At 32.4% G+C, this 72,089-nt stretch overlaps 6 protein-coding genes and 1 pseudogene across 9 annotated transcripts; 1 reads left to right on the top strand and 6 right to left on the bottom strand.

The window, feature by feature from the left end:
* Positions 1-13,060: 13,060 nt before the first annotated feature.
* Positions 13,061-14,412, bottom strand: LOC145603000 (F-box/kelch-repeat protein At1g23390 pseudogene; annotated as a pseudogene).
* Positions 14,413-22,135: 7,723 nt separating this feature from the next.
* Positions 22,136-26,724, bottom strand: LOC145601756 (uncharacterized). Of its 2 annotated transcripts, XM_081657825.1 has the most exons (4): positions 26,553-26,724; positions 24,155-26,011; positions 23,918-24,070; positions 22,136-23,086 (listed from the first exon to the last, which is right to left on the bottom strand). In XM_081657825.1, exon 2 carries the CDS (start codon positions 25,979-25,981, stop codon positions 24,542-24,544), a length of 1,440 nt encoding a protein of 479 aa, XP_081513951.1. In that variant the 5' UTR covers positions 25,982-26,011; positions 26,553-26,724; the 3' UTR covers positions 22,136-23,086; positions 23,918-24,070; positions 24,155-24,541. The 2 variants fall into 2 exon arrangements, with proteins under 2 accessions (XP_081513951.1, XP_081513952.1); XM_081657826.1 differs by lacking the exon at positions 26,553-26,724 and having other exon boundaries at positions 24,155-26,485.
* A 1,277-nt stretch (positions 26,725-28,001) lies between these two features.
* On the bottom strand, positions 28,002-32,742 carry LOC145600144 (ATP-citrate synthase alpha chain protein 1). Its single transcript, XM_081656042.1, has 13 exons — positions 32,592-32,742; positions 32,307-32,423; positions 30,799-30,975; positions 30,536-30,697; positions 30,368-30,448; positions 30,156-30,207; positions 29,816-29,930; positions 29,629-29,710; positions 29,402-29,497; positions 29,208-29,309; positions 28,890-29,006; positions 28,684-28,800; positions 28,002-28,329 (listed from the first exon to the last, which is right to left on the bottom strand). Exons 2-13 carry the CDS (start codon positions 32,403-32,405, stop codon positions 28,258-28,260), a joined length of 1,272 nt encoding a protein of 423 aa, XP_081512168.1. The 5' UTR covers positions 32,406-32,423; positions 32,592-32,742; the 3' UTR covers positions 28,002-28,257.
* Positions 32,743-35,475: 2,733 nt separating this feature from the next.
* LOC145601989 (uncharacterized) lies at positions 35,476-40,558 on the bottom strand. 2 transcript variants are annotated; one of them, XM_081658096.1, is made up of 10 exons: positions 40,351-40,558; positions 38,595-38,944; positions 38,477-38,510; positions 38,006-38,126; positions 37,902-37,936; positions 37,455-37,544; positions 36,656-36,718; positions 36,461-36,552; positions 36,308-36,355; positions 35,476-35,879 (listed from the first exon to the last, which is right to left on the bottom strand). In XM_081658096.1, exons 2-10 carry the CDS (start codon positions 38,915-38,917, stop codon positions 35,762-35,764), a joined length of 924 nt encoding a protein of 307 aa, XP_081514222.1. In that variant the 5' UTR covers positions 38,918-38,944; positions 40,351-40,558; the 3' UTR covers positions 35,476-35,761. The 2 variants fall into 2 exon arrangements, with proteins under 2 accessions (XP_081514222.1, XP_081514221.1); XM_081658095.1 differs by having other exon boundaries at positions 37,902-38,126.
* Positions 40,559-41,742: 1,184 nt separating this feature from the next.
* On the bottom strand, positions 41,743-48,023 carry LOC145601356 (CRS2-associated factor 2, chloroplastic-like). Of its 2 annotated transcripts, XM_081657364.1 has the most exons (6): positions 47,208-48,022; positions 46,510-46,637; positions 45,667-45,892; positions 44,703-44,830; positions 42,730-42,871; positions 41,743-42,316 (listed from the first exon to the last, which is right to left on the bottom strand). In XM_081657364.1, exons 1-6 carry the CDS (start codon positions 47,938-47,940, stop codon positions 41,922-41,924), a joined length of 1,752 nt encoding a protein of 583 aa, XP_081513490.1. In that variant the 5' UTR covers positions 47,941-48,022; the 3' UTR covers positions 41,743-41,921. The 2 variants fall into 2 exon arrangements, with proteins under 2 accessions (XP_081513490.1, XP_081513492.1); XM_081657366.1 differs by lacking the exon at positions 46,510-46,637 and having other exon boundaries at positions 45,667-45,882; positions 47,208-48,023.
* A 2,595-nt stretch (positions 48,024-50,618) lies between these two features.
* Positions 50,619-52,032, top strand: LOC145600751 (axial regulator YABBY 4-like). Its single transcript, XM_081656621.1, has 6 exons — positions 50,619-50,699; positions 50,895-51,029; positions 51,294-51,456; positions 51,570-51,618; positions 51,736-51,811; positions 51,940-52,032. Exons 1-6 carry the CDS (start codon positions 50,619-50,621, stop codon positions 52,030-52,032), a joined length of 597 nt encoding a protein of 198 aa, XP_081512747.1.
* Positions 52,033-55,264: 3,232 nt separating this feature from the next.
* Positions 55,265-58,474, bottom strand: LOC145602085 (uncharacterized). Its single transcript, XM_081658225.1, has 4 exons — positions 58,092-58,474; positions 56,352-56,457; positions 56,066-56,143; positions 55,265-55,610 (listed from the first exon to the last, which is right to left on the bottom strand). Exons 1-4 carry the CDS (start codon positions 58,167-58,169, stop codon positions 55,558-55,560), a joined length of 315 nt encoding a protein of 104 aa, XP_081514351.1. The 5' UTR covers positions 58,170-58,474; the 3' UTR covers positions 55,265-55,557.
* Positions 58,475-72,089: the final 13,615 nt, after the last annotated feature.

Below are 72,089 nucleotides of genomic sequence, written 5' to 3'. Positions count from 1 at the left end.
CAAAAAATCACCAACACATACAACACAAATAAGCGACACAACATTTCAAGAAAAATAAAGTGCTACTACAAAAAAACCCCTATCGAGTCGCCTGTAAATAACCTAACGAGTCTCTTCAAAGGCGACTCCACAGCCACCGACACAATTGCTTCCAACTTTAGGAGTCGCCTATGAGGTGACTCGATAGCTTTTATATAAGTCGCCTATTAGCTGTTAGGCGACTCTATTTATTAAGCTTTTGTGTCGCTCGTGTTGAAAGAGGCGACTCCGTAGGTTAAATCTATTGTGTTGCTTGTGTTGAAAGAGGCGACACGTAAAAAAATCAACATTTTTTTTATTAGCTCATATAATGTCAGTGTTCATGACACTCAGCATGCTTGATCTCTGGTTCTTTGCTTGGAAGGTTGAAGTTCTTGCCATTATGCCAAAGTTATGTTTCATATATATATGATATTGTAACTATTTTAAATACATTCTTAGAATTAACCTATCGAGTCGCGTCTTACGCATTAGGCGACTTATTAGGTAGTGGTCATATAATAAAGCTCCTAACAAATCGGACTTATAGAGTTGCCTGTATATAAGGTGCGACTTGTAAACATATCAAGTCGCCTCATACTTATCAGGCGACTTGTTATGTTGGGGTTAAAATCAACAAAGCACCTAATGAGTCGCCTAATATACATGAGGTGACTTGATAGGTTTACAAGTCGCACCATATATGCATGTGACTCTATAACGCAACTTATTTGGTGACTTAAATTAGATTTTTAAAGTCACCTGTATATAAGGTGTGACTCATTAACCTATCGAGTCGCTTTATACATATTAGGCGACTCATTAGGTGAAAGTCATTGATAACAAAACTCACCTATTGAGTCGCCTAATATTTATAAGGCGACTCGACAGGGTTTCGAGTCGCACCTTATGTACAAGTGACTTTGAAAATCTAATTTAAACCACCAAATAAGTCGGTTTATAGAGTCGCATGCATATATGGGGCGACTTGTTAACTTATCAAGTCACCTCATATATATTAGGCGACCCGTTAGGTGTTTTGTTGATTTTAATCCCAATTTAACATGTCGCATAATAAGTATGAGGCGACTCAATAGGTTTATAAGTCGCACCTTATGCACAAGTGACTCTAAAAGTCCGACTTATTAGAGGTTTTTGGAGTAGGCGCTACAATTTATTCGTTGAACGGGCCAAAAGGCTAGTTATCATTAATCAACAAAAGATGTCATGTGGGATTTTGTTAAATTCTTCTGATTGTGTATTTTCTTCATATTAAATTTTTATAATTTTTACGTACATCGAATGAAGCTATATATGTTTTTAAACATGTCTTGAACACCGTGAAAAGTCCAATAGAACAAAAAAAAAAAATTAGGGACAAAAAGAGTAGTTAATTTTTATAGCAACTTCTTACTCGCAATTTATAAGTTGTTAATTAAAAGCAATGCTAATTTTACCCATCAAATGTTTTTTTAATTTAACTTCAATCTAATGCTTAAATAATTTCTCATGAAGTACTGTATTTTATTACATTTCCTTCTTTGTAAATAGTTTCATTGTTCAATACTCTCACTAAACTAATGGCAATTGATCATTTGATCTGATACCATACACTTACACAACAAAAAAAAAAAAAAAAAAAAAAAAAAATAAATAAATAAATAAAAATAAATAAATAAATAAAAATAAATAAAAATAAAATAAAATAAAATTATAAAAATAAAAATTTAGCAAGTGTTTGTAACATATATTCTCTTCAATATAATGTAGTGACCGATTTCCTTCAAAGTCACCACTAGCCATATTGTACATGATATTATGATAATGGAGCATATTTGATTGTATTCTCTTTGACATTCTTCTATAACAACATTCTTCTTATGCTTATAAATTATAATTGATAGGCAATCGATTCAAGTCTCACATAAAAAGAATAAGGGAGAGAAAATTTTCTTATATATACTCCGTAAGTGGAAAAACTACACTTCATTAGTACGACACTTTTTAAGGAGAAGTCTACTAAAAACAATTTTGTGCGGACTAGCTTAAAAACGAACAATATTACCAAAATTTTAAAAATTTAGTTTAGATTTTTTTTTTTTTTTTTTTTTTTCCATGTAGGTGGATTGTCTTGATTAAGCTAAGGGGCCGTTTGGTTCACCCAAGGGAATCGGAATGGAATGAAGAAAGGTAATCAAAGAGAATGGAATGAAACCCATTCTTTTTAACATGTTGTTTGTTTAAAAAAAGACACCCAAGAATCACACCACCACAGCACCACCACGACACAACCGCAACACCTCCAATTTCAACATTTATAGCTACCCACATCTTAGCCGCCGCCCTTTCCGCCGTCGCCGCCCCTGCCTGGATGGTCGCCGCCCCTCCTGTCCTCGAAAAACCACCCCTCCCAATCTCCCCGGCGTTACTTCCACAACAGGTCGATTGCTCCCAGGTTCAACAACAACAAGACTACGTAAATCATTATAAGCATCAATCCCAGAAGACACAAATTGATGAAACTTCGATTCACACAAATCAATTGTTCGTTGAAAAGAGAGTGGTGTTTTGGATTTCAATTGATCAACATCAAGTACAAATTGGAGTTTACCAGAATCAGAAGATGAAGATTGGGATTGAGAAGGGTTGTTTCGCTTGATAGGGTTTCGGCGAGTGGAGCACCAGTGCCGGCGACGAGGAGGGAAGGGTTTCAAGGGTGGTGGCCGGGAAACGGCGGCCGACGGTCGGGAAGAGGTGGCTGAATGGTGGGGTAGGGCAGCAAGGTGGTGGTTGGTGTGAGGTTGGTGGTGTAGTGGTGATGGGGGGAATGGGAATGCAAAAGGGGAGGGGGGGTGGGGAATGAGTGTAGAGGGAAAATGGGTGAACCCAAAAATAAAAAGGGGTAAAGGGAATGGGAAAATATGGCAAACAAACAATAACAAAGAGAATGAAACCCTCTCATTCCCATTCCCTTTGTTTATTACCCCCAACCAAACGCCCCCTAATTAATTAAAGCAAAGCTATATATAGTGCGCCGCTTTACGTGTGCATGGGTGGGACGTAATTTGAACTTTAAGTTGTTATTATAACATTTATTAAATATATTATATAGGTGGTTCGTGAGACCGAATCTGTAAAGTATTTGTAGTGCGCCTACACCCTATGCCCTTGGCTAAGGCTTGTGCCACTAAAAAGGAATCGCACCATGGTTTCTAAAATACTACGCTTAATACTAATAACAAATATTATTATTCCCAATCTTTGATAATATGGCCCTAAAAGTCTAAAACCATAAAAAATAAAAAAAAATTAAATAAAATAAAATAATAATATTAAGTTGTATTCTAAGGTGATTTATCTATATAAAAAAATTTAATTTATTAAACTCGATCTATTCTAAGTTGATTTATTTTTATATATTAAAAGTGTATGTGTTTTACTTATTAGTAGATGTACCATGCAACAAATGAAAACTATGCTTAAAAAATCGGGTGTATTATATGTACGTTCTCCGTACAATATTGTCATACAGTAGGAGTAATGGTTCGTTCATGTTAGGATCTGTTCACATTTACTATTTACTTAGGGCCTGTTCATATTTACTTAATTTCAGTTCAGTTCAGTTTAGCTTCAATCAGTTCAGTTCTGTTCAGCTCCTAATTTCCTTCTCTCATAAAATATTCATTTCAGCTTAGTTCAGTTCAGTTCAGTTCAGTTCTGCTCCAATCAGTTCAGTTCAGTTCACTTCAGCTCAGTTCAGTAAATATGAACATGCCCTTAATTTCAGTTCAGTTCAGTTCAGCTCTTAATTTCCCTCTCTCATAAAATATTTATTTCAGCTCAATTCAGTTCAGTTCAGTTCAGTTCAGCTCCAATCAGTTCAGTTCAGCTCAGTTCAGTAAATGTGAACAGACCCTTACTATTATGTGGACATGCGATACTCATATAATCCAATTGTTCTACTTTTCACGATAATAAACTTTCAAGTTTTTGCTAACACAAAAATTCTTATTAACTCTACTAATCTGTTATACTCCGTGATTTACAAGTCTATACTTTATAGCTAACAACCCAATTTCGATTGACTACACTATCAAGATTTTGCCATCTGAAAAAATAAAATCAAAATACTTATTTAACACACAGTTTTAATGAAGTAGTAGAAAATACACGGAAATGATTTATACTAGTAGAAAATACTGTTGTGTTTTTATTCGGTATATTTTTAATAAATTCTAAATTCTGTACAATAATAAGAAATGATTTTTTATTTTTATTTTTTTAATTATGCCTAGAAGTAGTAGAATGCGGAACCCAAGGAGTATGAAGAGTATATTTGTCGCATTGGGAGAGCTGATTATTCCCTAAGTTGGAATTTCATCAAAAAACTAAAAAAAAATACAACAAACACTAATATACTACTATTACTTGGAACTCTAAATCCTCATATTCTGTTTTGTATTTAGGCATTGGGAAAATTATGCAAGTACCTCTACATTTTATTATTGCACGCCATCACTAGACACTACCACACCAATGTTTTTAAATTTTGCACAACCATCTTTGCTATACAGTTGATACCAAATTACCAATATATATATTTTTTTAATTTAAAAAATTGGGTGGCGTAGTAAAATAATTTTAACTTATTGAACTAGAGAATTTTTCATGATAATAACGAGAAACATGCGTACTATTGAAAATTCTCTTTTCGAAAGGATAAAAAATGATTTTTTTTTTTTCTATTTTTTGGTGTTAGTTGAAGTATGTTGAAATTATAATAGAGATGAGAGATTGGAAAGAAAAACATTCATGTATTCAATCCATTTCATAAAATGAGTATGATTAGCCTTATATAGAGATAGTAAATCAATTTAATGAAGCGATAATCCTACCCTTAATTAAGCAACTATACGATCCATTTATTGGCGGATCTTGAGCCAAAAAGTTTGGGGGGCCAAGGTTTGATCCTTGGACCTTTTGCTAAAAAATAAAAATACTTAACCACTATGTCTTAACTTTTTAAGTATAATTATTATTCATTGTATTAGTTAAAACCAATAACTTAGATTAAATAAGGGGGGGCCGGGCCCCGACGAGCCACAATAAAGGTCCGCCCCTACGATCCATGATACGCGCTTAACTCCACACAAGTCCATTACCTCACTAATTTAGTTGAAACTAAGAAGTAGTATCTTTCATTAACAATCATAATTTGAAGCGCAACAGGCAAACTAAACTACAGTTTGGATGGTGTTATAGGGTTATTAATTGGTTCACCTCTAGAATCATTCTTCATTAAAAACAAAAGGGTCATGTTTTACATATTTTTATTTTGTTGACTTGAGATTGCAACACCTCTATGATGGATTGATGGAGAGGGAGGGGGAGGCAGGACGTGACAGTCAACTAAAGAAAAATTGTGAAAAAAATACGATAATGAAAAAAAAAAGAAAAAAAAAAACTTGCAGAATTCCAATGAAAATTAAGCGGTGATCCGTTGTAGGAGTAATATACGGAAATTGATATTGGCACACCCCTATGTGAGAGTACAGTTTTCTGTGCTCTTCTCACATAGGGGTGTGCCAAAATCAATTTAAGGTGTGCCAAAATCATTTCCCGTAATATACGAGTACTTCGTGAAAGTTCTATTCATCTAATTCTCACCAATCTGAGTTTACTAAAACTAAAATTTATTTTAGCTATAATATGTACTTTGGTACCCCTTACGGAGTATTAGAGTTTTTTTTAATGAACTTATCTGAAATTATTACACAAGAAATAATAAAATAACTAAAAATGAAGTGAATAGAACATATCTTTTGTATAAGTTATGTATTAAACAAATAAATTAAAAAACTTTAAAATACAATTATTATTACAACATTACTAATTATATTGTATTTCTTACGATAGTATCGAGTTGACATTAGTTTTTTGGCGTACATTGAGTTTTTTTTGTTTTTTGTTTTTTTTTTTTTTTTTTTTTGACACAGTTGACATTAGTTATTGTACATCAATAGTACTTCCATTATTTTTATTCAAAAAAAAAAAGGCACTTTGATTATTTTCACGATTTTCCGTGTTATTTATTTTACTAGTAATATGAGTAGTTAGGATGAAAATTCCACACCAATTATAGGGTTTCATTACCTAATAATAAATTCTAGATTCCATTTACAGTATACTTTTAATCAAATTTTTTACATTACTTCAATCATTTGCTATTTAAGATTTTCACCTAATTCAATCGTCTGCTTTATTTTATGATTTTCAATCATATTCTTTATTAGAATTAGGTTAAGATAGGTGAATGTTGTTTGAAAAAAGGTTTAGTCAGCAAAATTGAAAGAAAAAAAGGTAAATAGAAACAAACTACTTCGTAAAAAGCAGTAGATTTAATCAAAAAAGTCATGCTGATTTGATTGTCTTACAGTCGAAGCAAGAAATATTGGGACCTCTAACCCATATGCATATGGTACTCCTATTTTTGTTTTATTTTCTTTGTTCTTTTTAGCAGGGAAAGTAAAAAATTGTACAAAGAAAATTTAAGAAGAAAAGATGAACATTATCTTAAACGGAGACTTCAAACCACATGGCGCCTTATTATTATTATTTTTTTTTTTTTAGGGTTCTACCTAGTTCAACCTTTGGGTTAATTCGGAGTCGGAAATCAATTATGGCTGATTAGGTTCTAGTCTCCGGCCCACATGGGGCTTTATAAGTACAATGAAAGTTTCATCTCAATTTGACATTAATTGACAATTTGCATATTTTTTAAGATAAGGAGAAAGACTCTAATCAAATCTTCATTTCTCATGTTTTTTGGGGTCTACTTCAGAGTTAGACACTTGGAATTAAGGGGGAAAGGTAATTATGGGTAAAGGAACTTTAACCAAAACTTAATTAGGATTCAACCTTGTAACCTCAAGGTTATGAATCCTCAACCAATTACACCAAACAAGTTTGGGCAAATCTAATTGCCAATACATGTGAAAAAATATATTAGTGTTTGTTTTATGCAGTGATTTTATTCTTAATACAATATTATATTCAAAGTAACAACCTGGAATTTTGTTAGAGTTACACGTCAATTAAAATATCAAAACATGCCGTGTTGTGTTAAATACTTGTATTTTGTTTCGGTAATAGGCCTCTATAGTCTATACATTGTAAAGATAATTTTGATATGGTTTCCATCAGATAGGAACCAACCTAAAAAGTTTTGGGTTGCAACATAGTAACATGCTACTTTATAGCCCAATAATAGGAGTTACGTTTATGTAGGCCACTACTATGGGCTGATTATAGTGTATTATATGGCCAATTAGTATTACATGCACCATGGTGCACCTACCTCTAGGTGCACCAGGCCCAATCTGCTGCCCAACCCAATTGAATTCACACCCAGTAGATTCAAGCCCGCGTCCAACAGATTGAAGCCCAACCTTTTTTTATCTTTTTGATTCTCCCTTATTTTACCTTTAAATTACTAGAATCTCAATAGGGAAAAATCTACTGTTGTATTTACTTTAGCATAAAGTTTCTTGTATTTTGTTAGAAAAAAATGGAGATTTGCTGATTTTTATTTTTTGGGAGCTTTTTGACCAATTTTAGTGGATTGTGCAATAAAATTAGCAAATCTAATATTAATCGTTCCATACCTTCATTTTTTTGTTCACAAATTTCCTGTTTTATACCATGTACGTTGTCTTTGATGTCCATATATATATGTGTGCAGCCCCGGCCCTGAGGGTAGGCGGGGAGTGCCATGGCCTAGGGCCCATGGCCAATGGGGGCCCAAAATAATATATTACCTCAGCTTTCATAAAATTATAATAAATAAATTAAAAAAAAAAAAAAGACAACACTCTTTAATCCTTCGCCGTTCGCTTCACTTCAAAATTGTTGCAATTCCCACTATATCCAATTCTCTCAGCATTAAATACAAGTAAAAAACTTCATTTCCCACCAAGTAAATTAATGGGTCTTGCCTTTCACTCTTATCAATTCCCCAAATATTTTGATAATGTAAATGAAATTATGGGAATGTTATAAGCACTTAAAATATTGTTAAAAACTATTACTCGTAAAAGACTACACCAGTCATTAGCTTCAATTATACTCGTACATTTTAATTATCCTACTATGAATGAAAATAACAAAATCATTTATTTAATCATCTCATTGAGTTGTTTGCCTGTATTTGTGTCCACTAATTGTGTTTATTCTCTTTCAAATTCAGATAAAGTTTCTCTCTCCTTTCTTTGTTTTTATCCATGGATAATTATTGGGAATTAGTGTTTAATTTAGATACTGTAGTTTTAACTTTTAAATTAACAAACTTATGATCAAGTATTCAACTTTATTTTAAATCTATGTAATTAAAAAATATTTCAATTGTTCATACTCTTAAAATATACTACGTAGTATAGCAATATATCATAGTTACAATGAAACATTGTTCTTATTTACTCCGTAGTACACAGAACTATGCCTAGATTAATAGCTAAGTGTAATACGGAGTGATATGGAGTATGCAGTATATTGTATATATTGCACTAGAGATTGCTTTTTTTTTTTTTCTAAGGGCCCTTATTTATGATTTTGCCTAGGGCCCATAAAATGTCAGGAACGGTCCTGTATGTGTGATGTATGAAGTAGTAATTTGTGTATAACTTTTATCAAGTATTTTGGTATGAAATAACAATTTATTTGGATGTTGTGTATTTCCTTCTTTTGTTGCTTAATATTTAATTATAGATCAACTAATGAACACTTCTGAACATCCTATAGAAACTTCTGATAAGACACCAGAAGCAACACAAAAGCCCCCATAAACTTATGATAAGCCCCTAGAATTTTCTGATAATCCACTAGAAAACACTAAACCACCTCAAAAACCTTTGATCCCCTTACAAAAACTTCTGAACCCAAATTACAAATCACTGAACACCCTTCGAAAACATTTTGACCACCTTCAAAAATCACTGACCACAAACTACTGAACACCCTACAAAAACATCTGAACCCCGTACAAAAACTTATGAACCCCGTACAAAAACTTTTGAACCCCAACCACAAACCACTGAACACCCTATAAAAACTTCTGAACCCCAACCATTAAACACCCAACCAAAACTTATGAACCCCCTACAAAAACTTTTGAACCCCAACCACAAACTACTAAACACCCTACAAAACCTTTGAAATCTCTACAAAAATTTTCGAACCCCAACCACAAACCACTTAACACCTTACATAAACTTTTGAACCCCAACCACAAACCACTAAACACCCTTCAAAAACTTCTTAACCCGAAGACACTGCTCGGAATGTTGCGCAGCCTTCAGACCTTCCTTATAAGAAACTTCATACGTTCTAACTGCAATAAACAAACACAGTTCATAATAATCATTACTGGAGTTCAAAAATAAAACAACAAAGTTCAAATACTGAAAAAAAAATATTCATAATTACTTTTACAATTATTTTCTAAAAAGCATATATAAATACTCAGAGAATTATGTAAAACGGAAAGATTCATTAAAGTAACCTAAATGTTCATAAAAACAGAAACAATGTTCATAATATGATACTACTAATAACAATTTTGATAATAAATACAATGAAAAGTTCTTACTCGAATTATATAAACAAAATGTTCAAATACATGATATAAACAAATTATTTTCATAAATAACAAATTAAAGCATCAATTCAACAATTAAATTATAATGAAACTAAAAATCATCAAAAAAAAAATTAGCAATTAAAATCAAAAATAAAATTCAACACACTTTCAACAACTTAAATAACATTAAATATATGAATATTTTCAAATAATCAATCTAATTCAATTGTTCATAAAAAGAAACATATACATGTTCAAATATATAACATAATAGGTTCATAATTACAAAACATAAAAAGGTTTTAAAAATTCATAATCAAAAACAAAATAAATTTTCATTTGCAAAGAATCAAATCTTTAGTTATATAAATTATGAAGTATAGAATATCAATTTTTTTTTAAAACGATTACAAAATAAATAGATCTAAAAAAAGTTCATAAGAAATGTATCACACGTTCAAAATTATAATTACGATGTTCATAAATCCAAAAATATATGTCAGGAAACGTATCATATGTTCATATTTTTAACTTAATATGTTCAAAATACCAAAATATAACAAAAAACAGATCTATTAATAATAGAATACACAAATATTACTAACAAAAAAAAAATCAAAATAATATGAAAGCTACCTATTTCGAAATTCAAACCTAGCCATAGTGATTTAGACAATGGAATCTCATTGGAAAATAATCATCTCCGTCGTCTTAAACACCTTCTCCTCGTCAAATCCGCCATTTTAAACTTCATTTCTTTGCAAAAACTCCATTAACAAAGCTTCAAATTGAAGGTTGAAGAAAACGAATTTTGAAATTAATATATGGTGATCAACAATGGTGATGAAGGAATTAAATCAACAACAATGAATGAATTTAAGAAAAAGAAAAATAGAGGTGAGAGAAATTAGCTAGAAATTATGAATTGTAAGATGAAGAGATGAAGGATCTTGATCTATGGTGATGAAAAATAGTGATGAAGAAATTAAATCCAAAAAAAAATAATGAATGAATTTAAGAGAGAGAAAAATAGAGGAGAGAGAAGATAGAGGAGTGAGAAATCAGAAATTAAGAAAGTGTGAGGGAGGAGAAGAGAGGAGAGAGAAAATACCGAGAGATAAATGTTGGTAGTGATGAGTTGATGACAAATTATAAAATACGTGGCATCTTATTACTGGTGGTGCACACAGTTTAACATGCACCATGGTGCATGTTATAATTTGCGTTATATGGCTTTATTAAGGATTAACTTCATAAGGCCTTTTGGAAACTATTCTCGCTTTTTTTAATGTTCAAAGTAGGATGATCGTTAACTTCTCTCTAGGGTTTTTTTCTTGGAAAGGTTTTTTTTTACTAATTCGCTCTAGGATTTTTAGTATAATGAAAGAGACGTTAATTGTTTACTTTGATGGATAAAAAATGGGACCAGTAAATTTTAAAAATTACTTTTCAATGCAAATTTGTAATAAGTTACTCCTTCGATTTCTAAAAGTATTTCGTGTTTGGATGATGACATATCTCCCAAAAGAACAAAGACAAAATGAAAAGAATTTTAGAGATGATAAGCGTACGTACGAAGTAGTTAAGGTGTTGTGTATAAAACTATGTAATGAGGATGAAAATGTTTTATACATAGATTTATACACAATACCTTAACTACTTAATACTCCGTACACTGTACCCTACTGAAATGAGTGTAGTATTACACTATACCCTGCTCTGCTCTGTTGAAATATGCTCTGCTTTGCTCAGAAGCTCAAAAAAAAGAACCTTAATATTGTATGTCATCGACAAATATTGTACGTATATTAGTATAAGGTTTAAACCTCTATAGGACCACTGATAAGGTTATCACTGGATTTATGACAATTGACAAACTTTAGGTTAAATACTATTAATCAAATTTTACATTAACATTAAGCTAAGCAATAGTATTGTAATTAGGTTAGTTCCCGTGCCATGCATGGTACTTTTCAAAATTAATTTTAAAACATGACAAAATCAAAAAATGATAAAAATATTATTTGTTGATTTAATATTCACATTTTACTATTTAAGCCCGTAGCTTCTATTACATGGTTAAAAAAAATCAAGAAATTAATATATAATTTTTTAATTTGTAATAAACGCATATAATTTATAATATGTCTTTCATTCCTTAAAATAATTGTCCACATCCACATGTCACAAATTACTTGTATGTTAAGAATATTTTTTTTTAATTTTTTTTGCTTAACTTATTAGTTGTCAATATTTTTTTTTGGAAAGCTAAATCAAATCTTCTACTGTAGTATATTTCATATGTAATTATTACTTATATATAAAAAGATTTTTTCCTTATATAAATTTTTTTAAAAATAAATAAATAAATAAAATAAAAAGATAAGGAACACACCAGGAAATGACACGTGTCATTGCTGGTGTGTCTTTTAGTATATAGTATTGATTGGAAATAAATAAAGATTTGGCCACAGAATACACGGATTTTGTAGGATGATTCTGTTATTGCGATAATACGGAGTAAATTGTTCTCTCTCCATTTTTTTTATATGCATCACTTTGACAATTGCACTATTCATACACCATGGTTGACTTAATTTTTTCACCTCTAAAAAATGAATAAATGTTATTATATTATATATCAGATTCATCATAATGTCTAGTTTCATAATATAATTTCGTTACAATTTTTACTAATACACAATTAAAAATATTTATGGTCAAAGTAGTGTCTCGACAAATGTGCCGGTCAAACTGATGCATATAAAAAAAACAGAGGGAGTACAAAATATGTGTACTGTGAAAAACAGATTCAATCTTATCTTCTATAATTACATATTACCACAAATTTTGTACGATTCTATTATTGAATTGACCTAATCGTGTTTCGATTATAGTATCCAAAACAGACACATTTTATGCATCTCGAATGTGAGGATGTGGACATAGTCCATATGAGTGATACTTTTGTAAGTGTTAGCTCATCATCTAATCGATTTCGCTCCTTCAAACCAATAAATAAATACTCCGTGGTGAATAATTGTATCAAAATAAAACAAGTTGTCAAAATAATACGATAATATCAACGTCTATTGAAGGGAGTTAGTTATAAGGGGTTATTGACAGTTCTAAATCAATTTGACATACTAATCGTAAATGAAGATCTAATATAATCCACCCTTACGTACCATCACTTTCACCACCAACTCGACCAATAAACTTTATGATGCATTGTATTCTATGTCTAGCCTTCATATTTCTCATCACCTACATACTCCCAAAAAAAAAAAAAAAAAAAAAAAAAAAAAAAAAAAAAAACAGATTGATTTGTAACAAGGTACTAAACTAATAATAGAAGTTTACGTTGAGAATAAGATAAACCAAGTATAATAGAGATTACAGAACTACTAACATAACATAAAACTTGTATTATAGAACTACTAATATAACATAAAACTTATATTATAGTGTTACAATGTTACATGTTACATCTACATGATTATTATAGACTATGACTTTACCACAAATTTTACATTCCTAGACTTCATTGCCGTGTGCAAATCAGCAATTCCAACCTCACCACAGCTCATCACCATTTTAGATCCTACTTTGCAATCGTCATTGAATACTATATTCTTCACACTACCCCATTTGCAATTATTTTCTTCAATCAATTCACATAAAATTATTTCTGATGGATCTGAAGTATTGTATATGTAAATTAAACTTTTAGTTGCCAATAGTGTAATTGAAGATAATAAATAAGAATTCTCCCCTTGTAATTTCTCCAATAATTCAGCTGGGATTTCCCCAATTTCGTTTGATTCCATAGTTTGCGGGTTTATTTTCCAGAGTTTGAGATTTTTCACGTTTTCGGCATGACCAATTAAGCCGGCAAGTATAAGATCATTGCCGGCATATTCAATAGCTGAAAAATAGACACTTGGGTCGGGCTGTAGATCATACGGCCCGGCCCAAGCCTTGGTGTCAGGACTAAAAGAATATGTAATCCCCGAAGCCTTTTCTGTTACATACATTTTGTGCTGATTGGATGCCACAGAAAGCCACGTGGAGGCGGTTGAATCCTTGAGAATGCTAGGCATGGATTGACAAGTGGACCAATGGGAGGTTGTCATGTCATACATCTTGACTGTGAGGGGGTTGTCCCAATAAAACGCGCCTCCACCAGCAACGATGATGTGGGTCCCAACAATGGCCACGATGGGGTCCACCCACCATACACCCGGCGATAAGATATGGTGCCATGAATGGTGAAGGGGGTCCACCGAGAAGGATAACCCCTCGGAAGAGAGTTCATAAAAAAGAGAGGACCCCGAGGATTGGAGGGGTTTGATATGTTTGATTGGATAAGATGGTTGAACAAGTTCAACCCATGTACTCGATCGTGGGTCATAAGCATGAGTTGTATTTTTATTGGTTAGGAATTTCGTGTTTTGGGTTTGAATTATAAGCCACGGTTTAGGTTTGTTGATATGAAACAAAGAAGATGAAACTGCAAATTCCCATGATTTAGATACATGAGATGCACAAGCGAGATCAATGAGGGGCACACGAGCAAAGACCTCCTCTAAGAGGTCTCCATGGATTGGAGATCCTTCACCTCCTTGCTCATTCATGCCTTCATCCTCAACTTTTCTCATTTTTTTTTCTTTTATTTTATAATAATGAACAAATGAAGTTGTTCTCTAGACTTTCTTGTTTTAACGTGTTTTTGAATAATGAATAGGTGACAAAGTTTTTGGGTCACTATATATAACAAAAGTTAGTGGTTTTGTGTGTATTATAAACAATGATATTTTTATTTTTATTTAATATTACATGTAAATGTTTGGCTCTATTTATCTGAAAATTGTGAAGCAAAATGAACTAGTGAATTGAGGGGCCCCCTTGTGGATAGAGGTTTGGATAAATAAAAAATCGATTTATGATAAATTGATAATAGTACTCGTAGGAATGTAGGATACACATCACTGATATCACTATCAAGACCGACTAGATTAAACAAGTACTCAATTATTAACCACTTTACAAATTTATCTATGGAGTAATTTATTATGACTTGTATTGGCAATTATTATTGTCGCCCACCAACTGATCCGAATTATACGAATGGTCCAATTCATACAAGAAATTCAATAGTTGGTTCGTGGAGGCGGATGCACAATCCACATGGTGCATCCGCTCCAAAATACAAAAACGCGGAAAGAACATTAAGATATATACTAATGAACATGGTCATATAAAAGAACATAGTAGTCATTTATAATGTACATGGACATTTATATAAAAGAACATAGTGTTCATTTTTAATGTACATCAGTTTTTTATGCAACAATTTTGTATATTTTTTTTTTAATGAAATTTTGTATAATGAAATAGATAAATAGTACTATAATTATTATTTTTTACCATAAATTAATTACAAATCATTTCAATTTTTTTTACCAATATTTCACTTTCTCTCTCCAAACAAAACTTCAAACCCATTTAAATTCCTCAAACTGCAACCTCAAACAAAATTTCAAGAAATTCGAAATTTTGAGCCCAAAATTGTTCAAGATGATAAATAAAAACCAAAGGTAAGACCAAATTCGACATTTATACTTGTTTATTTGACATTCATACTTGTTTATTTTGAGTTTGAGTGTTTGTTTTTTATAAATTTGATTGAAAATTGTAATATTTGATTTTATTGAAAATTAATTGCGATTTTGATATAATTTTGTTGTTGCAATGAGAAGTAAAATGAAATTCTTGAAGAAGATCAACCGATTAATATATTTTGGAAGAAGAAAGCAAGCAAATAGACAAATTTAGAAAAAGTTGTAGATCCAAATAATACAATGTACATTAAAATACAGTAAAATGTTCTTTTTTCATATACTTATATGATGCAAATAATACAATGTATATAAAACATGCATGTAACCAACATTATAACATATATGTTCATTAGAATATAATACAATGTACATTATAATATAGTAAAATGTACATTTTCATATACATATATGATCATTTATACCAAATGTACATTTACTATATGAATAATATTCTTTAATATTATCATGTTCTTTACTAAAATTACAAATGTTCTTTAGATTTACAAAAAAACATATAAAACTGGATGTTCTTTATAAAATAGCTATATGTTCTTTACAAAACAACTAGATGTTCTTTACTAAATAGCTAAATGTTCATTCCGCCTTTTTTTAAAGAACATTGAATGCACCAAGCATGGTGCATCCGCCTCCATAGAAAAAATTTCACAAGACATTAATTCAAATGTTCATACAATAGAAATTAGTTGCAAATATATTCATACAAGAATTTTATTGCAAATTAGGCTTTCATCTACTCAATATAATTAACAATGTTAAATGAAAATGAGTTAAATTCAAAATCTAATCTAATATATATATATATATATATATATATATATATATATATATATATATATATATATATGTATATAAAAAATCTATCTAACCTAATATATATAAATAAAAAAGGGAGCTTTTTTTTTTCTCAAATTTTAAGAGAGCCACGTAAGATTTTTATTTAGAGCGCCACGCTAATTTAATATTTTTAAAACGCTACAATCAAATTAGGTAAATATATATTTAATAAAATATTTTATTTGAAAAAATATAAACAAACCATGTGATCAAAATAACGTGGCACTGTAAGGGCCTGTTCATATTTACTGAACTGAGCTGAACTGAACTGAACTGAACTGATTGGAGCTGAACTGAACTGAACTGATTGGAACTGAACTGAACTGAACTGAACTGAGCTGAAATGAATATTTTATGTGAGAGGGAAATTAAGGGCCTGTTCTCATTGACTGAACTCAGCTGAACTGAACTGAACTGAACTGAACTCAGCTGAACTGAACTGAACTGAACTGAACTGAACTGAACTCAGCTGAACTGAACTGAACTGAACTGAACTGAACTGAATTGAGCTGAACTGAACTAAACTGAACTGAACTGAATTGAACTGAACTCAGCTGAACTGAACTGAATTGATTGGACCAACGTAAGAGAACAGGCCCTAAGAGCTGAACTGAACTGAACTGATTGGACCAATCTTCCTAACCGCGCGCGGGCCGGGCCGGGGTTTAAGCCTCAATCCGCCGTCAGCTGCAGTGGGTTAGCCGGCTCTAAGCTCCGCTCCTTCGACTGATTACTGAACTGAACTGAACTGATTGGAGCTGAACTGAACTGAACTGAACTGATTGGAGCTGAACTGAATTGAACTGAAATTAAGTAAATGTGAACAGGCCCTAAGTCTGAATTATGAAACATAAAAACATGAATAATTAGCCAATTCCCATCCGAAAAGTGTAGAAGGTATTTAAAGTAAGCTTCCACCAAATATTATCAATTCGATAAGCTATGCAACTAATTTTTTCAATGTCATTGTCGTTTTCTGCAGCGCATGTTATTGATTGAGTTACAGTTAATTATCCCATGTTCGCCGCAGACTTGGTTATTAATATTTTCATTTTTTAAATAATTTTTATTTATATACTTGCTCCATTTCTTTATAGTTACAATAGTTTGGCTTTTACATTATTTATGTGGTTCACTTTGGCTAGCTTTGATGATTTATACGTAAGCAAAAATATAATCATGTGGGGATATTGTTAGATTCGTCTCGACTAAAACTATTTTAATACTCGTATCAAATGTTTATAATTTTTACACGTTGGTAATTAAAGATGTTAACGATTGAAATCATGTATCGACAAGCATGAAAAGAAAAGTGTTGCAACTATAAAAAAAAAACAGCAAAAGTATATGAACCAGGCCCTTAATTAATGGACAAAATAAATTACTCTACCTGGCGAGTTAAATTTCCTAGGAAATGCAATTTCCTATAGTGTCTACCAAACAATTTAGTAAAATTCATAGAAAATTCATAAGATTTATTTATTTATTTTTTTTTCATGAAATATAAATTCCCATCATGTGAACCAAACGAGCACTTAATATATACTTTAATAAACATGTGCATGCTTTGACAAGTGTAAACTGTAAAGTCTCCAATGTAACGATTAATAAAGATGGAAGGAGGTAATATTTTACAGAATATTCCATACATGATACAATTACGTGTTTAAATTCTTTGTATCAACAATAATGTATAGTTACGTTTGTTTCAGTGGCGGATCCATAAATAATATTTAACGGGGTCAAAATGCATTTGATAAATTTTTATGGGATCATTCGGTTAAAAATATAGGTAATTTTTATGTATAAAAAAAGTAATTTAATAAGAATTTTTTTTTTAATATTCAAGTGGGGTCAAGGGACCCCACTAAATACCCCTCAATCCGCCACTGATTTGTTTATTAGTACTGTATGTAAATAGTGTAAAAGTCAAATTGATATGCTTATTAAAAATACAAAATTTGGAGAACATTCATATCATCTCAGTTTCACGTTTTGCATTTTAAAGGTGTATTCTATACAAATAATAAGTTCGCCATCTTATTTAATATTTTATTAATACTCTAACTACCCTATTAATCTCTTATTATTTTAGAGTCAATTATATTGCCTATCACTATATATCGGTCAAAATATAACACTTAAAAAAACGAAGGTTGTATCAAATTTTCATTATTTACACTATTTCATCATTCAAGATATGAGTGTGATAAGCGCTAGTGTTTGAGTAACTCTTAGGTAGCTTTTAGTGGTTTGACTAATCACTACTCCTTCCGTTTTTAAATATTGCTCCACTTTCCTTTTTCGGCCGTTTTTAAATGCTTGCTCTATTTCTTTTTTTAGAAAGCTTCTACAATATTTAATTCACTTCTCACATGGACCCAACATAATACTCTATCTCCTCCTATTCTTCGTTTCTTCCACAACTTTTGCTTTTTACAACTTTTATTTTCTCAACTACCCCATTAATCCATATTTTATTACTTTCTCCAATTTCTCCTAAAACTTCGCACATGGAGAAATGGAGCAAATATTTAAAAATGGAGGGAGTATTTAACAAAAAAATGTGAGTGTTTGGCAGGGTAGCTTTTAGTGGCGGAGGTAGCTTTTATGAAAAGTTAGAAATATTAGGTTTTTTTTTTTTTTTTTTTTTTTTTCTCGAGAAGCAATCAAAGTAGTATTAAAAATAGCAGTTCACCTTATCAGCTAAGACAAGGGGATCGGAAGAACAGAAACATGACAGTCCTCCATCCAAATCAACTCCTCAGTCCAAGAAAGGGAAAATTTTGAAATGGAATCAGCTACCTTATTACAGCATCTAGTCTAGGATAAAAAGTAAAAACAAAATCCTCCAATTTGCTACCTACTTTTAGGATATCAAACACAATCATCTGAGCAGAGGACCTCACTTGTGATTGCAGATCATCAAGGAGCTTCAAAAGGGGGAGGCAATCAGAAGAAATTTCTAACCTCCTAATGCCACCATCAAATGCATATTTTACTCCAAAGATAATAGCTTCAGCTTCGGTCTCGAGCACATTACAACACCTTGTCAAATGCTTACCTCCAGACACAAGTAGGGATATCAATTCGGATGATCGGATCAGATATGATATGGTCGGGTCGGGTCGGATAAATTTTGAAAGTTAAGTCATACTAAATTATTATGTCCACGCGAGTGCAAATCTGAATTGGATATTTTTCGGATTGGGTCGGGTCAGGTGTGCTTTTGACACCTCTAGACACAAGGATAGTACACATTGTAGTACAAAGTTTTTTTGTATGACTAGGTTTTTTTTAATATATCTATTAATTAAATCTTCAAATTAAGGGTTTCAAATTAGGGGGAAAAAACATAAGTGTAACAGCAAAAAAAGTCAAATTTGAACATTTTAAATGGTTGGATTCCCGCAAGCAAGGAATAGGTACTCGATCATTCTCGGCAAACCCTTGTGCATGTTGTTCATATAGGCAATAACATATTCTAATCATATTCTTACAATTATGCCAACAAAGTAACAAACCAAAAGTTGTAAATTCAAATAACTAACTAATTAATTAAGACTAGTAATATTAATATAATTAGTCAATGCTGTAAGTTATGCAACAGATTTTTCAAAATATGTCATCATCCACGTATATTGTTTGGCATGCTTTTGATTTTTAAACACCTTATTATAGGCCCTTGTTTAAACAGGACTTCTTGTCCACTAATGTTGCATACTTGTATCCGTTTAAAAATAAAATACGAGTATTAATTTTTATATGTAACGGATAGTCAACTGCTACTTTACTGAATAGTCATATCTAAATTATTTATTTTCACAGCTAACAACTTATTGACAGAAAACAGCTATCTACATGGTTAACAGCTACCTCCACAGCTACAGCTACCTTCATAGCTATATTTTGTCAAACACGCCTTAGTCACTCATTGATAGAGGCTGAGGCTGAATAACAGTTTTGAAAAAACAAAGATATTTATGCAAAGAGTTCTAGGCTGGACCTCTATTTTGAAATTTATAGTGATTTGAACACTTCACTGACCATATTCTACATCACTGAAAGGTCTCTTAACATTATTGTAGATGTTTCTTAAACAAAAGAAAAACATTAATTAATACTGTAAAACAAATTTGAATATTTCCGATTTTATAAAACTTAAGTAATTATTTCAATTTAACATATGCAATCAAGATCCTAAATATTACTCGTACTCATATAGATTAATATTTCAAAGTTTTCATATTACTCCGCATCGTAATAATCTCATCTAATCTAATTTAATAAAAATATTGTGTTTAATGTCCGTACTTATTTACGTTTGTTAATGTGAAGAGTAGAGATTAGTGAAGTCCCTATGATTTCACTATCCAAAAATGGCAAGATCTAAATCTCTGGCCTACATTAAATTTTAAAATTCTAAATATAGCCACAATTTCAAGATTCTTACACTACAGATAGAGCTGTCAAAAGCTGACCCGACCCGAAATACCGACCCTAACCCAACCCTAACCCTAACCCGTCTGAACCCGAAAAAAATGGCGACCCGAACCCGACCTAACCCGACCTGAAACCAACCCTAGACCCGAGTTGACCCGAGCATTTGAGACCCGCACCCGACCATGACCCGACCTAGAGAGGACCCGACCCGAATGTGACCCGTAAATTATTGACCTGAACCGAACCCGACTCAGACCCGAGAATGACCCAAACCCGATTTAACCCGTCAAAACCCGAATTCAACCCGACCTGTTACTAACCCGACCCGAGTTCAACCCGACCCGTGCCTAACCCGACTCGATTTTAAACCCGACCCGAAATAAACCCGACTTGTAATTGACCCGACCCAAATTCAACACGACTTGTTATTGATCCGACCCGAATTTAAACTCGACCTATTACTAACCCGAATTTTAGGATTTAGGAATTTTTAGGATAAAAAGAGTACTCCGTATTGATTATTGAGTTTCAGGCTTTTTTTTCAATTTATTAATATAGATTCTAATTACAAAACAAAAGTGGCCTTTTTCATCTTACTTGACTTATCTCTTACATAATCCTCGTCAAAGAAAAACTGAACTGGACAGCAGCAAAAAAAAAAAAAAATTAAACAAAAAAATAAAAAATACACGGGACCCAGACAATAGCAAGTCTTTCTAATCTTACTTGACTTATCTTTATTATTATTATTATTATTATTATTATTATTATTATTATTATTATTATTATTATTAAGGGAATTCAAATCTTTGACTTGAACCACACCCGAGACCGACTTGAAAATGACTCGACATGATTATAACCCGCAAATTATTGAATTGCCATTTGAACTCGAGAATGACCAGACAAGTTTAAATGACCCAACTTGATTGAAACCCGCAAATTATTAACTAAACCCGAGTTGAACCCAAGAATGACCCGACTTGGAAATGACCCGATTATAACCCGCAAGTTTTTTACTTGAACCAAACCCGACCCGAACCCGAGAATGACTCGACTTGATTATGACCCGCAAATTATTGACTTGAACCGAACTCGACTCAAACCCGATAATGACCGGATCTAATTATAAACCGAAAATAATTGACTTGAACCGAACCCGACTCGAACCCGAACAAGACCCTAACTCGTTGAAACCCGTAAAAACCCGAATGTAACCCGACCTGTTCTTCACCCGACCCAAATGTAACCCGACTTGTTATTGACCCGACCCAAACTCGACCCTAATCCGATAAGATGTATGACCTGACGTAACCCGACTCAAGCATGACTCAACCCGAACCCGACCCGCATAGGTCTCGACATTAACCCGTACTGACCCGACCCGATATGACTCGACCCACACTAACCCGACTCAGACCCGACCCATTTACCCGAATTGACAGCTCTAACTACAGACCACAAGCTGAATTATTCAAATTGGGCCCCATCACCAGTAATCAATAATGGGCCCCTAAACACTAGCAATCAGTAATGGCCCCCCCCCTGGACAAGTACAACGAAGGAGTGGGTTGGGCTCACTACTATTAATCATCTTATTATCTGTCTTCTAAGTAAATTGTTTTGACTTTTACCATTCTTAATTTGCCACTTTAATCATTAATACTACCTCCGTTAACATTTAGTTGCAACTTTGAAATATTTTGTCTCTCAAATAATACTCCAAGTTGCAACTAAATGTTAACAGAGGTGGTATCTTTAATTAATAATATATCTTGAGATGAATTCAATTTCTATATAGCAAGTACAGTATGTGAATAGTGAAAAAGTCAAAGCGTAGCAATTTAAGTAATGGACGAGTATACGTTTAATTTTCATACAAATTTGATGTTTTGATTAGTGAAGCATCAACTGTAATAATAAATTTCTGAAAATGATTTAGCAAACACAGAGTGCTTAGCTGTTTTTGTAACTCAGAACCATATATTTATCATAATTGTGGCCTGAAATTCAGATTTGTGAATAATAAGGGTGATTGATGTAATACTACTAACTAAAATTCGTTGGGAGTTGATTATGTCTTATAGCTTGCAAGTTATTGGTTATGTTGGAAAAGTATGATGGGTAGTAAATGGCAAGTAGTTTTCTAAATATGCGGGTAGAAAAAACATGCCCACAAATCAAAATCAATAATCTCCCTTGCTCTAGTGATATGTAGGTGTATGTCCACTTCAAATTGAACAACGGCCATCATCCATCAGTTCTGTCTTTAACTAGCTTCTTACTGAAAACACAACCATTTCACACAAGCATCATCATTAAATTTGTCCAAATTCTAAATCAGCTGGACACCGAGACTGCAGACTTTAGAGGCAAAGACTGCATCGAGTTTGAACCATCCCTATTTCACTATGGCCGAAGAGAATGAGGTACTCCATTCAGATTAAGCTGCACCAATACATTCAAAGCCCTACTTGCATATATCAGTCACGGGTGCCTTAGTAATTAGTACCTGCGAAGAAAGAAAAGTAGGCAATGCTTTAGCTTTAGATTTTGACTGAGGCAGTGATCTCTCACTGTATTTAATTCATCCATAAAAGTTTAGTTAACTTCAGAATACTCACAAAATCAATATCTACTTATGTTTAATGAATATTAAATAAATAATACTTGTAAAAAATTATAACAATGGACTGAAACTTCTATTTATCGGATAATAGTAATTTTTTTTTTTGGTAAAACGGATTATAGCTTGTTATCTACTTTTATTTGAAAATATCCAACCTCTAATAGCTGCAATTTGTTTTCATCATTTCTTTTTTAATAGAGCGAATAGTTGGATCATAATCAAATGTATTGGTGATAACTCCTGATTGATAATGAAAATCTTCTTGCATCAAATCTTGTGCAATACAAAGCTTTTATGCTAAGTAGATATGCTTTCTGCAAGAACTTGCTCCCGAAAGTGCATTTACAAGTCTATGAAAGGAATATCCATTATAAAAATTACCCAGCAATTAATCATGCCCACCAAATTTCACCAAAACTAACTTAGTGATGCTACACATACAATGGTATGTGTAGCCTTTTCCTAACTTAACAGCCATTCTAACAAGAAAAACTCACCTTGGGTTATAATTATCAAAGAAAAAAATACATATCAAACCCCTGAACACAAATCAGGGATAAAGAAAACCAGAAGATCACTTTCTGGTACATCAAAACCCAGGACAGATTAACTCTTTATAACACTAACCAACTGAGTACCTTAATTACGCAGTTGATCAAGCAACAAAAGAGCAAAACACCAACCTAAGAGAATTGAGATATGAGATTTCCTTACACAGTAGACTCGTTTTCTATTTTTTGATTCAGAGGATGCCATGCCACTTCTCAAGCAATTTTGCTTCGTTCTTATCTACTACCGCATACCTAGTCCCGCTTTAGAGGATGCCATGGCACTTCACTAGCAACTTTGCTTCGTTCTGATCTACTACTGCAAACAATACCCAAGAAAAGCAACATCAGGAAAAAGAAAAAAAAAACAAAAAAAGGAAAACATGCAAAGGGGAGTCCTTACCTTGGACAAAAAACAAGTGGCACTGGCTTTGGAGATGAGACAATTAAAGCATATTATATTGATTGCTCTTCTTGCCTTCTACTGAATCATCAGTGCATTTTAGACGACATAAGAAAGAGGAGGATTTGAGGTGAGATCAATTGAGGGGTTGAAGGGAGCGAGGAAGGCATCGTTAGCAGATGAGAGTTGAAAAGGTTATAAACCTGTAATCCTATCTTTTTGTCAACATTCTCACTTTTCTCTTCAAATACTATTTGCAGTAGAGCCATTCATTCCACAGCCTTTCGCCATTTCAATCATGCTATTTGGCATTATGCAGGAGGAAAAAAAATGTTAGTGGCCTCCTGATTACCTTAGTCTGGTATTTTGCCCTGAACCAGCAAAATTTCAAATGTTATGCAGCCTATCTATCAATCTGTTGTAGGAGGCAATATCAGGAATATAGTCTTTGTCCAACATCTCCTCAACCAGGAGCTCTCCTTCTTTTGTTTTACCTTCCCTCGTGTAACCTGCAACTAATATGTTGTAGGTTACAACATCAGCATCTAAACCCTTGCTAGAAGCCAACAACCTCAACCTATCAGCTTCAGTAGTTCTCCCCAAATGACTAGCATCTTTTAGAAGACAATTAAAAGTCACACTATCCAATACAATACCCTCTTTTAGCATCTTGTTGACGAACCTCAGTGCATCTTCTATGTTTCCAGCAGTCCTCAAACCTTCTACCAAAGTACTACAAGCAATGATGCCAGGACTTTTCCCTGTTTTCCACATCTCCTCCACGATCTCTAATGCTCTAATTGCATTTGATCCACTGCAAAGACTCTCAACAAGATCAGAGCAATCAAATCCATCTGGCAAAACTCCTTTCCTTGATAAATCAATCAACAACTCAGAAGCCCTTAACATTTTTCCTACTTTGCAAAGCCCGTTCACCAAAATCTCACAAGTTACAGTCGAAATTTGACACCCCATGTCTATCATCTCATAGGCCATGGCAACCCCTTCCTCATAATTTCTCTCCTTAAAGAACCCTTGTATTAATGTATTGAAACTAACCACATTAGGTTCACAACTCTTCACTCGCATTTCCTTAAACAGCTCCAAAGCTGAGCCAAAACGATTACTTTTACAATAGCTACTAATCAATATATTGAAAGTAAACACATCAGGCTTAACTCTATCCAGAATAAGCTGATCATACAAGCGCAACGCCTTATCATGCTGACCATTCTTGACAAACCCATGAATCAAAATATTATAAAGAGCAACACTAGGCTTCCCATCAATTAATTTTTTCATAGTATCAAAGGCAAGTGAAGCATCATTCAGTCTCCCAACTCTGCAGTAAGAATTGATGGCGAATCTAAATATAGGTTCAATCCTTGGGCAACAAAAGATCCCATCAGAGCATGGGCATGGTTTAGAGGGCATAATATCAAGGACCACTACTCGGAGGGCATCAAAGCGGTCAGAAACAGCAAGGGTCCTGATCATCCATTCGTAAGTATGATGGTCATGACGATAAGAATCAATGGTACTGGCCCACTGGAATATATGGAAGTCAAGGTGGGTGAATTTTGGGTGGTAATGCAGCTTGTTCTTGAGGAAGTGGAGGAGAGTTTGCGGGGTGATTGGTGATCTAAGGTGTATCTTGAGGAAGGTTAAGAGCTGGGATTGCGTGGTTGGCGAGGTTAGAGAAAGCGTGGGTAATGGGGTGGGGAAGGCGGCTTCAAGCTGAGGGATCGGAGCTAGGCTAGCAGTGGGTGTTGTTTGTTGAAGGTGCTTCATTTGAGGTGCTATCAACTTCCTCATTGAAGCTCTCATTGCTAACAATGTAATTTTTCCCTCTGTATCCTAAGATAATCACCAATTTTTCAAAAAAACAAAAACGAAAAAAAAAAAATCAACCTTCTGATCTTTACTATCAAATTTCAAACTTTCAAACCCAAAAGCAAATTATCATCTCACTGAAAATCAATGTATAACATCCATTCATTATCAAATAACATTGCAAATAGAAATTGTAAACTGAAAATCACAACATAATGAAATTTTGCAATCTCAAAATTAGTTTATGCATCAAATCCCTAATAACGTTGGTTAAATTGTTTGGGGTGATACCCAGGACCCGGAATTAAATCCCGTCTAAATCACTTTCCATTATATAGAATTACAAATACAAGAACTCAAAATTCCCATTTCAATCAAATTTTAAAAATCCACATAAAATCATTTATCAATATTGTTTGGAGTTGCTTCAATTCAATCAGCTTCGTCATTGTAAAGAAGCTAATTATTTCACTTATATGCTAATAAATCATGTAATCACCAAATTGAATTCAAAAGAGTAAAGCAAAGAAAGAAATTGAAACAACAACCTAGTTATTGATTTTACCTAAAAGTGAGCGAGTGACTGTCGAATTTGAATTCTGGAAAAGTTTGATCCTCAAATATTGATGACGTCCTAAATTGAAAAACACGATTGTGTTCTACAGTATGGATTAAGGAGGTGTTGTTTGTAATTTTTTTTTTTTTAAACAAGGAGGTGTTGTTTGTGTAAGTGATGGCTGAAAGTTGTTTTTTTTTTTTTTTTTTTTTTTTTAATTTTTTTTTTTTTTTTTTTTTTTTTTTTTTTAATTAAGGAGCCAATGAAACCTTCTAAACAAATTGCTATCAAATTTCTATTTATTGTAACATACTAACATAGGAATGATAGTATAGGTAGCTATATGGCCCATATCTAATTATCTATATCTAGCTAATAATATGGAGTGTCACTTACATATATTGATTGTTAGATTGTATTTTATGAAGTATTCATACGGGGTATGAGATAATATTTTAAAGTATGCACGTGACTACATGAGTAATGAATGAAACATAAAGATTGATACGTATACTCGAGCTTGTGTCTAATGGTATTTTGATCACATTAAAGCCAACGTTCTCCGTTTTGGATACATTTTATAGGCCAACTCATCATATAAGCTCTAAAGGTATTTTGCAAAATTGCAAACATGTCACCCAATAACCCTATTATAGAGCGCAAGATTAAAGAAAAAATGTGATAAATTCGAATTGTTACAAAGTATATTAGCTAACTACTCCCCCGTGGTTTTTTTATTTTAAACTGCTATGTAGTATTTTAAGTTGAAAAGAATTGATGAGAGAACAAAGTGTTGGATCAATAGAGCAACTGTGAAAGTAAAGATGTAGTCTTTATGGTCAAAATTAGTATGAGGACAAATTTAAAGGAAATTAACTAAAAAGAAAAATGGGACAAATATCAAGGAACGGAGAAGGGAGTACATTACTGATCAGTTGTTAGTGTCTATGGCTAATCTCGTAAGTTTGCATTTTTCATATCAATCCTAGCCATTTGGCAAAGTCTGATTAAATGAGTATTATTGCATGGGTAAATTACTTATATTTACATGGAAAACTCCTATATTTATAGTAGTGGATTTGTAGTATGTCGGTGAGTTAAACGACTTAGGTAGATAAGTCTATACTACTCTAGATTGTTCTACTAGCTTATGATAGATTATTATTCTAGACTTTTTTAGGATATTTTACTCTTAGATATTTTACATTACTTTCTAAATTTTTCTATTCCCCTTTTTTTTTTAACTGTATTCATACGCGTACATTAGTAACATTTAGTTTATAGGCTATTAACATATACGAAGTACTTTGTAGTTTATAATGGTAAAAGTTTATGAAAAATGTTAATTGTTTGGTTATAGAATTTTATTGTTACGGGTTAGCCTCAAAGTTGCTATAACATGGACCTCTGCTTTTACACTTTATAATGAGAATACGAGAAATGGAAGATGAAGCTATATAGGTCAAGGAATTTATCACATTTCATTATCATAATCCTTGAATGAATTTAATGACTTTATTCAAGGTATTATACATTGTTTATCAGTATCAATAACAGAAAAGGATCTTCAATCTGAGCTAACAAATGCATCTGCTCTAGGGCACAACACAACAAATTTATAAAACATCATCAAATTTGTGCTAAATCTATATCAGCTATAAAGTAGCACTGTAGAGGCGAAGACTGATTCAAATTTGAATTTGCTGAGACCCGATTAAGCAGCAGCACTAATACATTCAATGGCCTGCTTGCATATTCCGGTCATTGTTGCCTCAGGCCCGTACACCTGCAAAATAAAAAGATATTAGCAAAGACATGTTAAGCTTTTGATTGTTATGGACTATGGGCTCTTTAGGATTACAATGGACTCATGTTCTAGAGACCAGAGTTATTACTTTCTTCTTACATTATCCATGGATAGGTTCTCAGACAATTGTTATCTACATATGGTAGTCTTACAGTATGACTTTTCAAGTTTTCAGCTTAAATTGTAACATAGACAATACTCTATAATTCCCGAAGTTAAGGATTACATCATCCAAAGCATATCAAGGGTATCTCAAAGGACGCAACATAAGAAAGAGCATCACAGGTAACAAGTTAATTGTTGAGCCTCTGAAAGCAAACATAATATATGTACCTCAATAGGAATTCCAATCTCTTCTCCAAGCAGCCGCATTTTAGCCAAACCCTTTTGGTAATTTGGACCTCCTCTCCTCACATAAATGTGCATTCTTGCGGCTTTAAGCTTTGATTCCTGTTAGCAAAAACCAGCAGATATGTTTCAGAAGGTGTGCTGATTCAACATTCAAGCGCAAACCAAAAGCAGTAGTGAAGCAAGTGAACCTTCTCCTTAAGAGCTCTGATTATTCCATTGAAGGTAGCAGCAACATCAGTAAAATTAGCAATACCTCCACCAACTACAAGGGCTCTCTTGCGACCATCAGGGTCTGCAGTAGCACACTGCAAAAGTTGTATAATAATTAGTGATGTAAATTTAGGATGAAGGGCGTTAATTATAAATCAAGAGTTGAAGATGATATTTCACATAGTTAATAGTTTTTGGTTAACAATATATCTATCCAACATGGTGATGGCCTTTCATGAATAAGTGGGGGATTTTAAGTAAATGAAGGGCTCTGCTAAATAGAGAAACTAACTTACATCAATTACTACTCTGGCATACTGTAAGACCTCATCTTCATTGGGAGCACCACTATATTCAGCATAGTTCCCAAGCTCAGATGCATAACCAAGATCCCCAACCTGTAGCAAGGAAAATAATCAAGCCACGAACACAAACTTATGCAAGATATTTCAAAGATCAAAATGCCCATTCTTCTGTCCCAAGTCCATACGGTATCTGCGTATATCACACTGGCTCCTCCTCCAGCCACCATGGTCCAAATCCTTCCCTTGGGGTTCAAGACTGTGAATTTCAAGGATGCACTTGTCTGCACAACAAGGGACACATAATACAATAAGATCACCACGTACAACGATAATTTTAGACAATGTAACTACATGTCAAGCCTTTGTTAAAAATGATTAGGAACATCATCTGAGAAAGGAAGCTACTTTATACCTTTTCATCTAGACCATGAACAAAGCTCTCTGTTGGGCTCATAACTCTTCCAAATGGCAGTGGAAACTCGATATTACCCCACCTGCAGAAGTGTCAAAAAAAAAGGGCAAGTGTTATTAATTAAGGAAGCTAGGAAGAAGTGAATAAAAGTCATGGAGAAATTTTGTACGGTTGAGAGAGTGCATACTTCTTGAAATTCTTGAAGGTAGCAGTATCATCTAGCTCGCCTCTCATGTCCAAAGGATAGGGGCTCCCATTGACTAATGCGAAAGGATTCATTTCTAGGAAAGTGAAATCCAGATCTGCAATTATGATATTAATATAACAATTATGCCTTTTTTTTCACATAATTAGTATCAAGTCAAGAAAAAAAGAAAAATGGAGGTGACATTGTGAGGATTGCCGTTTTTTTTTTTTTTTTGGTGCCACAGAAACCTCAAATGAACATAATATGAGTAGTTTTCTTGCCCTGACATCAGCTTGTTTGTCTGAGATTAAGACTATTAAAAATTTGTATGTCCAATTACCTAAAAACAGGGCGAAAATGACTTTGATAAACTCCTCAATAACACTTTTGACCTAAAAGGAAGGGGAAAAAAATTGTCAGCGATACAAATATAACTTACACAAAAGGTAATATTCTCAACAGATGATTTCCCTTGAAAAGTAGTACATTTTTACTCTGCAGAAAAATATAGCTAAAGCAATTACATTATACTTCCAAAGGTCATGAGAGTACCTCCAAAGGTAAAGTAGCGACCAGAGGAGCACAGACTTCAGAAGTAAGAGAAACACCAGTGGGAACAAAAATTGTTTTGACCTGGATAGAGAAGAAACCAATGTCTTACAGCTTAAGTGTTTATATAAATCATTTTTCCATGCAATATGAAATGAGTGTCAGGAGTACCTTATCCCAATTCTCTTCAATTTCAATTCCACCACACTCTGAGAAGCTTATACTGTTCCCCAGTCTTTCTGAGACAATATTAAGATAAAACTCTTCATTGTGTGGAATGAAAGGCTCGACAATAAAAGTAGTAATAGGTCCTTTACATCCACCCATCTCCACCTGTTGATGTAGTGTAAACCAACATGAATTATGTATTGAACAATCAGTAACTACTCACAACAAAATTAGCACTTATTGTCCTGATGATCAATTCAACCCACCTCTTTGCCAAGACGTTCTTTTACAAAAGTAGTAACCTGGGAAAAATCCAAATTCAAGGCAACTAGACCACTCTTGCCACGCTTCCCAAACAGCATGTCGGGCTTCACAACCAACTTTTCAGATGATAGCCATGGCTCATTCTGAACAAGTTCATTCAGGTCGGTTGACTCTGTAATCTAGCCAAAATAATAACTCAGGTCAAATTCAAGTAAATTATACAAGACAACAGCATCAATGGCTTTTTTAGAAAGTAACTCTATAAGAAAACCCATGCCACAACAAAGATAAAAATTCACAGATAAGGTTGTGCAGTAGAAAACAAATTTTGTTTATATCACACATTTTGATAGTCAATGGAATATGCAACAGAGCAAATAATTGCATATTCAGAGGAAAAGAAACACATCAGAGTAGAAAACATTGAAGCTTACAGGTCAAATTGTCATTTCCAGCAAGATAATGGATTAGATTCATACAAAGAACTCGTAAATAGTTCTAGAAAACATGCAGATTCGTTTAGGACATAGCCAAAAAAAATTATCAGAATTCTATGAGTAATATGGTCTCATACTACGTATTACATTAGCACAGTATATTGAAGATTTCTGAGTAGCAAATGATAAATGCATATTGATTTTTGGGTCAATTAGGATGCAGTCTCTCCATCATTGCCGGATCAATACTGCATATAGTCCAACCCCCGTCACCCGTCTAATGACGCAAGAGTATAACGAGATACATTTGTATACCGTTGTTGATTGAAGCCTTGTGAATTGAATTATCTATGTATACCAAAGAGTCAAAAAATACAACCAGAATGATCACCCAACTTTAGATTTCTTCCTCAAATCTCATTATAGTTGGCTATTTAGGCAATTAGCCTTCCACTATTCTAGAAGACTATTGTCATGGATATGTGAATAGAGACTCGTAGAATCTTCTTATTTGGTCCATGATACATTCTTATTGGAGACTATTATCATAATCCATGTATCTAGACTGAATGTTAAAATAAAGATAATACAAAAAGATAGGACAAATTATAACCAGATCACACATAACTATGATTTTTCACAAGAAAAGTCACCAAAGATAGTCAAAGTAGAGCGTGTAAACGATGTAAAAGCCAATACGTCGCAACTAAAACATAGATCACCGGCTTCACCATGAAATCAATTTCGTTCAGCATATGAGGATTGAAATCATAATCCCAATCAGACTCAAGTAATAAACCTAAACAATCAAATCAACTGATAAAAATTGCCCACATTTGGAAAAATCGCCATTAAAACCGAAAACCTATATCGAAAAATTACTACATTATTCTATAACTAGCAACTGGGTTTTAACAAACTATTTCAATTAATACGAAACGAAGGAAGCACAATTCAAATTCATGACAATGTAGTTCAACAACACATTATATATGCATCATATATGATCCAAATCACATAAAAATAAAAACTGTACTCAAAACCCACTGAATAGAATGAAGAATTAATCTTACTTGAGCTGATCTAATGGGTAGTTCAGAACCAGAAATTCTCTTAAAATGCTCCTTAATCAACCTCTTTGAATCGTACTCTCTGATCTTCTTCCTTGCCATTTTCCCCCTTTGTTAAACCTAATTTCACCCAAAGATCAAACCAACAAAATATAAAAAACCCTAAATTCAAATCCCAGAAAAATCAAATCAAAACAAAACAACAATAGATCAATACAATTCAAATTCAACAAATTTCATAAAAATCTAATCTTGTCAATTATTAAAAAAATTAAAAAAGAAAATTACCGTAAAATCAAAATTAGGTAGCTGAAGAGAGAGAAAATGTCAATCAGGGCGATTTAATGGGAGAACTCACAGACAATGGCTGAAGCTTATTTATAACTGCAGAAAATTGACTAATTTACTGGAAACTTTTTTTTTTTTTTCTTTTCTGTAAAAAATTTAATGAGTTAATTAATTTATTAATTAATTAAATGGAATTTCGCGGGAAGATTTATTGCATTGTACCTACCACTCACCTTATGACCAACAGCTTCATACGAAGCAATGTTGTCCGTTGATCTTATAGATCGGACGGCTGATAATATCGGAGAACATTAAGTATGATTGTGTTTGTTTTATTTATTTAATAGGAAGTAATAAATAATAAAATTAATGTTTACTTGTTTAGTTGATCGCTCACCAACTTAGAATCTGACGTCAAAGATACGCTAAATCAGAATTGTCGTAATTATAGTAACTATAAATTAATCTCATATATTTTCTGATGCATTGTATTTTGGATTATCATAACATGTGATTACATAATTACATTGTTGTAAATAACGTAGTATTATTACATTTTTTATTCAATATTAAGGTTTGATACAATCACATGATACGTATCTAATATTACCGATTTGATTTGATTAATCTATCTTTGATCATTTTGGAAAAAAAAAAATAGTATTAAATGAGATAGATATACGTAGTAATTAGAATGGTATTAAATTATTAATATGTCGTTAAAAAAAAATTTGTATTAATGCGTGTTGTTTAAATAAAAACTTTTCATGATTGTTTTAAAAAAATAAATAAATAAATAAATAAAATAAAAAATAAAAAATTGTTCATGATCATTTGTGCTAGGGAATAAAAAAAAAGGGGGATAAGAAAACACACATAAAATGAATACGGAGAATAGCCTAATCTAGTTCATTCTAGTCTAGTTCAATACCGACTATTTTTAAACCTTTTTTTTTTTTTTTTTTTGAGGAAAGACTAATTTTAAACTAAGCCAATACAAGTATTTACTTAAATAAGATGAAATTTCGGAATTATATATGTAATAGTAAAAATGTAGGATGCAACAAAGTAACTTTATCTACAAATTTATTTGTAATTTAAGGTGCATTTTATCTACATGATTTTTACCTATTTGGAGCTTTTATTTATTTATTTAATATATTTTATTTGAATTTATATAAATTAAATTATGATAAAACTTGTTTTTTTTTTTTTTGAAACTTATGCCCTGTTTTCTTCACCTTAAAAAATAATATTAAGTAAAAATAATTTTAGTTTAGTAAAAATAAGTTCAGTTCAGTAAATTTAATTTCACTTCAGTAAAAATAACTTTAGTTTAGTAAAATTCATTTTCTTAAAGAATAATTATAATAGAAAATCACTAAAAATAATTTCAGTTTAACAAAAATAATTTCATTTCAGTAAAATAAATTTAAGTAAAGTAAAAATAATTTCAGTTCAGCAAAATTAAAGTGAAAAGAATAGAGCCTTATTGTTCAAAACTTATTAACTCTTAACTTATTAGTGAAAATAAGACGAACAAAGTAAACAAATGATGATCAGATGATGATCATTAATTAGCTATTATAATGCACGTTTGCTATGCATGTCATATCTCATGTTTATTAGAAATTTGAAAATCCATATTCTCTACATATCTTTTATTTAATAATACAGCTCCATGATTAAAGAAATATATGAAATCTTATGATCTGATCTAATTAAAAGTGTATAATATAACACATATGTAACGTGGTTTGATGCAACCTCCAAAATATGGGTACTCGTGGGCCGCAAGGTGCCCAAAACAAAAGGAGCTCCCTCGCGCAAAACGTGCAAAACCCCCCTTCTTAAACTGCAAACCCTCCCATTCTTGTATTATCTCGTGCACAACATTTGATTTTTTATATTTTTTGTCATTTTATATACGAAGTATACAATATTTAGAAATTCTTAGAAGTAATAAATACTTCATCCGTTTCTTTAAAGTTACAACACTTCTTTAAAATGGAAATATCATAATAGCTGCAACACATTATAAAAAGAAAGGAAAATATTGTACTTTATCTTTATTAAAAGCACATGGCCCACTTGATTATACTCCTAACAACTTTTTAACCCCATTTTAAGTGTATTATATCATGTGAGATCCACTTTTATTAGATACCGTGATAAAGTGTGTGTTACAACTATAAAAAAACCGAGGAAGTATAAAGCAATGATTGGAAAATTGAAGTATACTTAAGAGCTTTCATAAATAGTGACTTTGACAAGAAATAACAAGGGAGTAGTTGTTTCTTGATTTTGTACATAAGTCCTATTAGTGTTATGCCTAGATGTAGGATGTAGACCTGAAATTTCTAACCCTCAACTAACTGTCAACCTCAGGTATAAAGAGATTCGAACACCTAACAATTCTTGAGTTGAGTAGATGACGTGACGTAATAAAAGAGGTCTATGTTACATACAAACGTTTGATTTCAAATTTTCAATAAATGACAACAAAGTGAAAAACAACTAAGAACCCTATAACCACTTCAAAATTCCAAATTTCCGCTGAGTCTAAAAGTACAGTGATTGTCAACTTTGCTGCTCTCACAAAGTTCTTCATACAAAGTTTAACATGCAATAATTCTGAATTTACTTGTCACATCAATAATTTGACTATTAGGTAAGCCATCAAGAGTAATAACAATAGAGTAATATAGCTCTTACTAGACTTGTAGATTTCTTCAACACCCAGCAGTTGCTGGAAGTCAAATTCTGGACACTTGAAAACACAATACCGACTTGACTAATCAAATGCCCCGAGAAAGGTAACGACGGTGCTTCTGAGGTGCTTGAAAAATAAGAAAAACAAGTCACAGTCTCTTGCTATACCAAGTAAAAACTAATTGCTGATTTGCTGCATTTTGTCGTGATACTTCAATAAAACTAATAACTGATACTTACAGCCAGTTTTAAGGGGGGAATAAAAATCAGCTTTACAGGGAGAGTAAATATGAATCAATGATACTATCAATAATAAAAAAAATTGAAAAGGATGGAGAAATCAAATTACGAGACTATCCATCTCAAGCTCCCAGGCCGGTTGGAGGAAAACTGTGTGATCAGTCTTTGCAAGTAAGGCGATGTATTTTCTTGCACGAAATGGACAGAGCAAATTTTTATCACCTTATACCCTGATAAGACTCTGCAAACGATTTTGAAAGCCATAGGTGCTTTAATTTGACTATCAGAGCAAAGGCTCCAAAGCATGGGATGTGCAACAAACCCACTGCGGCATACCTGTACCACAGAAACATATGTTGATTAGCTCGAGCCCCAACCAATAGAATGATGATAAAGAAGAGAAACTCGTCATACAATGCCATAAATGAATATTCAAGACACTGAGGCACTGAGCAATTGTCACAAATAAAACTCCCTTAACCAAACTAAACAAAAGGACAGGCATCATTGACAATGATGCAAACAAATCCTAAACTTATGAGATGTATTCAAGATTCCGCCACTGATTTTTACATTTCAACTGCCTTGTTCTTTCAAGCATCAACAAAGCAATAACAGCTTGAATAAATGAAAGATTCAAAAAAATGATGTTTGCAAACATTTTACTTAAAATACAAGCATACAACAGATAAGGGAAACACAGTAACCTTAGCTCTTAATAAGCACAAGGCAATATAATATATAAGTAGGTGGGAGCAAATTACCATATCGGAGCATATGGAGGTGACAAGTCCATGAATGGATACGGCCACCTACAAAATGAAGAAATAAGTGATCAGAAGGTTTCCCCCCCCCCCCCCCCCCCCCCCCCCCACAAAAATGAATTGTGAAATACATCAAATAAAGGTGAAACTTACTTGAGGGAAACACAAGCATGAATTATCCACTGAACAACAACAAACACTCCGGTCCACAAGATAAAATAGGCAATCCGGAACATAGGGAACTTCTGAAAGATCAGAATTGGTAATCCAATTAAAGATAACAATTGAATCCAATGTCTCTCAACCCCAAGAAACAAACAAAGCTCTTAATAACAAGGTAAATCTTACCATGCAATTCAAAATTGAGTCCCCAAGAATGAGAACGTTGATAGAATGCAAGCTAACATCAAACTGCATTCAAATTAAGAAAGGCAATCAGAAGATTGAAAAAGAAATTCATGAATATATACTACGTATCTGCCTCCAATAAAATTGCGTTTGAAACTGTACAACTGCATACATCAGATAATTGGTTTCTTAAAATTCCATACACACCGATTTATTTCCTTACGCTCTGTCCACTTTGTGCTCGATTTCACAACCGTCCTTTCTCTAGGTTAAAAATTCCAATAATTGAGTTTGACAAGAGCAAACATCCTCAAGTTTTTCCAATCATTCAACATAATTAGCTATCTTAATTCTTTAATGCTCTCACTTTAGCAATTTACAATCACTAAACTGCAGTGTTTCACTAGGTACTTCTATTTGAGAAAAGAAACTCATAATGTCTGTTCATTTTGCTGACCCCAGTCCTACATTCATGATTCATCTATGTTAGTATGTTAATTAACCCTATAAAAGTATTGGACTACTAAAACATTAATTTTCTCTAAAAATACTTATCCATTTTAGACCTAGCTATGCCTATATATGATGAGAAATATCAGATTGTTATTGTAGCATATATCCCCAGAAGGGCAGAGACATAATTTCAAAACCATGCATGTGGTGCCCGTATCACTGTATGCGATTTCTATGAGAATATACAATTGGCACACATTTACACATTGCAAAGAATGCAGATATATATAGACATACAGTAACTAATGAAACAAGATACAACAGAATCAATAGATTTTGCACTCACAAAAGCAAGTCTGTAATCTTTCCCTGTTAGAAATGGGTAAATTAAGAGCCAGAATACAACATCGGTGAGCAGCACAGCACCTGCAGCTACCTGTGTAAAATGTATAAGAGAACAGGAAATTAGAAACGAGCTCCTTATAACTTATGCAGATGCATGATTGTAAAGATGCAGTCATGCAGATTTTTTTTTTGCCCAAAATTGAACACGATAATGTAATCCAGTAGTAAAGAAGTTTTCCCCATACACAACAACCAGTGTCCAGCACAATCCCACTTTAAGCAAGGCTTGGGAAGATACAGATGTACGTAGTCTTGACTCTAAATAATGCATATCAGAAGATAAATCGTTCCCAAATCACATGAATTTCTTTTCTATAGTAGATAAACAGTGAACGTAGACTAGGGGGGAAAAACTGTAAGAAAATAATAAAATAGGAAACTGGCTAACCTGGTACATGATTTGGAGAAGATAACCCGTACAACCTGCAACGTCGTGAACATGAACTTCTTCTTGAATAATCAAGCTGTTTAACAAAGATGTGTTCGCACTACCTTCGAGCTTTGGAGCAACATTAGATCCTTGCTCTGCATCAATATTCTGAGAAGCAGCCTTGGAGTGACAATCTTCACCACGATCACGCCAGCATCCATAAAGAGAGAATGCAGATGCAAACTATAAAGTCACATCACAAAACCAACACAAAATGTAAACATTGGGCGAAGATCAATGCATCTTGAAAGAAGGGCAGGTGCAGACACTCAGCTAATTGCATTTAGAGATATAAACATATAATAATATAGGTAAAGAAACAAGAAAAAATCTGCCTAAACAAGAAAAAAGTTTCCTTCAAAATTGATTCTTATGCAGGATTCAAGTTATTCTCTACTGGTAATGTGCCTCTTACTGCCATCAAGGCTAAAGAAACCTTCAATTTAGGAGTTCATAAGAAAGTCTTCATGTAGATTTATCTTTGCTAATAAGTTCTTTGGAAAGGTACTCATGGTTGTTAGAGTAGAACATACCCCAAAGTATATGGTGGTCAGCGTAAAGGTCCACCTGTTCGTAGGAAAAAAAAACAAAGAGCAATCAGCAGAAAGTATGAAATTCAATACGAAACAAAAGAAGGTCACAAGAGCTTACTGAGTATAGTAGAAAAAGATTCCAGGTCCTTTAGCAATAGTGTTGCTAACGATCACTGCCAATAGCAAAACAAAAGCAAATAATCTAAAAGCAAGCAGAATGGCAGGGTGAATGCTTTTCAGACATGTTTTCCAAACTTCATCCTTGTATAGAACTCCAACTGGTATAATTCCGCGTTCTCTCTTCTCATTGCTTAATTTCTTTTTGCCTTCATATTTCCATATAAGAAAAGTACTAAACACTGTGATGCCCAAGATGTATAAAGCACAAATAAGAAACCTCCAATTCAACCAATAACTAGGGTCTGTTGTATCAGCAGCCATGGTCTACTTGCCTATTCGTCAACAAGCCTGCATAAGAAGGATCATTACTGTTGTAAACTCAAAATATACTTCGTAATCATATCTATTTGCAAACATCCGTTTTGGGACAAGCAGTACAGTTCATGCAAGAACATAACTTTACAAGAGATCGATTACAGAATCGGTCCTATATAGATTTAAACTATAGTAACCTGATAATTAAACCATAGATTAAACTCCTTCTGTCTCAAAATACATGTCATGTAAACAAGACACATGTAGTCAGGATCTAATAGTAAGTATTCTAGACCAACAGTTCAGAAACAGTACAGTCAATGTTCGATTCTGAGTTGAATTTGTTTGTTAATGAATAATGAGCCAAGCTCAAGCTTAAAATAATAGTTTGAATATTTATAGAGCCAAACTCAAACTCTGCATTTAGCCTGAAAGCTCGTGAGTTTAAATAAATAATACTCCGTACTTCATATTTTATGAGATTGTTAAACATATATATTTAACCTCAAAAAGTCCTAAATTATCATTTGAATGCAAAGATAATAGATACCAGGACTAAACCCACAATATACTATTATAAAGTCAGTAACAACATTAGTATGTTTCTTCACCTACTTAATCAAGCAAGCTCAAACTCGGACCATTCTTGTTAAGCCTAACTCGAACATGATTTTAAAGTATAACCTAAAGTGAGTAAGAAATCACAAATGACAAGATGCTAAATCAAGCAAGCTCAAACTCGAATAATTCTTATTAAGCCAAGCTCGAACATAATTTTAAAGTTTTATCTATAGAGACAAGTGACAATTCAGAAATAACAAGTGATTGTACATTGGCATTCAAAACAATAAATTACTTCCTCAGTCTCTTTATTACTTTCTCTTTAATAAATGATAGAAAGTGGACATTAATGAAGAGACGGAGGAAGTACCAGAAATGAAAATAGTAATAAAAACTCGACCTAATGTTGTCGAGCATTTCTTGTGTAAGACAGTTGTATGGTAAGACAAAAGTGATTTTTCGTGATATAAGGGTAACGTTCATGATTAACTATCAAATTTAGGGGTGACTATATTAGAAAATTACAGTACATAACACTTATCTCACACTAAAATTCGCCAATATTGTCAAAAAAAAATTATGGTACTTTAAGCTGTTATATTAATGCCCCTAACAATACGACTATATCGAAAAATGTAAATGAATATATATTCCAAAATATTAATCCATATCAAATAAAGTATAAACTAACCAAAACAGCATTATAATAAAAAGGAAAAATAAATTTCACTACGAATCAACAATTCTGGGCAAGATATGAACAAAAATAAATTCTGGGTTCTTGTAAAAATCATAAAATCCCATATTAAACAAGAAATCATTAAACAAAATTTACATAATTGACAAAAATAATGGTAAAACAAGAAATGAGAAAGTACCTGATTTTGATAAATAATCAGAAAACACCGAATAAAAAGTGGGAATTCAGAGGATTTGGAGGAGAGAGAAAATCGGAGGAAGACGAAGAAGAAAATTAGAGTGGATTGTTAGCAGTAACAAACAGTCTATCACACCCCCAAAATTCCCCCGCAATTTAATTTTTATTTTTTTTGGGGAGGAGAGACAATGAAAAGGCAAACGAAAGTACGCCAATGAAGTGGGTCGATTAAAGCAGCGTCTAAAAAGTTCACGTAATTTCGACTTCATTTTGGTTTTTTGCGACTCACAAAATCTTCATCTAACACGTGGAATTTATTACGTGAGGTGTTAATTATTGGTCTGCATTTAATTAAACTAACAAGGAACTGTTTATCAGTCTATTGTTTTTTCTATCAAAAAAAGAAAGACGTCAATTTTTATTGTACAATTTGATTCATCTGATTGTTCGAGAGCTCTAAATAAGTAAATAAGTCAAATAAATAACTTTAATTGTATTATGGATATCGTACAACCAATTATTTTACAAATAAATACTCGTAGTTGTATACACTAAATTATTTGTTGGCGAACAAGGTTGAGATTGTGAGCATGTGATTTTAAAAACATGTGAGAAATTAACTCTATTTAACAATGATAATCCCGTCAAAATAATAATAATAATAATAATAATAATAATAATAATAATAATAATGGTAATCTTAAGTTGTTCTTATGGAGCTATATATGAGAGGCTAAGAGCTAATTAAAAGTCATTCTTCACCAAGAGTATATGACTTAGGAAATGGAGGGTCAACACCCCCCCCCCCCAATGGTTGGGGGTTCGATTCTCACCTCCCTCATTCCCGTGATAGGGTGAGGGACCCCCATATCTTAATGATTAAACAAAATCTATTTGAGAGCTAGTATTCACCGATGTACATGGTGCTACATATAAGAAAATATATTGGAATAGACAAAACTAATTACAATAATGGTGAAATTTTGAGATGGATTGAAAGTTTTAAACATTCTATCTCAATTTTTTTTCCCTATTACAAAGTACGAGCATTTAAAATTGTACTCATAGACACTTGCAGTGCATTTCTAACATCATACCTCAAAATCTGGACATTTATATCAAAGTTTTAGACATTTTGTCATATTTTTGCCCAGAATCTAGTACCCAAATCTCAAAATTCTGAGACCCAAATCCCAAAATCCGAGCCTCAATATTAAGAGTACTAAGCAGAATTTTGAAACATAGCAACTTCAAAAATTAACACATCACCCTGAAGTCTGAAGGATAAACAACAAAAACACCACTACTTGGCTACTTGCATAAGCTTCAAGCCTTCAACAACAGTAGAGGAGGCCGCAGCCTAGCTTTTACTTAATATCTACAGAACAAGCAATTTAAATAAACTTCTGTATTACTTGTTAATTTCTTTGGTTTCAGAAGATAATTCACCAACAGTAATTATCATAATCAGTAGAGTTTTTTCATTTATTATGTACAAATTGTTTTTTACAAGGACACTTACATAGGTATTACCGTATCAGATTTGGTGTAACATTTTTAATCCCCACATAATTATTGATTTTGCCTATGCAATTTCTCTGCTATCAGATCAACTGGTAACGAGCCTAGAGGGCCAGGTGATTCTGCCTCCTCAAACAGGTCATCCCCATAATCTTCAAACTCGTCGTCTTCATCATTGGAGTAATCATTAAATTCTTCATCGTCTTTAAAGACCTCATCTTTGGCTTCCAAATTTGATAATTCACCCTCGCCTGAATGGACTAGAGCAGGATATGAGTGCTCGATTGCTTGTGTCATCCTATCAAATTCCTCCACCCTTTCTAAAAGAGCATCAGGACCCAGATCAGTCTCATCGAGTAAAACTGCCTTATTTGACTCTATCGCACGTTTCCATAGTGACATCATTCTTGGACTTGAGATTACAGTTTTGGCTTTGCCTGATTTTCCTGAACATGAATAGAAACAGGAAACTTGGTCTGTAAGTGCATCGAAATCTGACAAACACTAGAATACAGCTACAGCTCAACTAGAGACGCCAAGGAAAGATCTCTAACTAAACCCAGCACTTGGGTGTAATTCATTTTTGTTGCCTTGTAGGCTACTTTGAGGCATCCAGCATCTATAATTTAACTTAATAAATCTGTTACTTGGACACTTGTAAGTATATCAGACAAGTGTGTGTGTCCAAGTGTCAGCCTCGGCTAGCTATTTAATGAAAAATTGCCCTTGTTCATCGTCCAAAATGCAGTGTGAAGTGTCCATACCCCTGTTGGAGTGTGAGGATCCGACATGCACACTTGTGGTGATTTCAATCAACATATAATACAATCAAAATGATAGTAGTCTTAATCATACATACCTGAAGCACCAAAACCATTTACAGTAGCATCCAGAGTCAGCAAGGCTGTTGGAGTGTCCGGGTACATAGACTTCCAGTCGTGTCCCCTCCACATTAGTATCTGTTCATCATCAAAAGAAAGCAGCACACAGGGAACCAACTCCTGTTGCACACACAGGAAGAATGTCACTCTCTGCCACTTTGCAGTTGATTTCAGGATTTCATGTTTGCAACACAATATGGCCTAGTTCCGTCTTTTAATAAATTAGGAAATCAATATATAGCCAATGATGTATGATCATCTCATAATCCATATCAAAGCTATGAAAACAAATCAAATACTGCCTAGTCCATTTCACCAGCAGTTAACCAGTAAAGAGCTAGAGCAATTCAGAGAATTTACATTTTCAAGATATGAGGGCACAGTCAATTGAAGCCAGCCAGCATTATCATAATTATGCCTTGTTTAGCAGTTCTATTACATGTCAACAAAACTACACAACAAGTAATTGACTGATAGAAGGTGTCAGGACCAAAACAAGAAGGAACCTTTCCAAGTGTAAGCAAGTGGATAGATTGGTTTTGAATAGATATGGCAAGGGATTAGGTCAATAGGATGCCTATGCATCTATAGCAGGAAAAAGAACTTATCATATTTGTAATTGAGAGGGAAACCTGCCTGCCCGATTGCCGGTTCCAGTCTCAATGTAAGCCTGCAAGGTTCATATTTGAAAGCAAGCATTTTGTTTACTTGGACAGTTGAAAAGTTTACAGCACAAATGACAACTAAAATGCAAGTTTTGGTTAGAAATAGCATTGATAATATGTGACACCTGAATAAACATCATCTCTAGGACATAATAAAATGTAAAGCATTATCAGCAGATCCAAACTGTAGGGATAAGTTTAATGATCAATCCCTTATTTGAGATAGAGGAGAGGGGGTGGGGGAGTTTAGCAGTCAACTCCAGTCCTGATAACATCTGACATCCTGGCCATGTCCCTTCTGTTGCGGCCACGGCAAAGCAGTATACTGCAATTGGTTCATATGAAGAAATTAACTCCATCTTGCAAGTCTTATCCATCGTCTTGCAAGTCTTATAAGCCTCATAATATCTAATTTGCAATTATTGAGCAGCAAGTGATACTAAGTTAAGCCTTTAAGTTTTAAGTGTGCCTTAATTCTATACTAGAGAACAAAATCTTCTTAGCCTCTCTAAATCAATTTAACACCAGCAGTACTTGCTGTATTATAGCAAGCTATACGAGGAACTTCAATGCAAAATTGGAATCTTTCAGCACAGCATTGCATAAAAGGAACTAACCCTCCAGCGGAAAAGATATTCACATAATCCAGGACTAACAAGCATAAACCAAATGGATAAGAGTAACTACAAGAAGTCAGGAAACCAGAACAAAGAAGTAAAAAAAAAAAAGTTAACAGCATTAACCTGTTTACTAGTACTAGCTTAAAAGTGTAAAATCTACTACTACATACATGTTTGTTAAGCAGTAATATGTTGTGGAAACTACAATCTGTAGTGTAACCTGTATATAAGGTTGATAAAATAACTGTAACCCAACATATATATTTGTATTCGCAGATTTCCATTACCACCACTTGAGAGGTGGTATTGAGAGGCAATAAGGATTTATGAAGAAAACACATACTCCATTGAGGATTTAGTTACTCTTACTCATTTACTTTAGAGGTAGTATTGTGTGGTAATAAAGAGTAACTGGAGTAGGTGTTGTTCCATTACCATAGACTTTAGCACGAGACTTCCCATACAAAATTGTTATTCATTATCATTGCCATCGTTCAATATTGCCACCATATGGGCCATAAAAGTAATAGAAACCATCAAAATGAGACCTAAAAAAAATGAGACTAGGAAATCATAGCAACGGATTATATGTTAACCAGCTTACTAGTATAAGCAAAATCGTAAATTTTAAATGGTGGCCGTAATATAAGGAAGCTGTATACATACCATTAGTTTTGCCCCAATCTTCTTGTAGTCACTGGGTTCTAGTCCTCGGCAATCAACCTTAACAAGTTCACTTCCTTTAAAAGCTTCTCTCACTTCATTGACAAGGTTATTGTAGACTCCATTCTTTGCTGCAGCATATGAAAGATATTTAGACATGCCACATTACACAGAACAAACTAAGATGATCCAAAGGGGATAGTAAATGAGCTTGGTTAAATCAACAGGTGAAACTGCTCCCTCTCTTACATTCTGTAGTCTCTCCAAACTTTTTGTAATAACTAGATGAAAAAAATTATATTATAAAATAAAAGCTGCAGCACTACAAACATGGGAGTAAAGAACAGCAGAAATCCTGAAAGCAAGAGGCAAATTCAGAAGAATTTGGACTTGATGAGCTCAAATGAAAAAAAAAAAAAACTTGCACACCTGAAGTTAAACAAATTGTTTACCAGACATCACTGTCTTAATTGGATAGCACGCTCTCCAGTCTCTACTGATGCATAACACTCAAGTAAGACTGTAAGACTGCAGAACCTGACAATAAAATAAAACTGAACCAAATGTTGATTTATACATTGCCCTTGGGTGTTCAGCATCAAAAAGTAGTGGGTTGTCCCTAAAAAGTATATTTACAATTACAAAGACATTGTAGATTTGCAGAAGAAACAAGGGCAGGGTAACCTCAAATAGTCACCATTTTGTGCAAACCAAGCAGAAAAACAAAGTCACAGAACCAAGAAAAAATAAAATCATGAAATCTATGACATGAGATATGAAGCGAGCCAAATACATGGACTCACTAGTGGGTACAGGAATGATAGAAAGGTGAAGACTGAAAAGTGAAGAATGAATAAGCTATGTGATGTCATGTCTCTTAAGTCTCAAGTCCCAAACATCAAAAGCGTCAAGATAAGAAGCAAATTAACTAGAAATTAGATAAACAGTATGCATAATCAAACTTTACCTAGTTTACATATTGCCAGAAGGCTTTTCCCTTTTCGTCTAAACTCATCAGCCTCCTTTTTTGTCAAGCCTCCAGGAGCATCTTGAATAAGTTTTGGATAAACTGGGGTAGCTGGCTTCCAAAGCATTAAAGGATATTGTGGGCGAGTGCGATAGTTGTAATTCCGTCCACGGAACAGGTAAACTACACCACCAGCGCGATGTATAATCTTACCCCCTGTTCTCTCCTAACATTGTTAAGAACAGTCTGAGCATCAAGAAAATAAACTCATCTTAAACTGATTGCTTCAGGTTACTTAGTAACTATGCAAAAACGCAGCATCTAGTAAGGAGACTGTCCAGACTTTCGAATAAACTATTAGAAGATTTAGAACCTTATTGGGTTATACAAAAGCTGAGCATCTTAAAGTCAACATGCTCAACAATCCTGAATGATGTAAGCCAATCATAAATGTCTAACATTGATGGTATATCACGTGCTTATAGACCATAGCCTATCCACTTCATATAATTTAGTAAATAATGTAATGGTCTCTATGCCTCCCTTTTGTTTGTTCTTTAAAAAGAAGTTCATGCATGTATAATCCCATGCTACTAATCCTGATATTATCAACAGATGCAAAAACTACGAATGTACATAAAGTCATAAACGTATCATTTCAATTCAATGATTGTCTGGAGTATATTTGAGTAATATGACGGTTAAAGCAGTAAGATAAAATTCAATGAATGTCGGGAGATAGCATGAAAAACATACAAAATCAAAGGATCAATTCGTTAACTCAATTCAAATACAATGGATACCCGGGAATGAAGTGGGGACATGGAATTTCAAAGAACAAACCTCAAGACATTTGCACACATTATCCATGTCAACAGTTGGGACACCTTTGCATTTCACTTTACAGACTCGCCGTCTCTTCCAATGAGTATGTACCAACTCCAACATATTGTGTGTCAATCCATCTCTTCCTAAAACAAGATTATTTTAAAGTTTAGACAATTATCTATTGATGAAGCAAAATTTCATCAAAAACAACACATTATATCTAGTCTAGCTTAAAATTTTAAAAGTCCCACTTAGAGCAATCCCAACAGGCATCATACCCATTTCCTGACAAACCCAATTCAAATATGCCATATCTTCTCATTCACCACAGAATGCAACATTCTTCTTTACTTCCAACTATACTGAATATAAAATGGTCTAATCCATCATTCTAATTCGATTACCCGTCGAAAATTCCCATACAATTAACTCATCACTAATAAAATCCCATGTACCCCCAAAATATAACTCTTTCACCTCCAAACCTATCATAAATTCAAGAGTAACATCCACCTAAGAACTAATTATTCGATAACCCACATAAAACTTTGCCAGTTCATCAGGTAAATCAAGAAAAATTCTCATTGTAGTAAAAAAAAAATGAAAACAACAAATCCATTACATCATACAAATACATAAATCAATAACCCACATAAATGTAAGCAATAATCCGATAAAATCAAAGAAATTGGGATATAAAATTTCAGAATTACCAAGATTAACCTGACGATTATCCTTAAGAAGAGGTTGAACAAGAGCTTTTTTCTCAGCCCTAGACAAGGGTTCCCCAATAATCTCCTTCCTACTCATCACTTCCTTAGGAAAATCCCCAAATTTATAAGGACCAGGCATATCAACCCTCTTAACACCCTTCATCCCAGGAGGAGGAGGATTGAAAGAATCAAACAAAGGAATCTTCTTATTCTTCTTCAACAATTTCTCAGCTTTTGATTTCAATGGCGCTTTACCAGTCCAAGGCCGCGGCATTGATGGTGGAGCAAAGGGCAAAAAAGCCGGTTCTCGAATCGCCAAAGGTTTCGCCTTTGGGGTTTCAGAATAGCTGAATTTATACTCAAATGGAGCTCCGGGAAGATGGTAAGAAACCCCGGAATCCCCAATTACAACTGCTCTATCAATACCATTGTCATTATCAATGTTTTTGGTATCGGTACCGGTATCGGGTTCGGGGGAAGGAGGGGGGAGGATAATTGGGGTGGGGGATGAAATGGGTTTGAAGAATTTGGTTTTGTTGTGGGGGATTTTGGTGAAAGCAGGGTGATTTTTGGGGTTTGATTGGGTTTTAGGGAAATGGGGTTTTTGCTTTGGAGGGTATTTTGGGACTGGGATTGGTGGAGAGAAAGATGGTGGTGGTTGTGCGGTGGTTGGTGCGGTGGTTGGAAGAGGGGAGAAGGGGTTGTGGTTGGGAAGTGAAGCTAAGATTGCCATTGAAGAATGAAGATAGGAGTGTTTGTTTGCTACTGAGGATATTTTTAGCGCCTTTTTTGTGGATTTGGGTAAGAAGGAACTCAGGAAAGTAGTTTATAAGTTTTGGGTTTGTAATGTACTAATGTTGGGCTATTGTCCTAAACTTGGGGGTCTTTTTGGCCCCTTCATTTTGATTTGTGGAGATAAGTTTTTGGTCTAGATGAGAATTGAGAAGAATTGTCTTACTGAACGGTTTCTTATGACGATACATGTTACTCGTTGTTGTTGTCGACTTATTCGAATCTCGCACGGATTAGCTTGTCCGAGTTGGCGAACCAGACATATGGAATTTCAAATCTCAAAGGTCTAATAGGGATTGAACTTGCATCGTAAGTATGTTTTCTAATAGTTAATAACGATAATAGATAATAATGATAATAGGGATTAACTTGATATTAACTATGAGATTTGAAACGGTCTAATAGTTAATATCAAGTTAACTATGTGCACGGATTAATTTGGAATTTCAAATCTCAAAGGTCTAATAGGGATTCATCGTATTATACGGTCTAATAGGGATTCATCATAACATATGGTTTAATAAGCATTGAACATACCATATTACCAAATATCAAGTTAATTTGAATCGTTACTACCTATTATCTCTGTTTTCAACTATTTGCAACGATTTGACATAAAGTGTGAGTAGAAAATGTCTGATCATTACAAATAATTTAAAACAGAGGTAGTATTTACCTTTATAAATATTACTACGTATCTAAGAGCAAATCATTTATACTCTTCAAATTTAAACACATACTCTTTAACTTATAATGCAAATCATTTACTACGTATACTCTTCAAATTTAAACACATACTCTTTAACTTAATGCATGTGTGACTGTCAAGAAGTATAAACTAATCTTACTGATTGAATTAAATTTACGTACATACACATCCTTTACACTCCAAAACACTCAAGAAACCTACTTTACCTCTACATACATATGGAAAACTTCATATGATTGTCCTTGTGCATATAAGATTTTATGCAATCTTAGAGATTGGTATCATCTCTCTTGTCAGATACACTAGCTTGTGCTTAGTGACAAACTTAAAGATTTTAAGTGCTCCATTACCCATTAGACCATTATATAAAATGTACAACATGAGACACAAACTAACAAAGCTATAAAGCTAGTAGAGGAAATCGATAGTGACAAAATGACCAGTTAAGTTAAGTTTAGTCTAGTGAAAGAATAGCACCTTTTAACCATGAGGTTGGAGGTTTAAATCTACTAGTTAGAGACAATTTAGAAAAAATCATCTCATTAAGCCCTAATTTAGAAATAATGACACAAAGATATAGGGAGGCAGAAAACAACACTTAACAAAATAAGACATTGGTCCCGTTTTTCCTTTAATTTCCCACCATCAAACCAACAACATTTTGGAAATCTCTCTTTTTTATGTGATGGCTACCAAGTGTGTGTCAATGTTTGGAAGTAAGTGTGTGACTTGAATTCAATGCATTCATCAGAACTCAAGTGAGGTCAAAATTCTCATTTTTCAATTTTGAGAGTCTATTTGCTTTTTAATCTAAGCAAGACTTCCAAAAATCTATGTGTTTGTTGAGTAAGAAATCTATGAATATATAATGAAGATGTTCGTTCTCCAATAATTTGGTGTAATGGATAGGAATAATGCAAGGCCGACTATTAATGTTACCTATGATATGATGATTATCTATAATAATTCTAGAAAAATTATATATTTTTATGAGTAACAATTTTACATATAGATCTGACCTAGATTTCTAGAAATAGATCCCTCCGGCCCCCTCTCCTCCTTTCTTATAAGTCATTACAAATGTTATCCCATCTTTTTAGAGGGTTTATAGCTTCAATGATATACAACTATTTGCTAGCTTGGCATTTTACATGTCAAAGAGTAATAGACTAGAGTCGTTCTTCATTAATAATATATGCATTTGATGACATTGATCAACCACTACCACTGCGAGTCTATTTTGGACATTTAGAGTGACACACATATAATTTCAAATTAAATAAGGCACATGTATGTATGTATCCATACACGTACCAATCAATTTTGCAATGCTAGTATAGTGATTAAACTAGAGTATAAAAGGCCTCTCGATCAAATAATTGATTGAGATATTATTTGTGTTCGAAGTGTATGTGTGTTGTCCAAATGATGAAAGATTAAGAGTTCGATCCTTAGCTTATACGAAGTATAACCATCAATTAATCCGCTCCATCCTCTTATTAATTAGATCAACCAAAAGGAAAGTTAGATTGCCTATAGATGACAATCTAACAAAAAATTGATTAAAGTTACCATATACATATAAGAATTATTAACTAACAATTCACTGTCTTCCGTAGCTAAATTCTAAAAACATAGATTTTCGTCACATAATAAATATAACGAAGGATACATTTATATCCTAGGAATAAATTAATATGCATTATTGTAAATTAGCTACACAGATACTGTTATGTTATTATAAGTCTTATAACACAACATGACTCACTTAAATGAAGTCTGGTGTTTTTTCTATATATATTGTGCATACTTGCTCCTACTCTTAGAACCCTAAAACCTACAATTACACAATTACATACTCTCACCTCCCCCAACCCCAATTCCTCTCTCTAAATTCGACCTCGAGAATAATGGCAACACTTAATCGTTTATTCGATACTCAAGAACAAATATGCTACGTCCAATGCAGTTTTTGCACCACCATCTTACTGGTAATCTTATGTTTCCTATGTTACTACATACGTACCAATCTTTTTGTACACATGCGTGGCTAAGTGACGTTTGTTGATAGTGTAATTTGAACTACTAGTGTAGTACTAGTGCGTGTACTCATCCTGGTTAGGTCCGGATTATTAGTCTATATACCCGTGTTTTAATTATTTTTTTCTTTTTATCGTTTTGTGAAGGTGAGTGTGCCATATAGTAGCATGACAATGGTGGTGACAGTGAGGTGTGGTCATTGCACTGGTCTTCTCTCAGTCAACATGTTGAAAGCTTCTTTTGTTCCCCTCCATCTTTTTTCTGCCCTTAACCAAGATCAGGTAATAATAATTAAGTTTTCTTATTAATTATTTAAATATTAGCAATATTATGAAATACAATACTTAATTTATAACTTGATATTTTTGGATATTTGTTATTAAGAGACCTCAAGTATATGTTTTTGTACACAATAAAATTATGAATAATTGTAATCCGAAGTTTATTTCGGACAATTAAAGAAATTAAACCTAGCTTCTTGAACTTAATTAATTGTTGATTCAGCAATGCGAGTGTTTTTCGTATCATGATTTAATTTTGCATAGGTAAATTATAAGCACCAAGAGGAAGTGGATACATCGAAGTCTATGGACAGGCACAGTACTACTTTGTCCATGTTACCATCTTCGGAAGAAGATAATGACGATGAGGAGGAGGATGAAGAGGATGATGAAGATCACATTGCGATTGAACAAATTGTTAATAAACGTATACACTTCAAATTTGATGTTCATGTATATATTATTGAATTTTTTTCGCTTTAGTATCATGACCTAACGTGATTACATATATAACATATTGCTGTTTTCATTAATTGGCAGCTCCAGAGAAGAAAAGAAGGGCACCATCAGCTTATAACAAATTTATCAAGTACGTAAATTCGAGTGATTCGACATTGTTAATTATTCATAATATTTCGTCATTCAAGCATCTACTAATACAAAATAAAATGATAATAATAATTTACATGTGTATTTTGAATAATAGAGAAGAAATCAGGAGGTTAAAGGCTAGGAATCCTAACATGACTCATAAGGAAGCCTTTAGCACTGCTGCTAAAAATGTAAGCTTATTAAATTTGTCACCTTTTTTTTATTTGATTTATAATTTGATGATAAAGTGTAAAAAATAAAATTTTGAATGTTTATAGTTTTTTTTGATTTTTTTTTTTCTTTGTTATTAATTTTGCAGTGGGCTCATTTCCCGTCGGTCCAACATGAAGTTGATGAAGATAATGGTAGCCATGAGAATAGCATGACACAAAACTTAGACGACGAAGATTAAGCTCATCGAGTTTAATCTTTTTCGTATTAATCTTCTTTAGGGTTGAGTTCTTAGCAACTAATTTGAGTCTGAAAATGGGATTTATATATGGATATGGTATTATTTTAGCCCCGTGTGTGTATGTACGAGTTCTATTTAAGTGTTATTATGTTTGATGAACCATTAATGTATTAATGAAAAAATAGTACTATTATTGTACTGTTTTTGTGATAAAATCATCAAAATTAATTAATTAATTTATGATCTTATTACTCAGAATTTCCTTCTCTGAATAATCTCACGTTGACAATTTTCTGGCATGTCGGACATTGTAGCTTCTTTATTGAATTGTAGCATTGTTAGCATGCATTTCTATAAGTGTACGTAAGCTAATTTCCATGTTAAATTTATGGGACTATAAGATATAATTTCATACATTCTTCAACTTTGAGAATGTCTCTATTATAAATTCTTCAATAAATTAATTGAACACTTCAATGAGACAAATGTTGTGGACAATAAATTCTGATTTATAACTACCATACCCCAATATCGGTAATTTGGATCATATTTCACCCCAATATGTATTACTTTGTGAGTCAAAATATTTATTTTGTTGTGCGAATGAATCACAAGGCCGGGCAATACAAACTACTAATATTAAGTCCGTATGTAGTAGGGAATTTGAACATGTGACCTATCATACACAAACCTGTTAATTAAGGCATTATTGATTTATATGTCAAAGTAATATTATGGACGCGTGTATCTATAAGTTATAACAATAATATAATATCCCTTAAGCAATCGAGTTCCTAGATTTTAACTCAATAAATTAAAAAATAACTCTTTTAATATGTAAGATTTTAAGTCATTTTGTTGGTGATGGATGAAAACAACTAAAAAGCCATTGGTTGGTTTTCAATTCATGACAAAATGTTAAATTAGGTTTGTTTCTTACATTATACATTTATACAAGTACCCTTAGCTTGTTAGGTGACTAACAATTAACCGAGTTAGGCAAACAGCCTCACAAATCATACAGGTGTATACTCTTATTGGACTCTGTAGTAATCTGTGACCTATCTTAAGGGTTATTTTATTTAGAATTACATGTATATTGACGTCCTTCTTGGATTCCTATCAAGTCATAATCAAAGTTTTGTAAACATCACATTTCATTATTTATGGCACTTACTATATATGATGAGAGTATTTCTTAAAATAAAGTGAAAAACTTAGCCTGATCAAGTTGTACGTACAATTTCTAAGGTAAAAAATGAGAAAACTGACACATGGAAATGGCATTTCTGTTGGTAAAGGTTTTCTGGTCCATTTAGAAGCCAAAAGATTCAGTGAAAGAAAGCCCTCAAAGCTAAGCTAAGCTAGCTGCATTCAATGATCTTATGCAGTGACAGCCTCAAAATTGATCGAGACATCTCCAACTTACAACTTAAATTAATCATTAACTAGTTAGCTCAGATTATTATTGTTAAAAAATAAGAAAATATATATAAAAAAAATGGTGGAAAATGTTGAATTTCGGAGTTTTATTAGGACTTAAGAGTCACAATCAATTTGACCTTTCTAGTTAGATGCTCTTGGAAATGGCTAGTTCTTGCTTTCTATATATTCTACTAATATCATATGTTAATTTTCATATCCACTAGAACTTCTAAATGATGTACATGATCAAGACATGAACTTTAACTAAGAGTCTAATTCAACACACGATGAAAGACAAGTGACCTTGAGCTCTTCAAGCTATTGTATGCAACTAGTCCATCTATTGCACTAGAGACCTAAGAAAGATAAGTTCAAATTGGGGCGTGAATAAAATAAATGTACATGATGGATTGAAGAACTAGAAACATATGTAACTTAATCTAGCAAAGATGACTGATATTCGATTAATCAATGATAATCAAAGAGTTCATGATCAATAGATGGTGGTAGAATGGTAGATTATTGGACAATTTTGTTTAAGTGGATTCAACAATAATCTCACATTATTAAAGAATGATAAAGAATGATAGTGAGGGATAGCTCAAGCGGGTTAGAGCTTCCCTCCCGATCTCAAGTTCTCTTGGAAGTTGGAATAGATTCTCGTCACCTGCCCTTGTGGCTCTTCACACACACACACACACACAAAAACAATAATATTGAACAATAATATTGAACAAATTCTTGAGGAGCCGATTAGTTTTTCTATGATTTCTAATTATACCTTCTTTTTTCAAGGATTTGAAAGAGAGCAATGATGAATAACTAATCCATAATATAAGATATTTCACTTCTTATCATCCTATAATCCACTCGATATGTGCTTCATAATTTTCCCATTTAATAATTTCAAAACCTTCATCCACATAAAATCATAAGATTTAGGGTTGGCCAAGTGGAATGAAGTAAACCTAGTGCATATACTTCTATCACAATATAATATATGGCTCCACCTCTTACATCATATTCCCACCACACCTCATTATACCAAAGAACATATTCAGTTGTCAAATCTACCAAAAGTAATGTTCCCTTTTTAATTTCCATCTTCACAAATAACCTTATTATTGGTCTATTTATATGTATAATTGAGCAAAATATATAAAATATAAGGACAAAATTAATTCTGCCCTTTATCTATTAGTTTGAAGTATTTGAGCCACGTTTATATTATCTTTATCAAAATGTAATATAATTGAACCAATCACAATTCAAAAGAAGGTTCCTTTTCTTGTTTTCTTTTCACAAATAGGACGATAAACTCAACATTATTTGCATTTCAATTTAGGTTAAGGTACATACTAATCTTTAATTTGATTAATTATCAAAGGGTCCCAACATAGATCATTATATTAGAAAAAACGACAGAAATAGGCTAGGATTTCAGGTAGTTTCCTTATCGACTTCATTTATGCCTCGATGATAGTCATATTTTAACATTTAGCAAACTAATTAAGACATTCCTAACGCTATTGATTTTTATCTATTAAAGTAATGGTTCTACTATTGAGTTACTTTTGAATCAATTTGCTATCTTTCTTTTGTCCTGGCTTAGTCGTTAAAATTAAATATTAAAATACAATAAAGGAATAAGAAAAAAAAAAAAAAAAACATACGGAATATGAAGAGTTTAATTTGTACTTTAATAATGTATAAACACGAATCAGATCAACCTTGTAAAATGAATTTTCTAGTACAACATATGCAAATAAAAGATCAAGAGATAAATCATGCATGCATGAGAAGCATGGACATCAGATCAATACATATATCTGAAAAGAAGCATAACACTTCTAAATCAAACCAACAAAATACATTTAAACATACATTGCATACATAAACGTACTATACATTCCGATATATATTTATGTGAATTATCTCCGATCCATTATCAAACTATATATGTCTAAGATGCTAAGCAATCGAATTTTGCTTTACATATATCTGGTATATAGCACATTTATCTTTTTCTGGTTGATCAAACTATATTAATTAAACTATATATCTATAGCTAGCTCGCTACTATCTAATTGATATCTATGATCACCTCCAATATCGCCTTCTTGTGAATCTTGGTGATTGTGGAACATGTCTATCTGGGAAAAAAAAAAAGGAAAGGAATTACACCATTATTATTATTAGATGATATAGTACTCTTCCTTAAACATATAAATGGTACGGTGTATGTTGAAAGCTAATTAAATTTCCATTTTAATTTCCAATTGAGTGAAGACATGGATAAAAACTACTTGCTTCATAATTAATATAGACCACATCATACATAACAAATATGATTGGAGGTTGTTTAATTTGTCTATTAAAGAATTGAGTCAAAATGTCACAAATAAATATCATTTTTCCTTCTCATATACTCGTAATAATTTAGAGTGACTTTAATTTGTTTAAAATAAACTATGTAATACGAATGTATATTGTTAAGGACAATATGTAGTTAATTATTTGAATAGATAATCCGGTTAATCCCTAATTAAGTATCATTTTGGAACAGATCGAGTAATTCATAACTATGAAAATGTGAATTGGTGCTTACTTATGAGCGGAGTCGGAGAAACACCATGAAAATATGCTTGAAAAAAATTCCTGTTTTCTTTCAAAAGTTCCCTCCACACTGCAAAATTGGAGCCAACAACAATACGAGTATTATTCATATAGTCGGCCCGTAGCTTTGGGACTTTTTTATATGGCTGGTACGTGCATGCCATGCATACAATAAACCAGATAAATGAGTATTAATTTTTTATTTTTTTTTAATAAAATTAAAAATCATGTTTCATTAAGAAAAGTTATTAAATTCAGAATTAATATAAAGAAGTAACCTGTAAGAGTAATTAAAGGCTTGATTTTTGCATGTTCTGCCAAAGCCTTAATACACTGGTCACGGTCCATTTGAAGAAGCAAGCACCTTTCTATAAGGTGTTGAACCTGTATAATATCCATATCAATTATCAATAGAATTGTATTAATTAATTATATAATAAGAATGTAAACAATAATATACGTAGTAATTCATCTAAATATGCGAAAAAGATTATATTAATTACAACGGAACAACTTTTCTAAACAAACATCCCTACCTTATAAAAAGTAGGAAATTGTTCTTATAAATAGTGCACGGACCATAATACCCTTCAAAATGTTTATTTACTTTATTACCCCCATATGATGAAGTAGAGCTTGGTGACTTCATTGGTTCATTAAATGAATGAATTTGAAAGACCCATCAATTAATTAGAAATTAAATGGATGGAATATGAAATAATAAATTTTAAAATTCTTCATATTTAATTGGGGTTATGGTTTTTAATTGGTTAAGCCAAGGGGCAAGGCCCAAAGGAAAAGCAAAGAAACTACGAGCTAGAAAACAAAAGAAACACAAAGAAAAACAAACTAACAACTACTCCCATACTCAAGAACCAACTTAGCTAATCTTCGGAATCATCCTAGGAATAGCCATGCCACGTAAGTCCTCCAATAAAACGGTACCAAGATTCGTCGACTGGTTTGCAAGGTTTTATAGTTTAATTACATGACAACATTAGTCACTGGACAAAGCAAATTAAAGTTGTTGTTTTATGTGGGCATTTTTTTCCCCTTTATTTTGTGAAGGTCAAAATTAACGACTTACCCATAATTGTATTTAAAGGACATAGAGAATAATAAAAATTAATCTATGATTGTGTTGAATGTATTAGGAAGCTAGAAAACCAAACTGACTACAATAAAAAGGGAAAGAAAGCAAGAACGGATTCAAGGAAATTAGCATGGGTGAACAAAGAGGCTACAGGTGGAGCTGCATAGGGCTAATTTTACTGAAAAAATAAATTCTTAGAAGCATTTTGTCCAAGTTTATTTTCTAATTCTATGTCAACTTAAGCATTATAAATCATGCATGTATATCTGAATATATACTGAGTATTATATATTAATGCCACTACTATGTATTGTGATGTACCTTATACAGCTATATGTTGTACTTTGTTGTTTCCAATTAGGTCAATGAGTGCAAAAGATATATTAGTTTTGTAAATTCCTATATAATCTTTATGTAAAGCTAATGGATGCTTTCTCTTCCTCCATACTATAGTATTTGGTATTTCCGTGTCAAAAATCTTGTGCTCTCCATGTGAAGTGCAAACACAAGTCCTCTTAAGCAATAAAGAGACATATATTCCTTACCAGTCCATCATCAATGTGAAGTGCAAACACAAGCCAAGAAAAATTAAGTCGAAAGAGTTGGACATACCGCGCGCAACGCGCGCGTTGGCTGCCCTAGTTTAAAGATAAATACTTAATTTAAGGTTACAATGAGAATTTCCCTAGCAATTCTTGTCTAGGTCATATCAAGTCCCCCCTTAATATATATGGGCAAGGCATACACATTATTCCTCCTAAGAGGACCGGGATTTTACTTGCAAGATCGAGCTCAATTAAACTTGATCCAATCTAAAATTTAATTTCTCACTAGTTTTGTTAATTATGAAAGGATATAAAAAAGGTCGTTTTAACGAATAAAAAACAAAAAGGAAGACGAAGATTAAGAGAACAAGACGGCTTACCATCCTAATGTAACTCTGTGGGTGGCAATGCAAACAAGGTTGGGAGTGATAGTGATGACGATGGTAGTTATTATACATATTTCTATAATTTTACCCTTCAGAAATGGACAAGACACACAATATCTTCAAAGAAGAATTAAATTAAATAAATCCTAAGAATAGAAGAGGAATAATCAAGGAAATTTTTTATTCAAATGGAAACAAAAGAGAAGGAAAAAATAAATCAAAAAAGTGCAAGTTTTTTCTACAATATAATATGGAGATAGAAAATATGAGGTGTATATATAAGTAGATCAAAGAAGCTAGCCTAAGATATTTCCTTAATTTGTAGTATACTATACTAGACTACTAGTGCATGATTTATATGATATGAGAATATATTATATAGTTAGGTTAACTGGTTAGGTGTATAATAGACTAATAGTAACTCTAAAGCCCCAAAAAATTGGGGGTGAGTGAGTGTTGTTTTATCCACAGATATCTAAGTGAAGGGCCAAAAAAGCACAAGAAATCCAAACTACAAGATTCACCTCATCTTTTTAAAGATAAGCAAGAGAAGTAGGACAGGAAAAAAAGAAGATTGTATGTTGCTCATCAATTGTTGATAGATAGATGTCTTCATATCTTAGTTATTTTCGAGTACACCTATATTTATGTGTTTTTATAATCGTTTTTTCTGCTTATTTTATCAGTTTGAGCAAAACTGATTAAATAAGCAAAAAAGAAATTTTTAAAAAATACCCTTTAATACACCTAACTCTAGATATAGCTGAGAACAAGATCAGATAAGGTGTAGTTGTCCTTTTATCTTAGGCCTTAGACATTGTGTTTATTTTCATAGATGATTGGGAGATAAAGACTAGTCCATCGTGGCTTACAATTCAACCACTGGACCAATCATACGGTGCACCTTGATCTTTTTTGGCTTAACATTTTTGGGTTATTGGGTCCTACCTCCTTAATTCTAAGTGCATACATAATATGCATGCAATGTATACAATTTATGGTCCCTAATCTCATCATGTTTATAGATATAGAGTTGATTGATCAACGGCTACGATGTAATATAGAGCAGGTGGATTCATTAATTTTTGAGTGTAAGGTAATTAATAGTACCTAAGCTAGTTGTATTGGATTTCTTCAATTCGAGCCTCTCATCGTAGATTGATTATCATAGTACTCCATAAGTTATCTCAAATTATATATGAAGGAATATGACCTCAATTTGTGTGTGTGGCAACTAGCAAATGATAGAAATAATATGATTATTACAAATTATCATATTGTATATAATTATGTTTAACTAATAATTATTAGATGTGAGCTTGTGATGATTTGAATTATATTAAGGTCTCATAATATTATTTGTACTTTGTATGTATATATGCATATTACTAACAGTACATCTATACAATATAGATGTTAGAGCCAGTATTTTTTTTTAGTTTAGGCCTTTATTTTTATTTTCTGTATTTTTATTTATCTTTCATCTAATAGTCTTTTCCAAGATAAGGGCTTTTTAATACCTGCAATTTAAAAAATAAAATAAAAGAAAATAAAAAATTTTAAACCAAAAAAAATCAATATAGACTTTTCTTTACATGTAGTGTACCTTCAATGTGGCCAAGTTGAATGTTGAGAATAGTGGTTCTTTTTTGTTAACCAATAGGCTGATGAAACCTTTTAAGAGACTTCTAAGAAAATTGTTATGGTGGTAGTTATGCATTTCTTGAAAGTTTTAACTCTTCGTAATGTGCTCCTCCTTAGTCAAGAATTTGACATTTCTACATATTTAACTTCTTGTGCAAAATAATTACACTAATTTTTATATGTGGCTGGCCACATGGTGTGGCCAGTCCGTTTCATATAACGGACTCCGTTATACCAAACGGGTCCGTTATTTTAAATTAAAAAAAAAACGTGTCTTTCTTTTTTTTCATTTTATTACATCAAAAGGTTCTTCTTTCCCAAAGTTTTCTCATTTTCTCTGTTCCATTTTCTCTCTCCTCAAACTGTTCTTCTTCCATTTTCTCTCTCCTCAAATTCTTTCTCCTCTAAATTGTTCTTTTCATTGATAATGACTAAAATCAAGATAATCTTCCCTAAGGGAAAGAAAGGATCGACATATACGCTGAACTCTCCTACTTCTAATATAAATCAAACCCTAATTTTAGTAATTTTTCGATTTTCCTGTCATCTATGCTCTGCAATTTGAACAAGCATCGAGAGATTGTTTTTGGTGGTGTGAAAGAATTCGTGAGTAGAAATCAAGCAATTTATGAAGAATTTCTAGAGAATGAAAAGAAAAAAAAAAAGGCAGATGAAATGGAGGCTGCTAAGAAGATGCTGGAGGAGCTTGCTAATGTAGAAGATACAGCAATAGTTACTTTTTTCATCATGTAGGGATTACTTTTTAAAATTACAGTGTACTTATTTTAGGGGTTACTCGTTGGTTTTATAGGGAGGGGTTACTTGTTGATTTTACAAGGGTTGTTTGTAAAGTTTTAGGGGGTTACTTGTTACTCATAGTTTATTAGGAGTTACTTGTTAGTTTAATTTTACAGAATTTGTTGTTAAGTTAGAGGGGTTACTTGTTAATTTTTGTTAAGTTTCAGGTGTTAGTTACTTGTTAGTTTTATAGGGGTTACTTGTTATTTTTAGGGGTTACTTGTTAATTTTTGTTAGGGTTACTTGTTTATTTTAGTGGTTACTTGTTAGTTTAACAGGGGTTACTTGTTAATTTTTGTTAGGATTACTTGTTTATTTTCGGGGTTACTTGTTAATTTTTTGTTAGGGTTACTTGTTTATTTTAGGGGTTACTTGTTAATTATACATGGGTTACTTGTTAATTTTTGTTAGGGTTACTTGTTTATTATTGTTAGGGTTATTTGTTTATTTTAGGGGTTACTTGTTAGTTTAACAAGGCTTACTTGTTAATTTTTGTTAGGGTTACTTGTTTATTTTAGGGGTTACTTGTTAATTTTTGTTAAGGTTACTTGTTTATTTTAGGGGTTACTTGTTAGTTTAACAGGGGTTACTTGTTAATTTTTGTTAGGGTTACTTGTTTATTTTATGGGTTACTTGTTAATTTTTGTTAGGGTTACTTGTTTACTTTGGGGGTTACTTGTTAATTTTATAGGAGTTATTTGTTAATTTTTGTTAGGGTTACTTGTTTATTTTAGGGGTTACTTGTTAGTTTAACAGGGGTTACTTGTTAATTTTACAGGGGTTAGTTATTAGTTTTACAGGGGTTACATGTTAATTTTACAGGGGTTACTTGTTAATTTCTTCAATTTCATTGTATCTATTTTCATCTTCCAGATCCAATACCTGATTACTGGTTTGGATTTCGAGATTCATCAAAGAATCTTCAATTTGTTCGATCTTTAATGATTCTTGTGAATCAGGTAATTTTTTGAATTCTTCTGCCATTGTTATTCTTGAATTTCTGGAAGAAAAATTGTGTGAGGTTTCGCTCAATTTTCGCATTCGTTCCTCGTAAATGAGTTGTTGTGGGTTTTAAGGTTTAGAAATTTGCGCGTGTTTTGTTGAGCCATTTTGTTCAGCGCTTGTTTCCTAATCCTGTTATACGCGCGTCGTTCTCCGTTATTTTGCTGACTTGGAAGCAGGCCACACGGTGTGGCCTGCTGTACCAAAAAGGCGCCGAAATAATTATATTTAATAGTGTTTTGCAAGGAAAGTTTCCCTTAGAAGATTCAGCTCATATCATAATGGATTAAATCGTTCATATTTAACTCCAACAAATAAAATACCTCCATGAAGTAGCTAGGCTCATGTTTGTTAAAGTTTTATTGCATTCCCAATATTAATCTGTTTTAAGATACTAATACTCATTTAATTCGTTTAAATTTACATTCTCGTCAATTTTTATCATTAACATTATTATTGGATAGAGAGTTTATTCTTGAGAAGATTATCATCTTCCCTAATAATTGATGTACTTATTTTCTATGATTTGTGATTCACGATAATTTGTTGGTCTTCACCATACACTTGGCGTTAAAAAGTTTGATCTAACAAACTATAAAGATGGTTGCCACAAAATAATGCAAGTCGTACCTTAAAAGAGAAGTACTAGTATAATCTTTTACATGTGAATTTGTGATTCTCCAAGATTTATGATATGAGTCAAAATGCATGCGTATACACATTGTATTACACTGTCCATTACACAAACAAAAAATCATCAAAAAAAAAAAAAAAAACAAAAAATCATCAAAGTGTGAGAATTGAGTGAAAGAGCATCATGCTGGTCCCACAATTGAGTGGATTGTTCTTGGGTCCAATTCTCTGGAGTTAAGAGCAGACCATCTCCAGCTATTTCAATGGTCCGGTAATTAATTGGGCTCAGCCCATCATCTGAGGTATGTAATGGGCCAAATTTACCAAAAAAAATGAAATTAATACACTAATAATTTGGGCTCAGCCCAACAGTAATGATATGATAATTATTTATCCCTAGACTCTAGTGCATGTAGCTCTACCTACACTCCCTCTTAAACGATGAGTTTAGCCACCCACTACCCCCACTACCTATGTTATACCCATCAAAATGACACGCTGCACAAATCATCATGATTATCGCTCGTCGACGACATTGAGATTTCTAGCATCTACTGATTTGACAATTGAACACTGTACACACTATCACCATGGCTCCATTATTCTACACTCCTGCATTCCCAAACCTCCAACGTTTGAATACTTAGCTTCAAAGTCGCCGTCGGCGACAATGGCAGATTATGTGTTAATGTGTGACTTAGAAGTGTGTAATTTGTTCTTCTACTAGTCATTTCCATGGTATATTCAATCAACACAAATCTCGTTCATCGGTTTTCCCAACAATTTTTGTTTCTCTTAAATTTTTAGTCTCTAATACTATTTTAATTTCTCTTTCTAATAGAAAATTATCATAAGCATAGCTGCTTTCTTTTTCTTTCCAAAATCTGGAAATAAGATTTGTCGTAATTTGTAAATGGGGAAAAATAATTATAGTATTTTTTTTATTAATGTTCATTTTCATATTGGTAAATGTTCATTTTTATATGGATACATGATCAATTCATTTAATATATGTAGTATATATTGCAATATTGATAATTTTTGTATTAATAAATGTTCATTTTCAAATTGATATATGTTCATTTTTGTTTTGATAATCTTGTTATTTCAGTTTTGATAGACATTCATTCACGTTTTGTAAATAATGTGCATTGATAAAAAAAAAAAAAAAAAAAAAAAAAAAAAAAAAAAAAAAAAAAAAAAAAACAATTGTCACTATTACACAGAATAATAAATTATAAAGTTGAAGACGAACATATGCATCAATGAAAATACACAAAATGAACATCTTATGGCTATAAAATGATACAACCATACAAAAATATGATCTTATATTCCTTTTCTTTATACTTAATTTATCAAATGGTGATGTTCAATTTTTATCTTTTCTGAGAGAAATGATGATGTTCAATTGGTAAGAAGGATATGTACACTTTAGAAACGTGTTTTGTTAATGTTATGAATTCTTTTTTATTTTATTTAATTATGAATTTTTGACAACATTTAATAATATAAATTAACATAATTATAAGATGTATTTGAAACAAAAAAAAAATTCTACAAAAATGTGTAACAATCCAAGATATAATTTGAATACAATACTCTTTATAAAAGAAATTGAACATTTACGCTTACAGAAATGAACATTTACAAACCTTATGAAGATAAACAGTTAATCAGTTAAAAAAAATAAAATCTAAAATATAGAAAAAAGGAATAACTTTATAGAAACTTTTCGTAATGCACCAACTAAATATTTAACTGTATGAAATTAATGATCATTTTGATATTAGCTAATGTTCTCTTATAACTAATGTTCTCTTATAACTATTGTTCTTGAACAGAAAGCTATTCATTTGGCTTTTAATTTTTTTTTAATATAGATTTTAATACGTGTTCATTCCTATATCTAACCATGTTCATTTTCTAATAATGGTATTGCATATTTATATTTGTAAATGTTTATTAATTTTGTAAGATACATATGTTCACTTTCAAATAATTAAATGTTCATTCATAGACGTACGTGCATTTTCATTTTGATAGATATTTTTATTACGGAAAACGATATTAATACATATGGTTATTCACATATAATGAATATATATATGTTCATTTTCTTTGTGATAAATGTTCATTTTTATTGTGATAAATGTTTATTTTCAATTTGAAACTTATGTTATTATATTCAATAAATATAAAAGAACACCAGTTCAAAAACCCCCCTATAGCACCGGTTTTGAACCGGTGTTCATTTAAGGGATGCCAAAAAAACTAAAAAAATGGCACCGGTTCAAAAAGCACATAAACACATAGATGGATGTTTAAATTAACAATGAATGTTCATACATAAATTATTTCTTAAAAATAAATAAATAAATCACTCCACTAAAAAACACATAAACACAAGTACACAACTGTATACACTAAGGGCCTGTTCTCATTGACTGAACTCAGCTGAACTGAACTGAACTCGGCTGAAATGAAATGAATATTTTATAAGAGAAGGAAATTAGAAGTTGAACTGAATTGAACTGAACTGAACTGAACTCAACTGAACTGAACTGAATTTCAACGTAAGAGAACAGGCCCTGAGTCACTGACACTTACGGAGTATGTTTTTGCATACGAGGATTATAAATTTATGTTGAACCATAAATGAAAATATACATTTCAGAGGTCAATTTGTATTTGTACATTTTAGAAAGTAAATATGTTCATTTTCATGAACTTCTATATGGTGGCCGGTTTGACCTTTATTACTCATTTCCTTCTCTCTCCTCCTAATGTAATACTCTTATCTTAGTCACCATAACTGTTTTTGACTCATTATATTCGCCGCCACAACAACTAATTAAGAATTGTCATCATTGCAATTCTATCCAAAACTTCATCTTGACAAAATTATGCGATTTCACATCAGATTTTCTTTACTATTTTCATACTATTTGCTTGTTATTGTTACGATCAGGCTCGTGATTTGCTTCTTGAACTGATAATTTCGAGCGAACTTGATTGATGTGCGTGTGAACTCGATAGTCTCTTGCTTCAAAGTGCTCTGTTTGCTGCTTCAATTTAGAGTTTGATTTATTGCTCCTTTTGCTTGATGTAGGGTTCCTTTTGCAATAATTTACAAATTTATGAAAAATGCAGTTTTTTCTTTTTGATTTATATGATTATTAGTTCTGCTCATAATTCGTTATGTTGATGATGTTGGCTGGGTGAGTGAGGGCTGTGTTGTTGGTGGAAGCATGGAGATCGTTGTTGGAGGGGTAGAGGACATTAGCAATGAAGCGGTGTCGTTTGGTGGGGGGGTGCAGGTATTTTGCCTACACTTGGGTGGAGCCAAAAATTTGTAATGATATGAATAAAGAAAAAACTTTATTTAGGGCCCAAGTAATTTACTCAGAACTGGCCCAACCAAATGATTTTTTTAATATTTTTTTTGTGTACCGCCCGGTTCACCCTTTGGGCTAAATTCGAATTCGGGGATCAGTTGTGGGTGGTTAGGTTTCAGTCCCCTCCCAATTGTTGTTGCGGGGGATTGAACATGAGTTTTCCTCACCAAGTGTAGTCTCAATCACCACTATACCAACAGCCAATTGGTAATGATTTTTCTATATGAGTAGTATAATCAATTTATGAGTAAAACACTAAAACATAACATGATATGTTGACAGGTACCTCTCTGTTTTAAAATAAATGGCCCAATTTAAGTTTTTTACTGTTCATTTACAACACTTTGACAAATGCTTTTCCTAAGTATTTAATTTGTTAGAATATCATTACAGTATATAAATAGCCTTTTTGAAAAATAAATTTTATAGCCTTGGCCCTTGGGGATGATTTTTTATTTTTTTTTATTCATCTAATTGTATTCCAAACATTTTATAATCTCATATAAATATTTAATTATCAATGAATCAAGTTTACGGTAACACACCGTGTAAGAAATAGAATTTTCGTTTTCAAAAATCAAGTCATCAATTGTGAGCTTCTCAATAACAAGGTAAGTACAAGTAATGGACTTCCCATGCATGCAAAGCCACTAATAAACTTTACCGTGTTGAAAATGAAGATATGCACAACATGAAGCATCTTATGATCTTATCATATAAATAATGAAATGAAAGTGCGCATATCTAGTTGAAAATTTGTCCACCTTAATATTAATTTATAAAAAGAAAAGCACGTCAAACAAAAAAATGAGAAAAATGTTAATAAGTTGTTGCCTTGTTATTGGGTGCATAAATACTAAATTAATAAAATAATTAAGTAGGATGGAATTGGTTTAATTGAAAGCAAGGTACATAATTAGGTAGCTGTTCCAGCCTAATTGAAGTTTATCAACCTGTTTAATGACTTTTAAAAAATATATACCTACTGGATTATTATTATTTGTTAGCACAAATCATCATTCCACCAAAAATAAACTTTCATTAAATTAACAAATCAATGCAATATTGTGGAACCAACTTGCTTTTTGATTATTTACGTCTCTCTACATGATATGCCTACTTAAAGTGGTTAATAAGCATCATAGTCATGGAATGTGATTAAACCACTTTCGTTGGATTGCCTAATTTAGGGATGTCATCTGAAGCATTTAGAATACGTTCTCTCCACTTAAATATGTTCGGTTGAATCTTATATATAATTTATGAGTCATTTTTACAACACTTCCTCACAGCACTCCAAACCCTCAACTCTCAATTCTTATGCATTCTCCTTTTTTTATTTTATTTTATTTTATTTATTTTTTATTTTTTATTTTTTATATTTTTAAGTAACTTCCAAATAACTCCCACAATATATATCCCATGCATTAGCATGGGTACATTCTAGTAATAACTAAAATCGGAGGCCTAGAGCATTGTAATAATTTTTCAATTATTCATACAGAGTACAGGTTTTAATAAAAGTCATTATATTAATAGTTGTGTCTTATACATATATAAATTTTAGTATACAATAATATTATTGTGAATCAGGTCTAAACAAGTTTTTCCAATCGTATATGAGAATTGAGAAATAGTCTGATCACATATTAGTGTACTCCGTAATACTGTACGGAATAATAGATTAATTAAGTTGTGTTGGAAAGCCGCCAAATGTGGGGTCAAGGGTCAAGTGCAACAAATTAAACTCGTCGTTTAGCTTACCCGCCAAAATTAACCCGCCAAAGATGAATAATGATGGAGGAGTCATAGTGGGGCCCTTAACTTTAATTGCAATTCTTGCCGTTTTATTTTTCATTTTAAATTAAAAATATTGGTTAGAGGTTTCCAATTTCCATTTCCAGAAGGCAGAGGTTTCCAATTTCCATTTCCAGAAGGCAGCGGGGTATCTAAAAAGTCGAGGATTCGAGGTTTTTCTCCTTCAACTCCCTTTCCTAGAATCCTACAAGTATTTTATAAGATTATTCATAATGTAAAAAATACGGAGTAAAAAACAACTAAAAAGAGAAAAAATAAATAAAAACCTATAGACTGTAATGCATATAGGCGCATAGCACTTATTTATTAAGTATGTGCTATATCCGTTATAAAATGAGGAGTATGTGCACCTTTGTAATATTATTTATGAGATACAAAATATTTCAAAGTTACTGTTGACACTGAAATTTTGTTAATTATTAAGTGTCAAATATATGGAAATAAGGAGATAATATCAAAAAATATAAGATATTTATCTTCATGATCTCGTAGAATATATGATTAGATGGAACAAGTCACAAAAACCTCATCTCCTCTCTATACATAGTATGGAATAAGCTGACAAGGCCCCGTACTACAAACAAATATCAAACCCTAACCTTTGGAGAGAGGAATCAAGAGATTTGCGAGAGTTGTAATTCACAAATTATCAATGAAATAATTGTTCCCTATATTTTTCTGCCTCTTTAATTGTATATTGCAAGTTTGAATTTTTATGGTTTACAGTTGCATATAACATTAACGGAGGTAGTATGTAAGAGGGCGTATTGGGGATTTTGTTTTTAAAATTTTTAACAGAATATTCTCATCATGTAAAGTATAAAATATGATAGTCGGGTGTACGGAACAATTGGTTTATGATAGTTATTATTGCTCATTTGTACTAATTTAAGCCTTGTTCACTTCACTTAAAAAAAATAATTATATTCAGTAAAAATGAAGAACAACAACTTTAAAAAAGAAATACATTTGAGAATCAGTACAAATAATTTCAATTTATTAAAATTAATTTTAGTTCAGTAAAAAAAAAAAATTAAGTTTAGCAAAAAAAAAAAAAAAAAAAAAAAAAACAATTTAGTAAAAAATAGTTTTAGTTTTTGCAAAAATAAGTTGGAATAACAAGGCTTACAGCTTACTAAACCAAGAAAAAGTGAGCCAGGACCATGTATGTGACTACTTTTGCTTTAAAGAGGCCAAGACATGTAGATTAACCTATTTTGTTCACAATATATATTCACTTATTTCAAGTCTCATGAGTTTAAGTTGGTTAAGTTCAAACAAATAAGTTATGTGAAGAGTCGATAAGGAGGCAAAGGAGCAACAAAGTTAAAATTGCAATTAAAATAAGTGTTAATATGTTCATATAAGTGAAACACCAACTGAATAAAATACACCATAAGATATTGTTTTAATACTTCAACTAGTTTTGGTCCCGGGCGATGCCCCGGATTATTACATGGGATTGAACATTAATACACGCTGTAATGTATGATTTAGTTTTCTTGTATGTAAACTTGCATGTTGTTCATATTGTCATTTGTTACATATTAATATTTTGTATTCAATATATTACATAAAAAATCACTTAGCTTGGTGGTAAGATACCAAATTCTAAAATTAGAGGTTGTGGGTTCAATTCTTGTGGAGAACATTTTTTTTATTTTGATGAGTGCATAACATGGAATGAAAAACAAATGGAAGAGAAGCCACGTGGCGTAATGAATGGTTGAGTAGGTGACGTGGCGTAGTGAGGAGGGTTTACGTGACACGTGGACGTCCTTAGGAACGCCTTTTAATAGATTAGTATAGATTGAGTGGAGAATTTAGAAAAAACGAATGAATACATAGCTGCATACGATAGTACTCCCTCCGTCCCCAAATGATAGTCACTTTTGAAGAAAAATCACGGGATTAAGGAGAATTAAAGAAAGTACATGGGAAAGTATAATTTACATGGAAAAGTTAAATTTGCACAAATATTTTTGCAAAAGTTAGAGAATTTTGATAAAAAAAATAATATTAATGATACTTGAAAAAAGCAAATGTGACTAATATTTTGGGTCATTACAAATGGCAAAAGTGACTATCATTCGGGGACGGAGGGAGTATATTTTAAGTCAAATATGTGCATTAACTATTAACACATGCATCATTTAAAATTTTAAACTATTGTGATAATTCAATACAATGTGATTACTAAGAATATAAATATCATGTTAACATTAGCACTACTTTATTCAGCTTGAGATAGATTGTGCAAATCACCCTACTAAAGGTGTAGTTTCCTTTTTGTAATAATCCATCAATAATGCACCTTTGTTTTATGTATTAAAGAATGATGTGTTTTACTACTTGAAGTTAAAGGTGTTTTGAGTTTAATTTACAGTATAGTACTGTAATATTTTACCACTTTAATGATGTGTTTTACCGTGCCTATTAAATAAATGCATTTTAGTTAAAGGTCTTTTACAAGAGATGAAGGGTCAAGATCTTTGATGGAGCCATTAGTGTTTGTGATATACGGAGTATGTGTTTAACTCAATCTTTCTTGATTATAAATTAGACTAAAGAAAGAGGGACGTGTTTTCGTGTCAGATGATTTATTTAAATTGTTGGTTAAATTAAGAAGAACTAGTTAGATCGAAACCTACTATTGTAACATAGGTAAAAAATAAAAATAAATGTAGTTTAAATAAACAGATAGAGAGAGTATTTGATACAGAGTAATAGTTACAAGAAAGGGAAGTGAATTGAAAGTGATCATACATTCGGGCCGTGCATAAACATCAAATGTCATGCCCAAACTTGCCCAAAAGTCGCGGCTTTTCAGGCCAAGTAGGGTTTTCGGGCTTTCAACTAAAAACTTACTTTTAGCTTGTCCAAACCCAGTCTATTTTTGAAACGGATCGGATCGGGTTAGCTGGCCGAGCCATTGTTAATCAGCTCTAAAGTGAATGCAAATATGGAATTACTCCAGTGTTTTTGTATTTTCTTTTTAAACAATATGAAATCACTCTAGAAGTATTATAAAAAATAAAAAGATCCAAATAATAAAAGTCCAAGCAAAAGTGACATAATTGGCATACGACATGAATTTGGGCAGGTCCAAATTGAACATATTCTGTTTCTCAGTTTCTCTATAATCTTAGTTGGATGCAATTGACTTTTATTCATAAAAAATCATATACATATACATAACTCGCCTTCTTAGCCACTCACTAATCTCCCCTATTAACTTTACCCACGTTATTATCGTGCTTACTCGAATCCATTCCACTATCTCCCACCTAATAATTTAATTTAAATTAACTAAAACATTTTTTAAAACAAAATTGTTTTTCTTTTAAAAGACGAAAATACCCTTTAAGTAAAAGTCAAAACAACACGACAACGGCCAAGTGGAAAGTGTCAGGATTAGGAATCAAACCTTGGGAGTTGAGATATACTATCAGGGGTATATTTGTAAAATAAGATTTAAAATAAATAAATTCAAAAGGAAATTAGAAAAAGACGAAAAAATTGGTGGGAAAACGAGAAGGGAGGGAAGATGAGAAGGAGGAGGGTGGGCAGCGTGATGACTGATGTGAGTAGTTAATGACTGATGACCGTGATGACTGATGTGAGTAGTTAATGACTGATGACCGCGATTCCTGAATTTTGCCGGTGGTGGGTCCTACCTTTTTTCAAAATCAAACATTTTCCTTATTTTTTGAGATTTTATATAATAAATAAATAAATAAAATCATCATTATAAAAGAATGATCTGGATTATTATGAATCTTTAAATCTAAAGAGTTGCTTGTTGATTATTTGGGGTGAAGAATTAGGGGAGAATTATCTAGAGTCTTGTAGACTACTCTCAAAAAGACTTTGAAACATACTCGTTTACCCGTTTGGTTGCATTCTAATAGGGAAATTGAAAATTTCAACGAGTTTGTATAAGAGCTTATTGTTTGTAAATTCCTTACTACCAACCAAACAAAAAACGAAAATTCACATGAAATTGTTTATGTGGTAATACATAGGGGTTTCAATTAAGTTTTCACCAAGAAAGCCTACAATTGACAAAAAAATTTATCACATTTGTGTCAAAATGATGCATAAATTTAAAAAGCAAATAAAGTAGTTCGAGTATTAACTTTACTTATCATTATCAATTTGAAAATAGGGCAACACCTTGGGAAGATAGGGAGTGAACAAGGGTATATATGTAATCATGCCAGGAGCATATTTCATTTGATTACTACCACGAACACATTTTGTTTTACGATTTTAAATATCTTATCACTTGTTACAATTGGTAAAAAAAAAAAAAAAAAAATTGGTACTTGTATTAGGTCAACACCAAATCCACATCAAAAATTGACGTTGATTCGTGTTCATCGAGCTAAGAATAACATCTTTAATTTAAGATGTAGATTTTCTATGGATAAGGTGAATTTTGGATCATCTAGTTTTTAGACACAGTTTGAGTATGAATTAGGTTCTCTGAGTCATTTTAGTTACGGCAAGTGTATTTGATATCAACGTAACAATTATGGTTTCTCGTGAAAAACCTGTATAATGACGTTAGATTAATTTTGCTACACAAGATACTAATATATGTATATGAGATTAGATTTTTTTCAAAAGTGAACAACAATATACTACATATGTGTTTATAAGGTTAATTCTGCATGCAAATTCTCAAATAAAACAT

This window comes from Chenopodium album, chromosome 21, assembly GCF_948465745.1.
Source record: "Chenopodium album chromosome 21, dcCheAlbu1.1, whole genome shotgun sequence".
Classification (NCBI taxonomy): Eukaryota; Viridiplantae; Streptophyta; class Magnoliopsida; order Caryophyllales; family Amaranthaceae; genus Chenopodium; species Chenopodium album.
The sequence above is the reverse complement of the archived record's forward strand: the minus strand, read 5'-3'. Positions and strand labels throughout refer to the sequence as shown.

What these genes read in the sequence shown, in the direction of transcription:
- LOC145601756 (XM_081657825.1), bottom strand. Translation starts at nt 25,981, where the DNA reads ATGAGAGCTTCAATGAGGAAGTTGATAGCACCTCAAATGAAGCACCTT.
- LOC145601356 (XM_081657364.1), bottom strand. Translation starts at nt 47,940, where the DNA reads ATGGCAATCTTAGCTTCACTTCCCAACCACAACCCCTTCTCCCCTCTT. An exon ending in ATGTGTGCAAATGTCTTGAG is followed by an intron (nt 45,893 to 46,509) that starts GTTTGTTCTTTG and finishes TAACAATGTTAG; the next exon opens with GAGAGAACAGGGGGTAAGAT. An exon ending in AGATTGGGGCAAAACTAATG is followed by an intron (nt 42,872 to 44,702) that starts GTATGTATACAG and finishes TGTGTGCAACAG; the next exon opens with GAGTTGGTTCCCTGTGTGCT.
- LOC145601989 (XM_081658095.1), bottom strand. Translation starts at nt 38,917, where the DNA reads ATGGCTGCTGATACAACAGACCCTAGTTATTGGTTGAATTGGAGGTTT. An exon ending in TTCTCCAAATCATGTACCAG is followed by an intron (nt 37,545 to 37,901) that starts GTTAGCCAGTTT and finishes CATTTTACACAG; the next exon opens with GTAGCTGCAGGTGCTGTGCT. An exon ending in ACTCAATTTTGAATTGCATG is followed by an intron (nt 36,553 to 36,655) that starts GTAAGATTTACC and finishes CTGATCTTTCAG; the next exon opens with AAGTTCCCTATGTTCCGGAT.
- LOC145602085 (XM_081658225.1), bottom strand. Translation starts at nt 58,169, where the DNA reads ATGTATAATAACTACCATCGTCATCACTATCACTCCCAACCTTGTTTG. An exon ending in CACAGAGTTACATTAGGATG is followed by an intron (nt 56,458 to 58,091) that starts GTAAGCCGTCTT and finishes GATATTATACAG; the next exon opens with GTTCAACACCTTATAGAAAG. An exon ending in GCCTTTAATTACTCTTACAG is followed by an intron (nt 56,144 to 56,351) that starts GTTACTTCTTTA and finishes CCAATTTTGCAG; the next exon opens with TGTGGAGGGAACTTTTGAAA.
- LOC145600751 (XM_081656621.1), top strand. Translation starts at nt 50,619, where the DNA reads ATGGCAACACTTAATCGTTTATTCGATACTCAAGAACAAATATGCTAC. An exon ending in TTTGCACCACCATCTTACTG is followed by an intron (nt 50,700 to 50,894) that starts GTAATCTTATGT and finishes CGTTTTGTGAAG; the next exon opens with GTGAGTGTGCCATATAGTAG. An exon ending in CTGCCCTTAACCAAGATCAG is followed by an intron (nt 51,030 to 51,293) that starts GTAATAATAATT and finishes AATTTTGCATAG; the next exon opens with GTAAATTATAAGCACCAAGA.
- LOC145600144 (XM_081656042.1), bottom strand. Translation starts at nt 32,405, where the DNA reads ATGGCAAGGAAGAAGATCAGAGAGTACGATTCAAAGAGGTTGATTAAG. An exon ending in TTGAAGAGAATTGGGATAAG is followed by an intron (nt 30,449 to 30,535) that starts GTACTCCTGACA and finishes TTCTCTATCCAG; the next exon opens with GTCAAAACAATTTTTGTTCC. An exon ending in GTGTGATATACGCAGATACC is followed by an intron (nt 29,310 to 29,401) that starts GTATGGACTTGG and finishes TCCTTGCTACAG; the next exon opens with GTTGGGGATCTTGGTTATGC.